General features: G+C 50.3%; 1 protein-coding gene, 1 long non-coding RNA gene and 1 other non-coding gene across 5 annotated transcripts; 1 reads left to right on the forward strand and 2 right to left on the reverse strand.

The window, feature by feature from the left end:
- Nucleotides 1-15,011: 15,011 nt before the first annotated feature.
- On the reverse strand, nucleotides 15,012-15,083 carry TRNAG-UCC. Its single transcript has one exon. It is a non-coding gene; the product is annotated as a tRNA-Gly (tRNA).
- A 20,853-nt stretch (nucleotides 15,084-35,936) lies between these two features.
- On the forward strand, nucleotides 35,937-40,660 carry LOC123358236. The gene is made up of 3 exons (XR_006575702.1): nucleotides 35,937-36,027; nucleotides 37,786-37,917; nucleotides 40,574-40,660. It is a non-coding gene; the product is annotated as an uncharacterized LOC123358236 (long non-coding RNA).
- A 6,465-nt stretch (nucleotides 40,661-47,125) lies between these two features.
- Nucleotides 47,126-52,665, reverse strand: LOC123358238 (collagenase 3-like). Of its 3 annotated transcripts, none has more exons than XM_045000902.1 (3): nucleotides 52,173-52,649; nucleotides 47,940-48,072; nucleotides 47,126-47,305 (listed from the first exon to the last, which is right to left on the reverse strand). In XM_045000902.1, the coding sequence occupies exons 1-3, from the start codon at nucleotides 52,455-52,457 to the stop codon at nucleotides 47,280-47,282; spliced, it is 444 nt and encodes a 147-aa protein (XP_044856837.1). In that variant the 5' UTR covers nucleotides 52,458-52,649; the 3' UTR covers nucleotides 47,126-47,279. The 3 variants fall into 3 exon arrangements, 1 of the variants encoding a protein (XP_044856837.1); XR_006575704.1 differs by lacking the exon at nucleotides 47,126-47,305 and adding an exon at nucleotides 50,916-51,174 and having other exon boundaries at nucleotides 47,936-48,072; nucleotides 52,563-52,665; XR_006575703.1 differs by lacking the exon at nucleotides 47,126-47,305 and adding an exon at nucleotides 50,916-51,174 and having other exon boundaries at nucleotides 47,936-48,072.
- Between the last annotated feature and the right edge of the window lie 18,374 nt (nucleotides 52,666-71,039).

The raw sequence follows: 71,039 nt of genomic DNA on the forward strand, positions 1-71,039 counted from the left end.
TTACTCCCCAGCTCATTTTTAAGCAGTAACATCCCAAGGCCAGCTTCCTTGGCTCAAAGTGGCAGGAGAGTTGTTAATCATATGCATTACCTTCGTGCCTAAGAACGAACTAACAGTGGGTCCCCATTGTGCTAGGCAAAGTACAACAGAGAATAGTAGCTGGGTCATGCCCTGAAGAATTTACAATCTAAATACACAAGACAGACACAGAACGGGGGAAGGGATAGACCCCACTGTTAGAATAGAGATATTCAGGCCTGCCTGTAAAGCCTATAGTTTAAGAACTTAGGTGCATTTTTATCACTTAGCTACTTACAGGGGTATAAAAACAAAGAATCAAAATCACTGTCTGTATTTGTAAGGGCCTTCTCTTACTGTGACCGTCTGAGGCCTTGTTCTTAGGCCAAGGCCTTTGGCTAAACAGCAGGGGCAGCCATAAGCTGGGAAGCGAAGGGTCACATCCTCACACCCCAAACCAGTCACACTGAAATAAGGTGCTATTGGGCTGTTAGGAAGATGATCCTGTCCCAATAGCGCCCATCACCACCAGATAAAGAAACAGATCTTGAGATGGTTAAAGAAAACTTAGTTTGACAGCAGCTGGTCTGGCAAGAAATCACTTCTCAATGGTTGTGAAACTCTCATTTCTGTATTGTTTTATATTTATGTCTCACAATTTTCCATTGTTAATCTGTCTGGTTCTCTACTTGTTTCTCTCTGCTGTATAATTAATTTTGCTAGGTGTAAGTTAATTAGGGTAGTGGGATATAATTGGTTAGAGAATTATGTTTCAATGTGTTAGGATTGGTTCATTAAATTTCAGTACAATGATTGGTTAACGTATAGCTGAGAATATTACTCTATAAACAGGAGGGGGAAGGGAAATTGGAATCATGTTTGTTAACGGGGGGAACGTGGAACAGGAACACAGGCCAGGCTCTGCGGCATCAGAGCTGGGAAGGAAACACTGGGGAACAGACTCTATGGGAGTATAGAGATAAGCCCGACTGGTGTGAAGGGCTTCGGCATATGCTTGCTTAGAAACTAACCCCAATAAACATGGCATTGTCTGCGCTTCGGACTTCTGGTCTTTTGCTGCTTGCTGTCTGCGTGACAAGAACCAGGGAAGCGGGAGGCCTCTAACATAACTGACATGACCTGATAACTAAGAGGTGAGCCTTTAAGGAAGATTTTAATACACGTTGGAAATGATCAGGGATTCCCACGAGCACTGATGAGGGGACCATGCAAAATATGCATTTAGATCCTTGTCTTGTTTTATATCCTTTCCCCATTAGGCACACTGTCATGGATCCATGGGATCTGTGCAATGCCTGGGCTTTTAAACAGTGCTTGGGAAGCCTCTGGCTTCAACACTCCTACTTCAACCTGTGAGCTCTGCCAGCAGGTCCAGCTGAACGACACTCCTGTTCAGAGACTGTTCCTCAGTCAATGCACAGAGCAAGTTTTTGCTGTGGCACTGGGCAGACTGTTAAAACATAGCAGGGTTCATTAGTGAACCAAAACACAGCACTGGAAAGTCCTTAGATTAGCACAGGGAAGCGAAGAAGACAATACAGTCCATACTGGCCAATGCCCTTGAGCCAGGCTGCTGTAGAAAACAGTTTGGTTTCCTTTAACTGCACCTGTCCATTTGTCTTTGCTCCAGTAGAGCTCCCTGCGTCTATGAGCCCAGTCATTCCTGCTCCCAAAAATGTAACGAGTCCATGTGTGCTTCACTCAGCCAAGCGGAGATCCTCCCATGGACAGGTGACAATCATTCCCTTGTCTCTGTCGGGTATTCCATTGATCTAGGTTGGTCCCAGTCTGTCCTTAATGCCCCATTCATATCACCCCATGACAGCTACGTGACAAAACACCTCATGTCTCCTGCTTTTTATAATCATAGCAATACCAACCACAGAGGGAAACTGAGGTGCGTATTGGCATCATACAGGTATCACCAAAATTCCCACCTCTCACACACACACACTGCTCACAGCCCCTGGAGAGAAAGCAACGCACAGGAACTGGACGTTAGTCCAGCGAACACAGTGGAGAACAAGCTGCAATCCTCAGTGGAGAACAAGCTGCAATCCTGGTGAAAAAGGAGAGGCATGCGAGTCCCTATCCAAGCACGTGCCCGGGATGGCAAGCCGCGGGGGCCACCCGGGTGGTCCCTGTGAGGGCGACAGTCAGGCAGCCTTCGGCGGCTTGCCTGCAGGAGGTCTGCCGGTCCCGTGGATTCTGCGCCAATTCGGCAACGGGTACATTATGTAGATTGATCCTTGGCTATGATTTCAGTTATAACTGTCTCCATTCAATCAAGTTTCTGTGTGTTCCACCAAATTTCATCTTCTCAATTAACTGTGAGTAGCCATGTAGAAGGGCAAGTTGTGCCCCAATACGTAATCTTATAGGTGTAAAAATTGCACAGGCTACACCACCAGCCTGTGACATCATCAACAAAGTGCCCATTTGTGCCTGGGTAGGGGCCCTGCTCTGGGAGGGAGGATGCAGCAAGGACTCAGGATCGGTGGCCGGGGTCTCTGTGCATAGAGATGGGGAGGGCGTAATGAGTGGGAGAGGGAGGTCAAGAGTTAAAATAATATTTGGGGAAAACATGTATATAAGTGAAACTGAACAGAAAGAAAACTGGAGCGTAGGCTCTAGAACAAGGCTTGGGTAGGGATTCAGGGTTAAAAGTCTGGGATCCCCCACAGCTCTGGATCCCCAAACCTCTCCTCCCTCCCACTGACCCACCCAGCCCACTTCCTGGGTGCCTTCCTCCACACTCCCCTCCCCTTCTTCCCTTTACTCTCAGCTGGCATCACCGCCCGGCACCTTGGGAGCATCTTCTGTTCCCTCCTCGTCTCTCACAACCTCATCCCTCCTTTCTCCATCTTAACTCTAACCCTGCACACACCCGCCCCATGTCCTGGCACCTCAGAATTATCTACTCCCCCCCTTCTCCTCCTCTCACATGGCTCTGTTCTCCTTTCACCTTTGGGCTCCTGAATGACAACATTATACTCTCTTCTATCAAAAGAGGAGCTCATCTGACTGTCACACAAGCCCTGCATCGGTCACACACCTATTTACTCAATTTAGAATTCTACAGGTGGCATATTTTCCTCTTAAAATGAGGAAAAGGCATGAAACCTACAGTTATTAATGTAGCCAATAAGGACACATTAAATGCAATTTTAAAATGACTGATGACAAATGTCTAAAAATTATTCTAGTGGGTGGGAGATGAGGCAAAAAACAGGGGGCAAGGAAACTTGTCAAAACTTTTATGACAAATGAAGGTACAAAGTTACTACTACTCAGGTTCTTTAGAGACCTCACAGCTCCTAATAACCCAGGGGACAGGACTCCTTACCCAGCGAGGTCACCGTCTCATAGTTCTCCTGCATGACATCCCTGTAGAGGGCTCTCTGAGTGGGGTCCAGCAGAGCCCCCTCTCCCCTGGTGAAATACACAGCTACCTCCTCGAAGGTCACCGGCCCCTGAAAGAGCAAGAGCCCAACACTCGGTACCTGCTGCCCCACTCACAGCCCCACACTCATGGGGGAGCGGAGCCGATCAAATGGAAGCTCTGGGTGGCTCACAGGCAGAGTCCCACCCCCACCCCGCTCAAAGCCAGGGCCGGCTCCAGACCCCAGCGTGCCAAACGCGCGCTTGGGGCAGCGTCCCGTGGCAGGCGGCTCCAGCAGACGTCCCGCAGGCATGCCTGCAGAAGGTCCACTGGTCCCGCGGCTCCGGTGGACCTCCTGCAGACGTGCCTGCGGAGGGGCCGCTGGTCCCGCGGCTCCGGTGGACCTCCCGCAGACTTGCCTGCGGAGGGGCCGCTGGTCCCGCGGCTCCGGTGGACCTCCCGCAGGCGTGCCGCGAGACCCGCAGCCCCTCCGCAGGCACGTCTGCGAGAGGTCCACCAGCGCTGCGGGACCGGCGACCGCCAGAGCACCCCCCGCGGCGCGCCGCCCTGCTTGGGGCAGCGGAAATCCTAGTGCCGCCCCTGCTCAGAGCATCCAGTAAACGCCAGGGTGAGGGGACGAAGCGAGAGCCCCTTGTCTCTCCCAGCAGATCCATCCCCCCCTACTAGCCACAGACGGACACAGGAGACGGAGGCCCTGGCAGGTGCAGGGAGAGCTCGCTGGCAGGGAGCCCAGCGCTGTTCTCATTGTGAAGAGCTGGATGGGGCCAGACTCAGTGGGGGGCAGATGACATGACGGTCCAGGGGGGCCTTGCTGAGGGGGTTCCTCCAGCAGGGGTGTCCTGTCCCTCCTCCCCGCACTTCTCTTCAGCTGTCTGCCCCTGCAGCTCTTCCTGCAGCCCTGCCCCCTCCCCCCACTTGGAGCTGCCCCCGGCCAAGCTGCTCCCAGGAGCCTCCTGTGCTGTGCGGGGGAGGGGGGGGATTTGCTGATGTCGGGGTGGCCCCACCCTCCTGCCTCTGTGCCCAGTCTCTGCTGAGCTGAGGTGGGGGGACAAGATTCTGTGCTGCTGCCTCTGGGTCAGGAGTGGGGGCTGCTGGCCCCTGCTGCCATGTGAACGAGCCTTCGGTCTAGTGAGTGCCGCTGGGCTGGAAGTGACAGCGGGTGTGTCTCACACTCCCCCCCCCACACACACACACCCCACCACACACACTTCAGTTACTGTTGTTACTTCCTTTTACCTCCTGTCAAAACGCGCAAAGTACATGTAGTCTCTGTAATTTTATTCTTCACATTCGGTCAGGATGACAGTGCTGGTATTTTAGCTTTTTAACTGGTCTGTGCATTTCATCATTTTATTTCTGTCTTATGCTTAAATTCAGTTCTTTGAGTAACGAGTTCTAAAATGCCTCACCTGGCCTGGCTGGAGTAATTATCATTATTACTGTAATTGCCGTATTGTGCTTTGTCATTCGTTATTTAAATGGTACTAGCAAATAACAGACTGTACATGTTGCATGTACTTACCTGAGCAGGGCTCGTTTGAAAAAATTAGCTAAACTCAAAACTTCAGACACTGTGCAGATGAAGATCACTTATCTTCAGATTGTATTTTTAGTCTGTGACGAAGGAGGGAGTGGGGAGGATTGAGCTGGGGATGTTGCGGGAGAGTTTTACTGGGACTGTCTGCATTGGGGATGGGATATCAGGGTGTGACTTCACTTGAGGGGCGATAGCTGAGCATGTGACCTGAGCCCAGGAGGGGGATGGGGCCAGATGACACCTTCTGCCCGAGAAAACTGGACAAAGGCTGGAGGAGGAGCCGGGAGGTGTGGCTGGAGGAGACGGCTGGAGGAGGGGTTTCAGTTTGGAGCTGGCTGGGGAAAGGGAGGGAGGCCAGAACCGGGTCTGGCTCCCTACCCCCCAAGATGGACCTGACCAAGGGGTCCTGTTGTCTGTACCTACGAGCTCTGTTTGGGACTGTGCTCCTGTCGTCTAACAAACCTTCTGTTTTACTGGCCGGCTGAGAGTCACGGTGAATGGCAGGAAGCGGGGGAGGTGCAGGGCCCCGTCTCCCCCAAACTTCATGGTACAGTTATATCTGGAAAGTAACTTAAAACTTCTATGAAAATAAATGCAGCTCCAAGTATGATACTAATAGCAGTGATGGAGTCAAATGTTAGTAAGCCACATACATGATTGTGATCAGTAAACATAAATGCCAAAATAACTAGAAAAATAAATTTCCGTTCTTAAGAGAAAAAAACCTTAATCACGTATATAAAAGTAAGTAAATACGTTGTCAGTGGAGTGAAAAACAATTGACTAAAATAGAGGAGATAATGGCAGTAACACAGAGTGTTAAGTAAAATCTGCTTCCTTTCTCTATATTTATTTATCTCTACGAAAGAGAGGGTGCAAAGTATCAAACTTGTGTTTCTGACACCTGTGTCAAAGCTCCAGAACGGATACCTCAAGGCTTGGGATAGGGAAGATCTTGCTGTATTATCTCCTGATTGTTCTAAATTTAATTTTACATTTAATATGTGGCTGTAATTGGAGTCAGTAAATATTTATCTTTCTTTATATAACAATTAGATACAGAGCTCGTCAGTGAATTTCTAAGTTATTTTCTGCAAAAAAACGTACACTTTTCAGGTGCCTCAGTAGCCCCTGGAATCACAGTTAAAGTTGCCTCCTCCCCAAAATCTGAAATGGCCCCTGGTGAGCCAGGAGCGGCCACAGGGCTGCAGGGTATCTGGGGCTCCAGCAAGATGCAGCCCCCGTGTGAGAGCGCAAAGCCCGGCTTGAGCTGCAGGCAGAGCGCCGGGCACCACAAGCCACAGCAGCAGTGTAGGAGTAAGGGTGGGAACAGCAGCCAGTGATTTTAGTTTACTGTTCATTTACTGTGTGGTGTTATAAATAACTAACACGTTATGTCATATGGAATCACTGTGTGCTAAACAGAGAATCGATTGATCGGTCTGTAGCAAGAATAATCATGCATTAGGTATCTACGTAAATTAGCTTTGCAGGGGGGGCCTGTCACATTGGGCCCCAGGCAAATGCCCTGGTTGCCGCCCCGTAACGCCAGCCCTGGCTTTTATACGCAGAGAACCAGGCACATGCAGGGCCGTGGAGTTTTTATAGCACGTTGGGGGCCTTAGAAAGAAAAAGATTAAGAACCCCCCCAAGCCTCCCTGGTGGGTGCCCCTCACATCTCACAGCAGCTGCTGGTTAATCAGGTCATGCTCCAGCCTGGGATTCTGGCCCATTTTCCTAGCCCCACCGAGGGGGGTTGTTTCCTGTCCCACAAATTAGAGCATTTCCACCCGCTTACCTCGTGGGTCTGTTCCTAGAATGGAAGCCGCATATTGAACAAGTCCCAACAGGTTTGCTACACCCTGGCCTCCTCCCATTCTCCCTCCTGGGAATTTCCTGCCCCGCTCCAACCTCCAAACCAGACTGCCCAAGCCTCCCACCTCCTGTGTATTTACTGTCCCTCTCCCTCCAGCAGGAACCCACCAGCAACGCCCCCCCCACATAACCCCTACCTGAACTGGCTCCACTGCAGCCATTTCCCTTCCCTGTCCCATGGGAGGATGGGATGAGCTGGAGCGAAACATGAACGACATCCTGCAGCCTGGCAGGGCGAGAAGGGCAGTTGCGGAGGTTTCAGAACAGGCTTTAGTTCATGTCACATCACGATTCCCCCAGGATCTTTCCCTGCACAGACACAGCCTAGGCTCAGCCATGCTGGGAACATGCTCCAGCTCTTTATTGCAAGGGAGACCTGGCCCCTCCTGCCAGGCTAAGCCCACAGGGAGATTTTTCAGCCTCCCCAGTAATAAAGTCTCTGAACAAAATGCTGGAAAGGAGCAGAACCAAAGGGGCTGGGCAGGCTCCATAGGGACACTGGCTCCTCCCTTCCCCTCCTGTGTGGCCATGTCCTGTCGCTGGCAGAGATCTGCCCCCCCATATCCCCCCCAGAGGCAGCCGTGTGTGCGGGCTCCCCCAGCCAGCACCTACTAACACCCACCCACGCTGGGGGAGTGACACAGGACAGCAAATTCCACCTACCCAGGACAAATTGCTGCAGATAAACGGGCTGGGTTCACATCCCAAAGCTGAGCAGAATTTAAGAATTACGGAGAGAATAGGGAAAATAAGAGACTAGAGTCTCAATAATTTTAGGGAAAACGAGGGAATCTCCTTGGATTTTCTAGCCACATGTGGGGAGGGGAGAGAGAAGGGGAAGAACCAGAGAGAATTGTTCTCAGGTTTTGAGACGGAAAGAAATGGCACAAACAGGAAAAGGATGCGAGTGGCTCACCCCCGTGACCATAGGCATGAGCAGCACATTTCATTAGGGTGCGCACCCAGGGAGCCCCGCCCTAGCCCCACCCCATCCACTGCCTCCCACTTCCTGCCCCCTGGCTGCCCCCCTCAGAACCCCAACCCCCCCTGCTCCTTGTCCCCTGACTTAAACCTCCTGAGACACCCCCACTGTAACTGCCTCCCTAGGACCCTACCCCCTACCTGTCCCCCTAACCATTATCCACACCCCTGTCCCCAGACAGACCCCCGGGACTCCCACGCCCCAACCAACCGCTCCCCGCTGATCCCAGACACCTCTAGAGGTTTGAGCTACTCCCTGTGGATCACCCCACTCAAGGAGCGTTTGTTCTAGACCGCAAGACGGCTAGACAGGGAAACATCAGACGCTGCTCCCAATGCTACACTCAGTTTTTCAGAAATGAGTCGACTTTATGGCCAGAAGAGACCATTAGAGCATCTAATCTGACCCCCTGCATATCACAAGCCTCCTGTAGGACACCATAGCTACTTTTGGGGCGAACACATTCCAGAAAGGCATCTAGTCTTCATGAAATGACATCAAGAGATGGTGAATCCACCACTTTCCTTGGTAGCTTGTTCCTGTGGTGAATCATCCTCGCTGTTGAATATTTGTGCCTTAGTTGTAATATGAATTTGTCTCTTTTCATGTTCCAGCCATTGGGTCTTGTTATGCCTTTCTCTGCTTGATTCAAGAACCCTTTAATACCCAATCTTTTCTCTCCATTAAGGCACTTCAACACTTCAGTGAAGTCACCTTTCAATCTTCTTTTGATAAGCTAAACAGGTTGAGCTCTTTCAATAGCTCACTAGAAGGCATTTTTCTCCAGCCCTCAGAACATGTGGTGTCTCTTTGCTGCCCCAGCTCCAGTTTCACAACATCTTTTTCACATGAGGACACCAAAACTAGAGGCAGTATTCCAGTATCAGTCTCACTGATGCCGTGTCACCTCTTGTAATGTTATTGACATAATCTGTAACTGTATAGATCACTGCTGTGACCACGGTTCTATATTTGCAGCCAATATTGTAGAAAGGTTGTCGTGTAAGGGGTCTATGGAGAGGTTCTGATTGACTGATTATAATGATGCTATCTCTAGATGTGTATCATTTTTGTAGTTGATGTTATGATTATAGGCTCTATGCTGCCTGTATTTCAAACTTGTGCTCTGCTTCCAGGGAACACCCCAGCCAGACAAGTTGGTGTCAGTTCCGCCTAGAACGAACGCTCCGTGAGTGGGGTGATCCACCTGGAGTAGCTCAACCCTCCAAAGTGCCTGGCCAGGGGCAGGACATTGGCACAGCAAGGGAGGGGTGGGGCAGTGACATCACAAAGGTCTTTTGCAGGACCTCAGACTATTGGTCAAAGACCATTGGTGGGGAGCTGGTGACCTCACAGAGAGATGCTGACATCAGCCAGGCAGGACCGGGGCGAGGGGCCAGGGAAACCTCAGAGACCCCTGTGGCTTTGCTTCAGCAAGTCTCCTTCTCCAGGTCTCTCTTTGAGGACTGAGAGAGTATTCGGGTTCACGGACGTGAGCGCCAGGAGGAACCTCTTTCGAGTTTTCTCCTTCCCTTTTAGTGATTTTACTAGAAAACAGCCATCCCTGTTTAGAAGGTAAGAGCCTCCTCGAGGTTTGAAAGCTGTTCAGTCTGATCCATCTGGTGAGAGTTGAATTCTAGGCATGGAAAACACAAGCTTAAGGAGGCCGAATTTTATTCTGAATTTTATTTGATCCCCACCAGTGACCTGGGCCATCCTTTGGGCTGTCTGGTGAGAACCCTCAGCCTCCCTTCCTCAGTCTCTACCCTGACTGGCTGAGCAGGGGGTTACTGACAGGGAGGAGACTCAGGTGCTTGTTGGTCTCTTTTAAGATCAAGGAAATAAGTCAGAATCAGTTCTATGTTTGACGAATTTTGCTGCTTCTCTGCATTAATGGTCTCTGAGCAGTTCATGATTCTCTCTAACATTGCAGTTCTCCTCAAATACTTGCTGAATAATTCCTGTGCACTGTTGTTGGTCTGGAGCTCATGTGAGAGCACTTTATTCAGGTCATTCAATGTCTGAAATTCAAGATCCGATGGTTAGTTTGAAAATCAGGGCTCCTGGGTCCTATTCCCAACTCTGCCACTGACTGGGTGTGTGACCTAAGACAAGTCATTTCTCCTTTCTCAGCCTGAGCTTCTCTCTCTTTCAAGTAGGGATAATAATGATCCGCTCCTACCTACCTCACGGTGGGTGAAGGATGGGGATCCATTGGAGAGTGTCACTAGGAGTAGTGCATAATATGAAGTGTCCTATCACGTTTACTCAGAGCAGATTATGACATAATAGAATAGCTGAAACAGTCTATTTTATTTGTATTTTTTTATTTTTAAATTGTTAAGAGCAGCAATGACTTAGATCAGATTGAAGCATCTTATCTAATGTTTGAGATCGAAGTGTCTCCTCTTTGTGTGCGACGAGACAATTTAACGCACTGTGACAAACAGGAGATGCTTTTGTTTTGAACAAAATCTTTTTGCAAAGAACTTTCATCCCACTTGTTATGATTTCGAGAAACAAACTGGTTTAGTCTGAATGGGATTTTCTGACAGAAATGGTTTAAATGAAATTTCCCCACCATTTCAATTCCTGGGCTCTATCCCTGCCTCTGGAGTTTTTTTTTGTCTGTTAGAACAGGAGTCAGAACTGGTGGCTTCTCTTTCTGGCTCTGCCACTGCCTTGCTGTGTAGGCCCTTGGGTAGGTCATTTCCCTTCTCTGGACCTCAGGCTCCTCCCCATCTGTCCCATGGGAACAGGGACAGTTCTCGAGCTCTGGGCAGTTGTGAGCCTGAGTGAGATAAGGGGCGATAAAGCCCTCTGTGAAGGAGAAAGGGGAGTTTCACGGTGTTTAGCACCAAGGAATTCTAAAGTTTGCTAAAATGTCTAGTCTGCGGAAACAAGAAATGGTCGGGGCCAAGCTTTTTAACCACTGCCTTTTCTAAAGCCCATTCAGGGATGTGGGTCTCTGTCTTTTCGGTACCTGGGGTTCTTTGCCAGCAGGAGAGAAGAGGTTCCTGCCTCCATTTTTGTGGCCTTAACAAACCAGGTGTTGTGCCCCAGTTCTCGTCTGAGATCCCTGAAAAAGAACATCTTCCCATCCATGAACAAGACAGGACCTATCTTTCAAAGGGGAACAAAGAGACCCCTTGGACTTGCAGACTAGCTAGCCTCTCTTCCATAGCTGGAGAGATACTGGAATACATTCTTAAACAATCAGTTTGTCAGCAGCACCTACAGGATAATTTGATTCTTAGGACGAGTGAGCATGGATTTGTCAAGAACAAATCATCCCAAACCCAGCCTCTTTCCTTCTTTGGCAGGGTTCTGGGCCTAGTGGAGGTGGGTAAACAGTAGATGGGATCTATCTTGGGGTTACTAAGGCTTTTGGCACAGTCCCACAGGACATTCTCACAAGCAAACCAGGGAAATGAGGTCTAGATGCAATCAGTGTCATGTGGGTGCAGAGCTGGTTGAAAGCCCAGACTCCAAGGGCCCTTCTCCATGTTTGGCTGCCCAACGGAGAGGGCAACCACGGTGTTAAGTAAAATCTGGGCAACCACGGTGTGCCAACGTTTTTATGGCTGACTTAGAACAACGCTTCCTCAGCTCTCGTCTCCTAATGCCCCTTGAGGAATTCCACCATGATTTCAACAATTTCCATCCCACCTACAACCTCTGCCTGGACCAGTCCACACAAGAGATCCACTTCCTGGACACTACTGTGCTAATAAGCGATGGTCACATGAACACCACCCTATACCAGAAACATACTGAACGCTATACTTACCTACATGTCTCCAGCTTTCACCCAGACCACATCACACAATCCATTGTCTACAGCCAAGCTCTAAGATATAACCACATTTGCTCTAACCCCTCAGACAGAGACAAACACCTACAAGATCTCTATCAAGCATTCTTACAACTACAGTACCCACCTGCTGAAGTGAAGAAGCAGATTGACAAAGCCAGAACAGTACCCAGAAGTCACCTACTACAGGACAGGCCCAACAAAGAAAGTAACAGAACCCCACTAGCCGTCACCTTCAGTCCCCAACTAAAACCTCTCCAGTGCATCATCAAGGATCTACAACCCGTCCTGAAGGGCAATCCCCCACGCTCACAGATCTTGGGAGACAGGCCAGTCCTTGCTTACTGACAGCCCCCCAACCTGAAGCAAATACTTACCAGCAACCACACAACAAAAACACTAACACAGGAATTTATCCTTGCAACAAAGCCCATTGCCAACTCTGTCCACATATCTGTTCAGGGGACACTATCATAGGACCTAATCACATCAGCCGTGCCATCAGGGGCTCATTCACCTGCACATCTACCAATGTGATATGTGCCATCATGTGCCAGCAATGCCTCTCTGCCATGTACATTGGCCAAACCAGAGAGTCTCTACATAAAAGAATAAATGGACACAAATCAGACATCAAGAATTATAACATTCAAACACAGCCAGAGAACACTTCAATCTCTCTGGTCACACGATTACAGACCTAAAAGTTGCAATATTACAACAAAAAACCTTCAACAACAGCGTCCCACGAGAGATGCTGAATTGGAATTAATTTGCAAACTGGACACCATTAAATTAGGCTTGAATAAAGACTGGGAGTGGGTGGGTCATTACACAAAGTAAAACTATTTCCCCATGTTTATTTGTCCCCCTACTGTTACTCACACCTTCTTGTCAACTGTTGGAAATGGGCCATCCTGATTGTCACTACAGGTTTTTTTCTCCTGCTGATAATAGCTCACCTTAACTGCTCACTCTCATTATAGTGTGGATGGCAACACCCATTTTTTCATGTTCTCTGTGTATATATATATATATCTTCCTGCTGTATTTTCCACTGTATGCATCTGATGAAGTGGATTTTAGGCCACGAAAGCTTATGCTCAAATAAGTTTGTTAGTCTCTAAGGTGCCACAAGTACTCCTCATTATTTTTGCAGATAAATTAATGGAGGTTAAGTCCATTAATGGCTATTAGGCAGCCTGGGTAAGGAATGGTATCCCTAGCCTCTGTTTGTCAGAGGCTGGAGATGGATGGCAGGAGAGAGCTCACTTGATCATTACCTGTTAGGTTCACTCCCTCTGGGGCACCTGGCATTGGCCACTGTTGGCAGATAGGATATGGGGTTGGATGGACCTTTGGTCTGACCCAGTCTGGCCATTCTTCTGTTCTTATGAAGGGAGGGGCAGAGCCCTGCAACAGAGTTTCTGTAGTGTAGTGGTTAACATGTTTGCCTAACATGCAAAAGGTCCCTGTGTCGGAGAAAAACTCAGTTCTCGCTTTTTCATTTGGGTGCAGCAAAATCAAATACTTTATTATTTCTCCAGTAATTATAATGGAGGGAGAGAGTGCCATAGGACACAGGGTCGCCCCAGTCCCGGACAGGTCTCTCAACTGGTAAACAATTACAGCAAGCCTTTATACTTTTGTTACAGACAATAACTAGCAATAATACAGACAATAAAGAGCAACAACTTCATTTTGTTTATACATAAGCCATTCTGCTATCTTGTTTTCTCACTCCTAGAAGACACCAGGCTGCATATTTGGTTATCAGTTACAAGGTCGTAATAACTTTTTACACAGTTCTTTCCCTCAGCCTCACACTATCCTTGCTTCTAGAAGTCTCACGTCATTAGGGTTACAGCTGGGCTAACTCTTGCTAACTGACTGACATGCATTAAGATCCCCTTCAAATCCTTATTAATTCTTTCCCTGCTTCCACACCTGGTTCAAAACCAGGCAGAAACATAAGGGCTTAATTTTTCCCAGCTCCTAGTGGCCTGTCCCTGCTGTTGTAGGAGCAGCAGTGATTTCTATGCTCAATAGGTCTGTTATACTTCCCCCATTCCCATTTTTGTCTCCTCTCCCTCTCTGAATGCCTGTGAAGTGGCTTTCCCCCTCCCGCTCCCTCCTGCAATGCTTGTGGGAAGATTGGGCTGGTTGAACACCTGGAAGATCAGAAGAGCTCCTAGATAGACAAGGTGCCTGGGACTCTCATTAGGCAGCACTCACACACCCAGAGCATGGACACTGCCCAAGGTGGAGTGTGACCCACCAGATGCAGCCAAGTCATCTCTAGTCACAGGCCATGAGGAGCAGGTCCTTAAAAGGGGAAGGGGCCCTGTGCTCAGGAGTCACTCACAAGCTTGTACCTCCAGTGAATGCCCTTCGCCCCGACCACCTGGCCAGTGGTTCGCTGTGTTACATTCCATCACGCCTCGGGAAGACTTACCTCCATCGCACCGTCCATCGCGGCGCTGGGGGACACTTACCTTGCAGAATCCTGTGCCTGCCTCTTGGCTTCCCAGGGATGGCTACTTGCAGCCCAGGAGAAGAAGGATGGTTCTTGTGAAAGGAAGACAAGCAAAGCACTGGGAGGAAATTTGGGTGTGGGCTCTGCGCTGGGGGTGGGGGGGGGGTGCAGGAGGGGTGGTGCAGCTCCCAAAGTGACCGGTACACACAACCCTCTGGCAGCAGCTCCTAGATGAGTGGGGCCAGGGTATCTCCATGTGCTGCTGTCTGCAGGTGCTGCCCCCAGAGCTCCCATTGGCTACAGTTCCTGGCCAATGGGAGCTGCAGAGATGGTGCTCGGGGCAGGGGCAGCATGTGGAGACACTCCCCCCACCCCAGGGGATGCTGGGAGATGCCAGCCACTTCTGGGAGCGGCACGGAGGGACGGAGGCAGAGTGGGCATGGAGCCACCTCAGTGCTGCTGGCACATCTCTGCACACGCATTGTGGGGGGAGGGGAGCAGAGGCCTCCATGTGCTGCCTGGGGTAGGGGCAGAGCACGGAGCTGCCTCCCCTCCCGGGTCTATTACAGGAGTGGGTGGGTGGGTCTTTTGGCCTGCAAGGTGCAGCAGGTCGGACTAGATGATCACACTGGTCCCTTCTGACCTTAAAGGCTCTGAGTCTAAAAGGGAGAGGGAAGTAAAGGAAATTTAAAAAAAAAAGTAAACCAAGCATTGTAATACCAGGATGACTCCAACTGCTCATTATATAGTCCCACCCCTTTCTTCCTCCACTGGGTGTTTAATGACCTGTTGGGATTTGGGACACTGATTCTCTCATTCCATTGGTAAACTGATACAATGTGACTGAAATTAAACCAATTCCCAGTGGAGGAATCATCACATCATTGCATTAGCTGGGAATTGAACCCAGGTCAACTGCTTGGAAGGCAGCTATGCTCACCACTATACCACCAATGCATCTGGTGAAAATCTCTGATTTTTCATACTTGGTGTCTGGTCACCTTACTTCTCAGCATGAGGCAAATGTCTCTGTGGTCTCTGCCGTTCATGGTGGGGAGTTTCCCCACTGATAACAGTTCTTGCTGGGTCGGGGAGGCGAGAGAGAAGAGGCGTTTATTCTGTTTCATTCCTCTCCATTTTCTGTTCCTCCCCGTCCCTTCTAGGGTCCTCCCTTCCATTTCAGACTGTGCAGTGACACCCTCCCCGCACCCAGGACTCTCGAGCCTCTGGAGCAGCACGATCCCATGAGATCCTCAGTGACCAAGGGTCTTTTCCAACTTCCAGGAGACCCAGCTTGAGTCTAAAGGAAGCTCTGTTCCTTCCTGGGGATCCTCTCTCCCTTCCTGGAGATCAGGATCATGAAGCCTCTGCCTTGCCTCCTGGGTCTGAATTAATGTCCCATTTCCCACTATGTGCTCCAAAGAAACAAATGTTTCTAACCCAGGTGAGCGGCGTTAATTCAGCTGGAATCCTTCACCCACATTCCTTAGGAGGTACAGACTCTCTGTGACACAGACTGACTGGGGTTCATCTCTGCATGTCCCCAATGGGGAAGGAAAGACACTGAGGGGGAAGGAAGAAGATGGACAGAAGGAGTCAAATGGGCTAGACCAGAATAGGACATTTTCTGCCTGTTAAAATGTACTAGACTCTAATTGCTTAAAACAAAAACCCACCAGCTTCTGTTTGAACCATCAGCTTTTCACAGAGTAGCCAAAGTGGTGAAGCACAGACACACATAACCACCTACAGCCCAAGTTTGTTTAAGAAGCACCTATAGTGGCTCATGCAGGGGGAAATACAGCTGTGGGTGTGAGTACAGCCTCACCCAGAGCACTGGTTTTCATTAGCCACGGAGCTTCCTCTACTTGCTTTGTCTCAGTCACATGGAAAGTGCCATAGGAGGGTGATGAGAGTAAATTCTAAACTCTGAAATGTGGAGGTTGGCCCAGAGATTGGGATAAGGGGTTTGAAGAGAAAAAGCTCTAAGAGTATAAAACCAGACAGTCTCCAGGGGCAGGTCTGGTACAACGCCTCAACAGGGAGCCATTCGGGGGAGGGGGTTTCACTTCCTCTGTTCAATGTCCTGAGAGGTATTTGAAGGTGAAGATAACACCATGGCTAACAGGTGACTGGCATGTCCTGGGTTAAAGAAAGGGACCTGGGTTAATAGTCTGAAGATTTGCGTTACCGTCACTATCTGACTCCCCTTCAGTGCGGAGCAGGTGTGTACGTTGCTGGGTGAAACGCAGAGACTCCTGGAGAGCAGGGGCAGCTGTTTCCATGGCAGAGAGCCTGGCACTTAGGACACTTTCTACACTTGCTGTTTTGAAGCAATTCAGTAAAATAACAGTGGAGCTACAATGTGTGGTCCAAAATTTCATCCGCCCCTGGTGCAAAAACGCTATTTTAGGATCTAAATCGGAGGCTCCCGGCACTAGGACACCTGACCAGAGAGCTCAGTAGTGGGTGTAAGAGCTGCTGACTCTGAGGGTCCCAGGCTAAATCCATTTGCAGGGGGAAGTGTTTTGATTTATTTGATGGATAATGAGCACCAGCTACCAGGGGAGAAGCCCTGAGAGTCGCTGCCACTCCCAGCTGCTGCTAGGGCAGGGGGGAGCCCCAGGGGGCCAGCTGCTGCTCCGGCCACCCCAGAAGTGCTGCCAGAGGCCACCAAGCTGTAGCTGCTCCTGCTGCCCTCGGGACCACTGGTCAAGTGGTCCTCAGTGCCGGCCACATTGGCCGCTGCTTGGGCGGTCCCTGGAGCCAGTTGATTGAGTGGCCCTGGAGTCAGCCACTGTGCCCACTGCAGAAGTCACGGAGGTTGCAGGAAGTCACAGAATCCATCACTTCCACCACCTCCGTGACAGACACGGAGACAAAGCCCTCCCTGCTGTGACTGCAGTTCCTGGAAGGAAAGAGAAGAACGGAAAGTGAAGAGAGAAAGAAAAAGAGAGATTCCCTGTCACCTCTCTCCCTGCTGCCTCCCCTCTTGTATTCTGTAACCTCATCTCACTGGGTTCCCTGTGCTGGTGCCATGGGGGTGACACTAGAGTTCTGGGGATTTGGGGGGAGGGGAAGGGGGCTCTTCACTTCTCAGCATTTCACACAAATTTGTCTTTGGGCTGAAGTTTCTCCTGTTAGGCCTCTCAGTCAGAGCTGTACCCCACCCTGTTTGCGGGGGGGGTGGGGGGTGGGGAGATGTAAATTGCAGAGCAGGCAGAGAAGTCGCCCATAAAGGGTCATATTGATCTGGTGACTGGTTCTGACCGGGGTCCCACGTCCTCTGACACAGGCTCATGTGCAGAACATGGGAGCTCTGGCTTGTCCTAAATGCTGTAGAATGAGAGTTCCTGGAAAGGGCAGGGGAGAGGGAGCAAGAGGAGAGAGGCAGAAACATTGGAGATGAGGAATTGGGGGGAGAAGAAGGAGAGAAGAGAGAGACAATAAATGATTGAAGCAGAACAGGTGTCCCAACTCCATCTTGCTCATCACAGGTGTTCACAGAGCTGGGTAGTTGCGGGTTTTCCAGTGTCAAGTCTGAACTTTGATTCTAACAATGTGCATTGAAATATCAAGGGGATCTCCACATACCTGATCTCTTCCCCCTTCCCCTTTTTTAGTATTAATTTTTATTTTGACGTGTTTGGCTTAACCGTGATCTTCCCTTTCCCCACCTGTATTGCAATTTGGGGTTTATGTTTATTTTGCCTCCCTTTTGTTCATGTCATTATAACTGTAACAGCAAAGGAACCTGCAGGAGCAAAAACTGACTCAAAACTTCATTTCCCCATCATGCCGGAACATCCTCCAAACAGCTCACGCAGCTGGAATCATAACACGCAAGGCCAGGGGATGGGAGATGCAGGTTTCCAGGTGTTCTGTCTTTCTCAGATGACATATTCCAGCCTCTTGTGTGCCTCCATCCTGTATGACCTGCTGGACTTTGACACATTTATTGTCTCATTCTATAGATACTGTGATTGTAACACAATGTGACTGAAATTAAACCACTTCCAGATGAGGAAACAACAGAAGAGAAAAGCCATTATTGCATTGGCTGGGAATCAAACCCAGATGAATTGCTTGGAAGACACCTACACACACCACTATACCAATGCATCTGGCAAGAGTAGCTTTCCTGCAGGCTGTGAGTGCTGGCAAAGGGGGTGACATACGACCATGGAGTTAATGAGCAGGGTAGATGGGCTGGAAGCTGCCTGACAGCTGGGAGCAGTTACCATCCCAGAGTGACTGAAAGAGGGCAAAGGTGAAACCAGATCTCACTGGGAGCTGGCCCCACCCCCGCCCCACCCCCAGGAGAGGGGAACTGAAGCTCAACTTCAATCACAGAAAAATCTTCCCTGAGAAGGAAGGGGACAGCTTGTTTTAAAGACCAGGTTTGTGTTTGTTCCTGCTACATACGGAGGGGCTGGGTAGTGCTGATTCCAGCCCCCAGACTCTGGGAGGATAAGGAACAAATTCAGGCTGCCAGTGACCTGCAGGAGGGAGATGATCTTTTGACAGTGACGGACGCCTCGTCCTAAAGGCCTTTGTCTGCCCCCTTCCAGTGACTGTTTGGCACAGGAATGCAGCCCCCATTCCTGGGTCTCTCCTGGGGAAATAATGTTTCTGTGCAAAACACCAAAGCTTTTAACAGAAAGGAAGAAAAGGAAATGGCCACATGATGGGACTAGGACATAAGGAATGAAACACAAGATCCTTCTCCCATGTGCATTGATTTTAACCTTGTTTGTGGTGGTGTTGTATCCTTGTTGCTCCCAGGGGTCCTCTGGGGCGCCGGGCATTGGCCACTTTCGGGAGAGTGGGCTAGATGAACTGGTCTGACTCAGTGTGGCTGTTCTTATGTTCTAACTGCTGGTGATGGAAGAGACGACCTTCCAGGCTACACAGAACTGAAGAAGGGTGCTGGGTTAGCTCCACAGCTTGTCTCTTTCACCAACAGAGGTTGGTCCTCTGCAAGCTCTTACCCTCACCCGCCTTGTCTCTCTTGGACTCTGAAAAGTGTTTTCTCTCCACTCCCCTTGGAGAGACGTTAAGTTTCCCTTTGGGCAACTATCAGGCTGAAGCAATTGTATTAACTGTGACACTAGAATTGAAGATTTAATATTATAAATAAATGAGTCTAAACCTGAGGTTCTGGTTTTCACATTGGTTTTTCTAACTCAGTTCCCAATGCTCTTCTAGAAAGGCCTCCAGGCTGCCTGCCCAGCCCAGCAAAAGTGGCCAGGAGAAAGCCCACAATGCTGCTCTTTCAGGTAGTTGAAGGCTGCTATCAAACTCAGTCAGTCCCCAGTCTGTAGCAGTGCATAGGATTCTTCCGTCCTAAGTGCAGGACTCTGCACTTCTCCTTGTTGAACCTCCTCAGATTTCTTTTGGCCCAATCCTCCAATTTGTCTAGGTCCTTCTGGACCCAAACCCTGTCCTCCAGCGTTTGGATTTTTTACATGCTTTCAGAGGGCTGGTCTACACTGGGGGCGGGGGGGAAATTGATCTAAGATACACAACTTCAGCTATGTGAATCGCCCTCTGTTGACTCCGCTACCGCCATTCGCGCTGGTGGAGTTCCGGAGTCGACCAGCACGTCTAGATGAGATGCGATATATTAATCCCTGAGAAATCGATCGCTACCCGCTGATACGGCGGGTAGTCTAGACGTACCCACAAAGTGAAAAGCACATGTTCCATGATTTCATAGGGCAGTTTTGTGCTATCGGGAGCTTTCCCTGTGTGAATTTGACAGGCGGATCAACATAGAGACACATTATGACCCTTCTCAGGGTGCTGAGGGCTCTGAGTCTCCTTGTTGCCACTTGTCACTAGGAAGAGGGAGTTTTCCATTTGGATGTTAGTGACCAAACTCACCAGCCTGCTGGAACTCAAGCACCCTCCTCTGAGCTACAGCAGCCACCCTTACCCCTGAGTTCCTTCAATGTGTCCCCCTCTAGGGTCCAGCCCGGATCACCAGATACTCGGTGAAATCCCAGATCCTCTCTTCCCCAAGTATCCCAGGTTACTAGTTGTTACTGTGGACCATTGCTACTGTATCTCACACAGCACCTGAGTACAGTTATCAAACAAGCAAAAAATTTATTTAACAACAGATAGAGATTTAAACAAACAAACGTGAGTGATGGAAACCAACTGTTACCACTAAACAAAGGCAGAAAATGATAGAACAGAAAGGCCAGCACAAAAAACAGAGAGAGGAACAATAAGATATTAAAAGGACAATGGTTGGAACTCTCCATTTCTCTCAGTCTTTGGATTGATGGGTACTAGAGCTGTAGCAACAGTTGAGGAACCAGGGTAAATTAAATCAAATGAACTTTTCAAGATTAGCCATCATTTCCTGTATGACTAACAAAACACAAAATTAAGAGAACTTTCAGTTTTCCAAAATAATTCAGATTATCACAGTCTCTTACTCTTTAACCAATAACTTCACCTATCATTTCATTTTAATTGGTAACAATAACATATTTAAAGATCACAAATTCTTGTCATGTATGTTAGTTTTCTTTTAATCCCCATTGCCAACAACTGAACCCTGGTTCTTATTGTGGTTTGTCCCAACGTAGGTCCCAACCACTTCTGTGAGTTCATATATCTCAGGATCTTCTGCCATATGTGTTGGTAGAAGGGGTCTTCTATGTCAGAATGTTTGCATCATGGAGAAAAATACCTCTCTTTTCACACCTTTTAATCTTTCAAAGTAGGAGGAGGTAGAGAAGTAATGTAAATGCATAAAACACAAGAGAAACCTCTCTGGTCTACACTAAAGACATTTATCAGGATAACTATATTGCTTAGAGGTGTGAAAAATCCACACAGCTGAGCAACATAGTAACACAGCCCTAACCCCCTGTGTAGATAGTGCTACATGAGCGGGAGAACTTCTCCTGCCAACATAGCCACCACCGCTTGCGGGGGCTGGACTAATCAAGTCTGATGGGAGAAATCTCTCCCATTGGCTTACAGCATCTGTTATTGTAGTGCTACAGCAGTGCAGCTACATTGGTGCAGCTGTGCCAACATCAGCTTAATTGTGTAGCCACAGCGTCAGACACAAAACCATAGAATCAGGACTCAACATGCATGTATCTGGAAGTCTGAAATTGGAGGCTGACAAATCCGTTGCCTCATTGGTTACCATCATTTCTACAGCTGGAAAATCCTTGTTACCCAACCAGGCAGCCAGTTTGGGATCCACAGGGAAGGACTGTCCTATGAAGCACTCTCCCTTTGCATCCAAAGAGTGAAGGATGACTGTTCTCAATCTAACCCTGGCATACTCTGGAAGTGTAATCAGTGACACTGAACTAGGAAGTGGAGTTGTACAAACAATTTTCCTTGGGTCACCATAGCTTCCTTTACTGGGGTGGAAACCAAGAACTGGGTGTGGACTCTTTCAACCTCAGCTCTTTCCAAATCCTTGGTCTTAGATAGGGTAAATTTACAGTTCTCTGAAGAATACTTTACAAAACCACTTAAAATCTCAGCAGTGTGAATGAGGAATGGCTTCCTGAAACATGCCCAGCTTTTCTTTAATTCGGTGGCACAGGTCCAGGGAAGGGACTGGATACAGGCCTGGAACCAGAATGTTCGTTAGTTACCAGAGCTGGAGATTCTATTTAAAAATGGCTATTTTTTGGAAGCTATTACATTTTCAACACTGGTTTCATTTTATACACATCTTTAGCACCTACAAAGGATAAATTTGACAAAAACTCCGCTTCTATTTCCTCAACATCTGTGTCAAGAAGGGCTGCATTTCCCATAGCATAGGATTAGCTAGGAGAGATCTTCTGTAGGGCCTGGGTTACAAATGCTTTGGGAACCAAACACATGGGCATTTTGCCTAGTTCAAAACCACTTACCATGGAATTCTCTTCCCAGATCATCAGAGACAATATTGCCATAAACAACTGAAATACACTGTGATCAGATGCACTTCCTTCTGAAGTTAGTTGGGGTTCTGCTGTTGTTCACCATTTCTGAGTGGAGATTTTAAATCACTGCTGTTTCTTTGTTAGCCTGTCCAGTAAATTAGAGAGTTCTCTCCTGTTGATAGAACTGCACTTCAGCTTTCTCCATGTCATCATGGAGGGATGGGGAAAAAGCAAAGCTGAAATCATAAATGAGGACTTTAGCAAAGGGTCATTGTCTTAAATTCTTCAATAAATCTGAGCTACATCCTATCAAACTGAACTAATATCCAATTGGGTGACCAAACAGCCTTCAGGAAAGATAGAAACCCGCATCACAGAGAGAGAATACATTACAAAGAAAGTGTCAAGTGAAATTCTAGAGCAGGTTACATCTGATTATTCAGAATCAGAACAAGAGATTCTCCCATCACATTCTCCTCTGATCCATTCAAACCTGCTTCACTCATCCCTGTCTCCATAGTCAGTTATGTTATTTACAAAATTTTTAGTATCCTAGCATCCTCATAATGTGGGAAAAACAGCCCTCTTGCCAGAAGTTGCTTTAGAATAGATAGAACCTGGAATTTAAAAACTCTAAATGATCACACTGTATTTGGGATCCATTTGAATTCCCCTCCCAGGACTTTGACACTTTCATCTCCAGTCATAGTGACTCTGATATAGGATTAAAGAAGTCAAAACATCATCTGCAAGCACAGAAAACAGAGAATGCTTCATCACATGACACTTTGAGAAGTGAATGGATAGAATGTGATGAAGATAAACTCTGCCTGGCTCAGGCAAAAGGTAACAGTTCTGCAGTGATGGGGAAGGAGGGAATCTCTGAGTCACCCCATCTCCTTCCAGTGTCACAGAAGCTGTAATTATACTTTTTTCCTGCCCCTGCTCCTCTTCATTTACATATAATTTGAAAAATTCCCAATATAACTGCTCTTCAGCACAACCCAGAGCAAGATGAGAACAACTGGCAAGGATAAAATCTGTATCACTGGTGACTCTAACAATAACTTTGCATTAGGAGGAATGGTATAAATGTGATGCTCCCTGGTTCCTCATAGGAAGGGCACACTCCAGTTACTTGTGGGACAATAGAAAGGACAAATAGGTCCATCTCAAAAGAGGGTGAACTGCAAAAGGCAAAAATGGGCCACTCATCTGGACAAGCTGAGGGATAACGGTGCTGCAAACAGTTCAAAGAGCTTTAAAGGTTACTATGTGGGAATCAGAAAAAGTATTAAAGAAAAGGAAGTCTTGATAGCCCTAGAGAGTTTTACAATGTTTATCTCCCTTGCATATTCTCTGATGGCTAACATGGGTTGAGCTGCGACTGAAGGTTTTCCCACACAAACTGCATTCATAGGACCTCTCCCCTGTGTGTATTTTCTGATGTTCAGAAAGGGCTGAACTCTTAGTGAAGCATTTTCCACACTCACTGCATTCATAGGGCCTCTCCCCTGTGTGGATCCTCTGATGTCTAGAAAGGTCTGATCTGTGAGTGAAGCTTTTCCTACACACACTGCATTCATAGGGCCTCTATCTTCTGTGGATTCTCTGATGAACAGAAAGGGCTGATCTATGAGTGAAGTTTTTCCCACACACACTACATTCATAGGGCCTCTCTCCTCTGTGGATTCTCCGATGAACAGAAAGGGCTGATCTATGAGTGAAGTTTTTCCCACACTCACTACATTCATAGGGCCTCTCTCCTCTGTGGATTGTTTGATGCCTAATAAGGTGGGAGCTGCGACTGAAGGTTTTCCCACACTCACTGCATTTGTAGGGTGTCTCCCGTGTGTGGAGTCTCTGATGTACAGAAAGGGCTGAGCTGTGACAGAAGGTTTTTCCACACTCACTGCATGTATTTTTTCTCTTTTGCCTAAGGATATCCTGCTGTGTTATGGTTTCCATGAGGTCCTTCTGAGTTCCCCAACAGGAAATAAATTTATCCACTTTCTCCCCTGGCTGGTTTCCTTGCTCTGTTTCTGTTCTGTGTTGAATCTCCCAGGATTTTCCCTGCTCATGACTCCTGGACACATTCCTTTTCGATCTTTGCGATAATGCTCTGTTTTTACCCACTGGCTCAACATTTTCAGGCTGAGAATTGTGCTCCTCTTTCTCACATGCCATTGCATCACCTGCTGCGATACAGACAGAAACCTCAAACAGGGATGGAAAGGGGAAGACCAAACAAAAACGAGTGCTGAAGACAGGTCAAATAAAAATCAGGAGCTGAACTCCCCCAAACTCTTCCCCCAAATAGGAGAGAGGAAGGGGATGAATTCAGCCTTCACATCCCATCCAAATACGCAGGGGGAAGGGAGGAAGCTACTGCCTGGTGTCTGCTAGGATCTATAGGAAGCCATGAACTATATTTACCCTGAGGATATGACCCCTGCTAGGGATAATAATGAACTGAGAGACCTCCCCAAGGGCTTTGTTGGGCATGCCAGATGTTTCCTTCAGGCACTTACAGATTCTGAGGTGGTTTAATGTTTCCTCACCTGTGCAGGGAGGTCTCAGGATCTCTCTTTCCTCTGAACCCTGGAGGTCTGGGACCCATGGCTCTTCCCCTTGTTCCAGCTGGGAGATCACATCACGATGGAAAACTAGAAACCCTGCTCAGATGAAAGAAAACAAAGGAGTTCAGTTGATTTCATAAGACTTGGGCATAAAAAAACATTCTATTCATTTAACTTCAGTGCTTAGTGTGACCTGGTGGGCCAGAGGCAGTTCTCACTGAAAATGCCAAAGTTAGGGCAGGCTGAAAAAGGGAGAGCAGATGCTCCCAAAACTGCTGGTTAACACTGAAGTTAAACTCACTGACCAGTCACCAACTGCGCTTCTGATCCCCCACATGGGTTATCGAGAAGCTGAAAAAAGAAATCACACAGCCCCCTTTATTGCATCCCTGTTCTCTGACTCCTAATCAGCACTTAGGCCCAGTACAGTGAGAGGGGAAGGACCTCTCAGGACTCAGGACCTGCTGCCCCACTCACAACCCCACTATTCACAGAACAGCAGCAGCAGGGAAATGGAAGCTCCAAGGGGCACATGTTAACAGAGTCCCACCGCACCTAGCTTAGAGCAGCCAGGAGGCATCAGAGGGTAGAAAGAGAGAACCTTTGTGTCTCCTAGCTGACAGATGGAGGCAGGGTCATTACATTTATCACATAGCTACTAGCCAGAGCTTGATATAGGAAATAGGGCTGGCTCTGGACCCTACTGGTGTCTCCCTGGTAGGAATCCCAACACTCTCCAAATAAAATATATGGAAGAAAGGGGAAGTCAATAGTAAAGAATAGAAGTTAGAAGGTCAGAATTGTAAAAAACTGCTAAAGAAATTAATGACCAATCAATGACAATAAGAAGGAAGATTTTAAAAGTATATTAAGTGCAAACTTAATCCTAACAATGGTACTTTACTAGATAGAAATGGCAGAATTATCAAAAATAATGCAGAAGAGGTAAAAGTCCTCAATAAATATTTCTCTCCTGGATTTGGAGAAAAACAGACGATGTACTCGTATCATAAGATGTTGACGACGACACTCTTTCCATTATGACAAGAAGTCATGAGGACATTAAACAGCAGCTATTAAAGTCAGGCATGTTTAAATCAGTGGGTCCGAATAACTTGTATCCAAGATTTTCTAAAAGACCTGAAGTCTGACATCTATACTCGTGAAGATAACGGAGCAGCCAATACTGGATTTCATTCATTAATAAAGAATCAAAGAAGGGTAATATGATTAGTGCCCACTAACAAAGGTTTAGAGAAAATAGAGCCTATCAAACTAACGGGATATCCTTACTGGAGGAGATCAAAAGTTTGGTTGCAGCTAATAGTATTGATGTAATTTACCTAAACTTCTGTAAGGGATATGACTTGATCAGCACAATATTTTTACTAAAAAAACTAGAATGATACAAAATAACCGCGGCATACATTAAATAGATTAAAAACTGTGATAGTAAATGGGGAACCAGGGTCGAGTGGATTTCTTTCTAGCAGGTTCCCGCAGGGATTGGTTCTTGGCCCTGTGCTATTTAACATTCTTATCCATGAGCTAGAAGAGAGTATAAAATCATCACTGATAAAGTTTGCAGTATCACAAAGATTGGGGTTGGTGGTAACTAATGAAGTGCCAGTAGATTCAGGCTCCATCACTGGGAGTCTGGGACGTTGTCCCAGCCCGGGCTGGAGGGTTATTTCCTGTTCCACAAAGAGGAGAAGTTCCATTCCCAACTCCTATGCCTTGAAATTAGGCCCTATCTGACACTACACCCCCATATTCATCATAGCGGTACGGTTATAATATGATTAGGACATAATTATGATGTATTTTGTAAAAGATGCATTATGTGTGGTGTCACTAGAAATGTTATGATTTGCTGAATATGATTATCCTATTTGTGTGCACATATCATGTTCGTATCTGAAGTTATGGATATTGACTCTGTATCTGTATGTCAAACGTGCTTACTCTGGGTAACACCCACAACGAGCCTTTCAGGCAGAACAATGAAGAAGCCAGACAGTGCTGATGGCTCATCAACAAAGACAATGGACTGTGGAAGAGCTTAGCCTTCCTCTGAATGTTTCAGCCAGCCAATTAGTCATGGATACTATGACGCAGCAGGGCCTGTGACCAGACCACATGACACTAAACTTCATTTTAGTACCTGTATTTTTCCACAAACTGGACTGGGAACTGAGTTTGGAACAAAGGGTTCCCGCCATATGGAAAAGCTACATAAGGTGGGGTGTGACGTCATCCCTTGGTCTCATTCCCCACACAAGATAACTCCTGGAAATACATAAGAAACAAAAAATGAAGTGGGGGGAGTGCTGGTCCCAGGGTAAAGGGTTTTCTAGCTTGTGTATGGAAACTTGGTGGACTGATTGTATCAATTAGTCAGGGTGAGAAACTGCTAATTCAAATTCTATCCAGATAGTATGTTAGGCTTAGTTTGAGTTTCGGTATTTGCTAAATAATCTGCTTTGATCTGTTTGTTATCACTTATAATCAATTAATCTACCTTTCTGCAGTTAATAAACTTGTTTTATGCTTTATCTTAACCAGCGTATTTTGAGTGAAGTGTCTGGGGAAAATCTCAGCTGGGTTAGCACAAGCTCGCTGTGCACATCTTTCCCATATCGAGGGGAAGGCGAACTATATTAATGAGCTACATTATAGAGACCCCTGTGCACTATAAGAGGGTATAATTCTGAATTTATACTACAGCAAGTGTGCAAGGTTGGGGAGCTGGGAAATTGGCTGTTGTCGTCTATCTGTCCTTGAGTGGCTCAGGTAAAGCACTCAGGTAGCTTAGTTGGGTGTATGGCGCCACCTGCTGTCGTGTTGGGTGATAACGGGGCCTAGAGAGGCTGGCGGAATCTCCAGCAAAGCAGTGTGAGAAGGGTCAGCCCGGCTTGAGGGTTAGAGGGCACAGCGGTTCCCAGAAGCCCCCCAGACTACTCCTGGGGGTGACAACCCATCACACCCTAAACTACACTAGTGTCAGCAGGTTTGTCACATCCTGTCCCCTCCCTTTCTCCACCCGAGATATTTCCTGCCTCCCACCACCTCTAGCAATTCCCACCCTCCTATGCATTTACTGCTCCTCTCCCTCCAAGCAGAACCCACCACCAGCTCCCTGAGAATCCCGTACCTGAGCCAGCTCCATTGCAGCCATTTCCTTCACCCAGGGAGGATGGGATGCTCTGGAGCAAACCATGGACGTTATTCTGTAGCCTGCTGGGGTGAAAAGGGCAAGGTGTAAGAATTCAGATGTGGCTTTTGTCCATTCCACAAGCCGATTCCCCCCAGGTTTTCCCCTGCTAATGGACATTCTAGGTTCTGGCACACTGTGAAGCACAGAGTGACCTTATCCCAGTACAGGCCTAGCGCCCTCCCACCAGGGTGTAACCCTCTGACACATGGTGAAACCCTCCCAATAACAGTCTCTCTGTTACACTTATCAAGTTGGTGGACAATACCAAGCTGGATGGGGTTGTAAGTGCTTTGGAGGATTGGATTAATATTCAAAATGATCTGGACAAACTGGAGAAATGAGCTGAAGGAAAGAGGATGAAATTCAGTAGGGACAAGTGCAAAGTACTCTACTTTGGAAGGAACAATCAGAGGCCAGAGGAGAGCAGAATCCAAGGAGTCACTTTGGGGGATTCTCCCTGTCATTGTCCCCAAGGCAGCTCTCTCAGGCTGACAAAGTTGTTCGATGTTCCGGCCTTTATACAGTCTCTCCTGGGAGTGCCCCTTTCATCGGCTGGGCCTAGTTTTAGTTTTTGGTAGTTAACAATCTTGGTTTATTGTTTATCTAACCAGTGTGTTTGGATTAAAGTGTGTTGGAAACTCCGTTTGGGATAACAAGCTGGTGCATGTCATTTTCCACTGATGAAATGACAGACTTCATATGAGCTTGCGTTGTTCAGTAGCGTGCTGGACAGTGCAAGACGCACATTTCTGGGGGAAAGTTGGGCACTTGAGAATTTGCTGGTTTTCTCCTGAGGTGTAATTCATGAGTGGCTGTCTAGCAGCACTCAATACTGTGCAGCTGGAAGTGAGTTACATGCTGGAGACTGTGTGTTAATTGGCCAAGAGGGGCTGTTCTCGCGGGAAAACAGTGGAAAAGGCACCCCAGGTTGGAGAACTGAGGGGACACAGCTATTTAACAGTCCAGATTGTACTCTAGGTAATGTCACAGACCCTCATTATGATAGAGCCTCTTACAAGACAGAGAAAGTAAATCCATGTCCCAGAAATCGAAGACTCCAAACAGAGGGCATTTCCACCTCCGAACCTCCTGGGTTATTAAATAACTCCCAGCAGGCTTGCTACACCCTGGCCTCCTCCTTTCCCCACACTGTGAATTTCCTGCCCTGCACCAACCTCCAAACCAGACTGTGCAAACCTTCCCATCTCCGGTGTATTTGCTCTCCCTCTCCTCCAGCAGGAACCCACCAGCAACCCCCCGATAATCTCTACCTGAGTTGGCTCCACTGCAGCCATTTCTCTTCCCTGTCCCACGGCAGGCTGGGATGAGCTGGAGCAAGACATGGACGCCATTCTGCAGCCTGTCTGGGGGAGAAGGGCAGTTGTGGGCATCTCAGAACAGGTAGACCTGTCCCCTCCTGCCATGCTTAGCCCAGACACATTTTTTACCTCCCTTCTCCCTCCCCTCATCCTGTAACAAAGTCTCTGAACACAAGGCTAGAAAAGAGCAGAACCAAAGGAGTCACTGTGGGGGATTCCCTCGGACACTGACCCCACGGCAGCTACACCCCAGCAGGGGGAATATGGAATCAGGAACTGGCTTTTCCTCTGTCTGATCCTTGTTTTGTTCACTGGAAAGTGGTTCTGGCCAGGGATGCAGCAATACATGTGTCTGGGTGGACTAGAGAGCTGGAAATCTCTCCCCCATCATTTCTACCACTGCCCCTTTCAGTCTCTCCTTCCCCTGTCCTCTCTCCCTGCCCCTCTGGCTGGGACAGTCCCATTCCTGGGGGCTTTGCTCTCCCATGGCTGGATTTTCTCCTGGCAATTGCTACTGGGAGGAGAAATGAGGAGGGGCTGTTTGTGCAGAGTCACTTTCATGCCAGACCCCAGCACTTTCCCTGAGGTCTTTCAGTTACCTGGAGACTCTGGCTCAGAATTTAGTATTAACAGGGCCCAGGGCTGCCCTAGGGGGCTAGGACCAGCTGGAGAAAGTCATCCCCTGAGCCAGGCAGAGAAGCAGCTTTAATTCAGGTCACTTCCCAGCACAGAACCCCGCTGATCTCCCAGATCACAACAGAGGCTGCAGCGTCTGACCCAGGAAGCTGAACCCCAGTATCCTGAGCAGAGAGGGACAGAGCATTTGAGCAGCTTCCCTCCTTTAGCTCTCTGGGGAGAGCAGCTAATGAGAGCCCCTCCTCACAGGGAGAATTGCTGATCTCATTAGCCCCACTGTCCATCCGGAGTCACTCCTTGTCTTCCCATACAGTGACTCTGGATTAACAATGGTCTCAATGAAACCAGAGTTCAGAAAGAATGAGTCCAGAATGCTGGGGAAGAGACCATTGTGCGGCAGTGCTGACCCCCTTCCCACCTCCCTCATCCCCCAGATCCAGGACAAGGACTGGACAATCTAGGACAATGGAACTGGAAGTTCCTGCAGTTTTCAAGAGGGGAGAAGAGCAAAAATCTGTGATTTCACCTCACAGTGTCTGATAAGTGGCTAGAAAGTTATCACAGTGTCTGGGCCTGGCCGGGGAATGTCGGGCAGTGCTTGGAGCCAGGATTCTGGCATAAGCTAATCAGGGAGAAGAAGCGAGGTCAGGAGCATCCCGCAGAGCCCCAGCCCCCCCCCCCCAGATATTCCCTGGGACCCAGCCCCCAGAGTCTCTGGCCAGGGACCTCAGATACCCCTCAGAGCCCCACCGGTCAGAGAACCCGCACCAGATCTTCATTGCCAGGTTGGGAATCCCAAAGGGTTTTCCCCCTCCCCACAAGAGACCCCAACAGCCAGAGACCCTCCAAAAGGGACCCCCACTGGGAACGCAGTCCCTCACTGCCTGCCTAGGACCCCCCCCCACCCTCCAGCAGGATCTGCCCTGCCCTTTGCCTGGCACCCCCTCCTCCCCCCTGCGGGACCCCCTGATGCTTTACAGGGGCACCCCCTGGCCTAGCACCGGGGATTCTCCCACACACACTCTGTGCACTGGGCACGGCAGCGATCCCAGGAGTCTGCGGGGGAAGCCCAGACAGAGCCCCTGGCACAGCACCAGGCTCCCTCTAACCCCCTGCCCCACCTCCCCAAGAGACGCCCACCCCGGCTGTTCTGCAGCCAACAGGCCCCCAGCGATACCCACCTCCAGGACCCACAGCCTCAGGGCTGGGCACATCACAACCACCCCCTGAATCCCCAAATCTCCCTGCTCCCTTGGCACCCAGGGGACACTCAGCGAGCCACACATGGTCACAAACCCCATGAGGTGGGAGGGAGGCTCCAGGCCTGTGAGCTGTGCTGTGCCAAGGACCAAACCCGCCTTACCCAGGTCCTGGGAGGTTTTGGTGATACACAGAGTCACTGAGTGGCTCTTGTTGCCTGTGCCAGGCCAGCGCGTGCAGGTAGCTGGGGAGGGTGGGGGCTGGAGGGCACTGACTTGGCCATGCAGCCATGGATTGGGGCCTGGGCTCAGCCAGGTTTGGTGCAGGGATGGGCTGGCTGGGCGCGCCCTGTTTGTGATCACCTGGGCCAGGTCTAGGCCACGTTAGGCTAGCAGCCCTTCAAGCCCAGTGCCCCTGGCTGGTTCACGGGAGGGAGGGCAGGCGGCTGCTTCCAAGCCCAGCTGGGGGCTGCCCTGGCTGGGAGAGAGGCAGAGGGAGAAAAATGTCATAGAATCATAGAATCTCAGGGTTGGAAGGGACCTCAGGAGGTCATCTAGTCCAACCCCCTGCTCAAAGCAGGACCAATCCCAACTAAATCATCCCAGCCAGGGCTTTGTCAAGCCTGACCTTAAAAACCTCTAAGGAAGGAGATTCCACCACCTCCCTAGGTAACCCATTCCAGTGCTTCACCACCCTACTAGTGAACCTCAATAACAGGCACCCAGAGCGGGAGTGACTCACATGGATTTGGGGACAGAACTGGGCATGGAACCCAGGGGTCCTGCCTCCCAGCCCCTGATCTAGCCCCTAGACCCTACTCCCCTCGCAGAGCTCAGCACAGAACCTAGGAGTCCTGCCTCCCAGCCTGCTCTGCTCTGCCCATCCTTCTCTCCCCTCATACTCCTGCTAATAATTGCACACGCAGCCTGCTGGGGAATGTGCCCCGGACAGGTCAGTCCCTTCAAGCCCAGCAGGCCCTGTTTCCCCTGCCCCCTGGGCCAGCTCCTCTCTCCCTGCTGGGCAAATGAGCACTGCCAGCGCTGTGTGCCTGCTGTGGATGGGGTGAGAGACCCAGGCACCTCCGATCTGCTGCTTGGGCCCAGCCCAATCTGCTCAGCTGCGGAGCTTTCCGTTCCTGATCCCCGTGGGGAATTATCAGCCACAGTTAACAGCCATTTGGATAATTGCTGTGCGGCTGCCAGGCAGGTGGGCAGCGGATTGGGGGTGCAGAATTAAAATGCTCCAGCAGAGACACCTGCCCAACTGTGGGCTCGCCAGCTTCCACCATTGCTGCCCTTACAGCTGGGCTGCCACTGGGACTCAGTGTGCACCCCCCAGCCTGCACCTTGAGCCAGGGGGACCCCAGCCACACATGTTGTACCCCTCAGCCTGCCCCCAGAAGCATGAGGGGGTTGCAGGCCTGAGACAGCCAGGCATGGGCTTGGTCAATGCCAGTCGGAAGGGTGGGTCCGGCAGACAGGCCCAGCCTCCAGTCCCTCCCTGGGCAGAGGGCAGGATGCTGCCCTGGCTCTGCCATGCTCTGCTCCAGGTGCTGGTGAGGACAGCAGGAGAGGGTTGCACATGTCAGCCCAAGCTGTGGGCCTGGGGGAGCTGATCACTATGCTGGCCCCAGCCGTGGGGGCTGGTGGGAATGGGGTGCTGTGATGGTGCACTCTATATGATTTTATTAAAATATGCTAATGAGTGAATATAATGTAACTGGAATATGCTTCATGCAAACATTAGCACATTCCTGCTTTTTGAGCCAAGGTCATAAATAAAAATATTGAATAAGATTGGTACCAAGACTGATCCTTGAGGAATTCCACTAGTAACCTCTCGCCAGTCTAGTAATTCACCTTTCAGCACAACCTGTGGCCTTCCTCTCTCTACTGCACTTCCCTTATCTAAAAAATCAGGTATTTTCTCAAAGAAGCAGGGCCGCCCAGAGGGGGGGGCAAAGGGGGCAATTTGCCCCGGGCCCCGGGCTCCGCAGGGGCCCCCAAGAGAAGAGCAGAGGCTCCCGCCTCCGCCCCTCTCTTGGAGCCTCGGCGCATCAAGCGCCGAGTCTCCGGCCGAGCCCCTGAGCCCCGCCCCATCAGAGTGGGGAGGGGGCGGGGCTGGGAGCTCCAACGGGGCCTGAGCCCCGCCCCGCTCAGAGCGGCGTGGGGAGGGGGCGGGGCAGCTGCCTCCGCTGGGCGTGGAGCTCACAGCCCCGCCCCCTCACCGCGCGGCTCTGAGCGGGACAGAGCTCAGTAAGGGGCCGGGGCGGGGGGGGGAGGTAAGAGGCTGAGGCCGGGGCCGGGGCCGGGCCGGGGCGGGGCGGGGGGGGGAGCGGGACCTGCCGCTGCCGCCGCCCCCGAAGCGCAGCCTGGTCTTCGGCGGCGGGGGGCCCCTTCTGTTCCAGGACCCGCCGCCAAAGTGCCCCGAAGGCCCGCGGCGAGCCCCCCCCCCGCCACCGAATTACCGCCGAAGACTGGGCTGCGCTTCGGCGGTAATTCGGCAGCGGGGGGCTCCCGCCGCGGGTCTTCGGGGCACTTTGGCGGTGGGTCCCGGAACGGAAGGGCCCCCCGCCGCCGAAGACCCCGGGCCCCCGGAATCCTCTGGGCGGCCCTGCAAAGAAGGAAATCAGATTAGGGTATGTGGCATGATCTACCTTTGATAAACCCATGTTGAATTACATCCCCTTCACCATGTACCTCTATTAGTTATTCTTTCCTTCACAATTGGTTCTAAAACCTTGCATGCTACTGAGGTCACACTAAAAGGTCTGTAACTGCCCAAATCACATTTCCCCCTTTTCTTAAATATAGCTATGTGTCCCATTCTATATTCTGGGAGAGCATCCTGGAACCCCCATATTCCTCATTTGTATATGATCGTGGTCTTACATATAAAGCACACCTTGTAAGGTAACGGGGGAGAGGTTACCATCTGCTGAAAGTCATTTCTCTATCCATATATGTGTATCATTAATGCATATGAAGTTATGAGAATTGTGTAGTATAGTTGTCACTAAAACATGCTGTAAGTTGAGGAATCAGCCAGATATTAGCTCCCCAGAGGCAACAGCAAGGAAAGTAACCAACACCTGGGCGGGGTGTCAGCTCATCAACAACCATTGTCCAGCAAGGGAGCTACGATGCAATGACTCACCAACATAAGGCCACATCAGGGAAATTGCCCAACCTTGCCTGGAGACTCAGCAATGCTCCCTGACATGCCTGGACTTGTGTTTTCCAAACACATGGACTGAGGGTATAAAACCGAACACATGAGGCCCATGCTTGCCCTTTCTCCTTCACCCACCTATGCTGCAAGCAACAAGGACACTCTGAAGACTCCAACTGAGGGGACAAACCTGTATATTAAGGACTGCAGTATCCAGTGGGGTGAGAAAAACTGCTTAATCTAGATGTTGCCCCTTCTAATAGGATTGAGAGTTTAGACTCTGTGCTTATATTTTGTTTTATTTTGGTAACTAACTCTGACTTTTTGCTTATCACTTAAAATCTATCTTTTGTGGTCAACACATTTGTTTTACTGTTTATCTTTACCAGTGTGTTTGTATGAAGTGTGTGGCAAATCTGCTCAGGTTTTGCAAAGGCTGGTGTATGTCCACTTTCCATTGATGAAGTGATGAACCAATTAATAAATCTGCATTGCTCATGTGGAGCAGTGCAAGACGGTATATTCCTGAGGTACAGTGCTGGGAGCTGGGGTGATTTGGCTCTGGTGCCTTTCTCTGTGTGATTCAGGAGTGGCTTTGGGAGCATTCATGCAATCTAGCTAGGTGTGGGGCTCCACATACGGTTGTGCTGAATGATAACAGCACCTGGAGGGGTTTGCTGCTGGTCACTAGCAAGACATTGTGAGAGACAGTCCATGTTAGAGAGAGTTAAGGGGGCACCGTGGTCCCACAGTCCCAGGCTGCACCCTGGGGATCCTGTCACAATTTGATGTTAGCTATTCTCCAGGCATATAGTACCACTGCCAAAAAGACAGATTTATTAAAAAATCTTCGCTCATGGACTAGCAATTTTATGCTCCAGTTCTTTCAACATTCTGAGGTAAAAGTTAATCTGGTACCCCCAATTTTGAGCACATTAGACTCTTTAAGTTTTTTCCATGTGGTAATTTCCATTCCATCAGCCATACTGCCAACATGCACATGTTTCATAGTATCATTGTCACTGAAAACCAAGGCAAACTATTCATTTAGTTTTAGGGACATATCTACATTAGGTTTAACCTCCTTCCCATCCACACTGTATACTGGCCCAACCTTATCCTTCTGTGTTCTTTTTTTTGTTTATATAACTAAAAAACCCTCATTATTATTTCATGTTCGTTGAACAAGAGTTCAGCTTGCCTTTTAATTTTTCTCACTTTATTCCAACATTTTCTAACCTCCACAATGTAGCTGTCTTTGCTGATCAACTCCTAATAACCTTTTTGAGGTGGTTATTCATCCACATGAGTCTGAAGCCTTTCCCTGCTTGTTTGTTCCCTTTTCTTAGTATGCACATTTCAGATCATTTTTGTATAGCTGATCTGAAAAAACTCCAAGCCTCCTCTGCATTGAAGTTCTTGAGCTTGTCAAGACACATGCTTCACTGCATCAGCTGGTCACCCCTGGAAAGAGTATTTCATGGTGCTAGTGTCAACTCTGTAGGTACAAGTGCTGGCAAGCCACGCTGTCTCTGCATTGAACCATTCAATAGTACAAGTACAGCATGCACATTCTGTTATGCTAGCATTAGTCACTCAGGACAATGGCCCGGTGAGGAAAGCCAGCCTTAACCAATCAGAATGAAGTAAACAGGTGTATCAATCATGTAGTAATGAATAACCTGTATGTATGAGAAAAGTGAATAAAAGCAAGGGTCCGGGACTTTCCTAGGATGCCTCACTGCAGCCTTGTCTCGTCTCTGTTTCCCGATACAACATCTGGTGACCCCGACGTGATCCAGACACAAGACCCCCGACTCATCGGCTGGCTTAGCCTTGGTGCACCACAGCGCAACGCGCTCCCTCGTGAGTATGGGGGGGGACTTATCCATTGAGCAAAAAGATCATGCAAAAGAGTTATTGAAGCTTATCAAACAGGACGGGTGTACTGCAGTATCGTTACGGCACTTGGAGGAATTGCTCCGAGTGATTGAGTATAAGTGCCCATGGTACTCGAACCGAGGCTCCCTAGATCACTCCGATTGGATAAAGATCGGAGAGGCGTTGTTTAGGGAACCTCGAGCCGAGATCCAACATATTCTGTTGTGGCAGCACTGTTCAGCTGCGGTGGGGAGATTACGAAAAGAGGCGTCCCCCTCCGCACCTCCCTTGCTCTCGGTAGAGGCACCTCCCGCCTATCCCCGAGTGCTCCCACCAGCCCCTTTGTTAGCACCAAAAACTTCTACACCAGTGGTGGACACCCTGGGGCAGAAGTCCCTTCATCAGGGCGCTGTCTGTGCCGCCCTTGCGGCGGTGCGGGCAAGCGGGCAGGACCCCTTATTGGAAGAATGGGAGGGAGAAATCCCTTTGGTGTTTCCTCTGTCTTATGACCCTCCCAATGAGGCAGGTGAGGTGGTAGCTCGGCACTCCACCCTCCCGTACTCAATTCTTCGGGAGCTTAACAAAGCGGTACGTGAGTCAGGGCTGCGTTCCACTTATGTGCAGGGTATGATAGAAGGGATCGCTAATAGTTATACTATGATCCCGGAGGACTGGAAACATCTATTTCGTATGATCCTTTCCCCTGCACAATATGTGGTATGGGATAATGAGTTTAAATTGGCAGCCCTAGCACTTGGTAACGCGCAGAATACAGCTGAGCAAATATATGGGACAGGAGCTTTTGCCACCATAGAACAACAATCTATATTGCCCATGGAATCTTTTCACCGCACGGCAATGTGCATTCAGAGAGCCTTTCGGCGAGTTCCGGCCTCCGGCAAGCCCCTTCGATCATTCACAAATGTTAAACAACAAGCTACGGAACCTTATCATCATTTTGTTGATCGCCTCAAAGAGGCTGTTCAACGCCAAATTGACAATCCGGACGCTCAGGTGGAACTCCTTTTACGCTTAGCATATGAGCAGTCCAATGCTGACTGTCGGAAAATTCTCCAAACTATCATTCACCGCCCTAATTACACACTCGCTGATATGTTGCAGGCATGTGCCGAAGTGGGCACTCAGACCCACGCTATGGCACTGTTGGCGGGAGCAATCCGTCAAGGTAACAAACCTACAGGTAACTGCTTTAACTGCCAGCGACCTGGACACTTCAAAAAGGAGTGCCGGGCCCCAGGAGGTGGTGCTCATAAGGGCGGAACTAACACCACCGGGGGCCGTCCTTCTAAAAAGTGCCCAAAATGTAATAAAGGATATCATTGGGCTAATCAATGTCGCTCCTCAACCCCAGCTAATTCGGGAAACTTTCAACCGGGACCCCCTTCAGCCCCGGTTTAAAGGAGGGAGCCCTGCCTGCCATGGCCGCTCAACCGGCCACAAAAGGCAGTGCTGGTTTGGATCTTATCAATGCAGTAGATATGCAATCCCCTCTTCCTGGTGACGTACTCCTCATGCCTACGCAGCTTTCTGGTCCGCTTCCCCCGGATACATTTGGGTTGATTTTGCCTCGCTCATCTGCCAGCAGTCAGTCTATTATGATTGTGCCCGGAGTTATCGATTCTGATTACACCGGTATTATTTATGTTCAAATTTGGAGTCACCTTCCCCTCAAATTAAAGGCGGGGGATTCTTGGGCTCAACTGCTAATCTTACCTTACACAGCGCCGGCCGGACCCGGCCAGGCGAGTCGTGCCGGCGGATTTGGTTCTACTCGCGTTAATCTGGAGCAAGGTCCCCTTTTTCATCCACAGATTGCTGCAGTATTACAACACATCCGAACCCACAAACCGACCCGTAAGTATATCATCAACGGTAAGGAGCTCTATGGGTTGCTAGACACTGGAGCGGATGTTTCAGTAGTTGCACAAAAGCATTGGGACCCTTCCTGGCCTTCCGAAGTTTCCCCCTCTGTTTGGGGAGTGGGAGGCCCGCAATCTTCCCGACAAAGCACCAATTGGCTCTCAGTATGGGATAGTGAAGAGGGGCGAGAGGTTGCAAAAATTCGTCCGTGCATTTTGCCAATTGATCTTAATCTCTGGGGGCGAGACCTATTGTCTCAGCTGGGAGCCTCCCTAGTGGTGCCATGACACGTCAATGCTCCTCACACACTGCCCTCCCACTGGAATGGAAAACCCACGTCCCAGTGTGGGTTGAGCAATGGCCACTCCCTCAGGAATAATTAATAGCCCTTAAGGAATTAGTTCAGGAACAATTAACCGAGGGACATATTGAGCCTACTACTAGCCCATATAATACTCCGATCTTTGTTATTAAGAAAAAATCTGGACGTTGGCGATTATTACATGATCTCCGAGCTATAAACAAAATTATGGAACCTATGGGAGCCCTTCAATGTGGGACCCCAAATCCGAATGTTATACCACATGATTATCAGTTAGCAGTAATCGATCTTAAGGATTGTTTTTTCTCTATTCCTCTCCTCCCCCGTGATCGAAAGTATTTTGCCTTTACTATCCCTGTTTTGAATAATAGTCAGCCAACAGAACGCTACCATTGGAAGGTTCTTCCCCAGGGTATGCTAAACAGCCCCACCCTCTGTCAATATTACGTAAATCAGTCTCTCTTACCTTTTCGCAAACGGTACCCTATGCTTAAGGTTTACCATTATATGGATGATATCCTCATAGCAGGACCAGAACTCCCTCCTTCATGGAAAACTGACCTGCAAAATATGCTCCAGGAATACAGCCTTCAGATAGCCCCAGAAAAGGTACAATGTATAGAGCCCTTCTTTTATCTGGGACATAAAATGATGGCCGCTTATTCCATTCCGATTATCCCGCAAATTGCCTTGAAAACCAACATTAATTACGTCACCCTTCAGCAAGTCCTCGGCATAATTAATTGGGTACGTCCCTATTATCGCCTTGATACCAACATGTTAAGTCCATTATTTGATGCTCTTCGGCAGGGGCGTCACCCCTCCGATATCATTTCTCTCACAAAAACACAATTAGATGCCATTACGCAGGTGAATCTGTCGCTCGCAAAGGTATGGGTGGATCGTGCCGTGGATAATGAACCTCCACGTCTCGCTTGTCTTCAAGGGGTAACCCAACCTTGTGCCGCCCTCTTTCAAGCACCCAAGACTGGGACGGTACGAATCCTTGAATGGCTTTATCTCGCCCACACCCCAGCAAATACCCTTACTCCCCTTCCCTCCATGCTTGCTTCCCTAATTACAAAAGGGTGCCAACGTGCATTAGTGCTTTTTGCTATTGATCCAGCAGAAATAGTTCTTCCAATTCCCCTACATTTATGGCAAACCCTTTGTGAAACAACTCCTGAGGTTCAATGTGCGTGTGCAGGTTATACAGGAACCTTTACCTTTCATACCTTAAAGGACCCCCGTTTTGGCATGACACAGCGATTACCCCTTAATTTTCGCTATTTACTCTCACCAACCCCGCTGCCAGATGTGCTTACAGTATTTACGGACGGAAGTCCACACCGTGGGGTTCTCTCTTGGTGTGACCCACTTACCACCCGCTGGTGTTCCTTGTTTACCCTACCCCAAAGCTCCGCCCAGCGTGCTGAGCTGGCTGCAGTAATTTTGGCCTTTAATCGTTTTTCAATGCAGCCGTTTAATATTATTACTGATAGTTTATATGTAGCCAATGTTGTTTCAAATATTAGTGGCAGTTATGTATCACCGGCACTAGATAAAAATTTGCTAGCTTTGTTTTTAGCATTGCAACATCTCATTCATTCCCGTACCGATCAGTTTTTTATTGCTCATATCCGAAGCCACCAACCCTTCCCTGGCATGTTGACAGAAGGCAATGCCCAGGTGGATGCCCAACTCAGGGCATTCCCTTGTACTCCTATAGAAAGTCATGCCCTACATCATCAAAATGCCAAGGCATTGGCTAAACAATTTCAGATCCCTCTTTCTGATGCTCGAGGTATTGTTCAACAATGTCCTCAATGCACCCTTAACCCACAGGGTCCTCCCATAGGGGTAAATCCCCGTGGTCTCGGAGCCAATCAACTTTGGCAGATGGATGTTACCCTTTTCCCCCCCTTCTCCCCTTGGAAATACCTGCACGTTGTCATCGACACATTTTCAGGCTACACTTGGGTAACTGCCCAAAAAGGGGAGGCTACCAAACATGTTTGCAATCACTTGATTCGCAGTTTTGTGGTAATGGGCAGCCCCGCTGAGTTGAAAACCGACAATGGCCCTGCTTACTGTTCCTCTGCCATGGCCGCATTTTGTGCCCGGTGGGGCATTCTCCACAAATTCGGCATTCCTTATAATTCCCGGGGTCAGGCCATTGTTGAAAGGGCTAACCGCACCCTAAAGGAGGCCCTTACTAAGCAAAAACAAAAAGGAGGAGTGCCCCTATCCTTGCCAGATAAGGAAGAATGGCTGGCTCGTGTCTTGTTTACACTAAATCATTTGAATTTAACTTTGTTTAATAATCAGTTTTTATCTAGAGCCCAGCGCCATTATAGACAGACCGAGCCCCTTCCGGCGCCGAAGGTGATATATCGCAAGCTGCCAGGACCAGAGTGGAGCCTTCCCGTGCCGCTCATTACCTGGGGCCGGGGCTACGCAGCAGTGTCAACTGAAACCGGCCCTGTGTGGGTTCCCGCTCGCTTTGTGAAGCCGTGGAAAGATGGCCTGGCATCAGGGGCTAAAGAATCCCATTCCGGATTTCAGTCTAACCCTGACGGATAGGGCAGACAAGATCGACAAGGCCCGAAAGCGTGGCACACCCAACGCTGCCATAACTTGGGGGCAGGTCAAAGCTTTATCACGGCAGGCTGAACATGTATTAGAGCAAACTAAGGCGGATAAGACTACAGAAAATTACTTTCTTGCGCTAATAGCCAGCTTAAATGCTAATTCTCTTTGCTGGGTTATGTACATTTGGGTGACCGTTCTGTGTTTGCCGCAAGGTGTTGCAACCCCTCTCCCTTCCACCAATGTGTGGGAGACATTTATTCACACTTTAAATCAGACATCCTTTTGTCTCTCCCAGCAAGTTACGGTGGGAGAGATTTTAGGTACTTGTCTGATTCCTGTATGCCATAATCCTAATGATGTTGAAAATGCTACTTGGTTTTATTCTAATCTGGAGCCCAATTCCACCATTCATGGTTTGGGTTATGCTGGCTATCATAATTGGGGACCTCAAACACCTCGCAGACCAAGGAATGCGCTCGCCCTTCGCACCCCCTATGCTGCCACACATAACATAACCTGTGCCCGCATGACCAATTGTACTATGAGTAATTGTAAGCAGTTTCCTGCTCCAGCAATGAATTGTTCCGCTGTGACAAATATCTCTTATATATACAAGCATGTACAGCTGCCGAATGGGTGGTTTTGGACATGCTCCGGATATACTTTCAATTATATGCCCGCCAATCTTAGTGATGGCACTTGTTGTTGCCTAAGCCGATTTGCGCTCATATTACCAACCAAAAGGCAGCTGTTAAATATCTCGCGAGTTAGTCGCAGCCTTCCTTTGGATGCTTCCTGTGATAGCCGTGTACATTTACTATCAAAAACCGAGACTGTCGCTTTGGCTGTTTCTCTTGTCGGGGTCCCCGGTTTGGCCTCGGGCAATAGCATGCGAATCAATGGTTTAGCTTGTGCAGCCACTAAGGCTTTGAATGCAACATCTACCGCTATAGCCCTTCTTAATGATGAGCAGGAAGACATCCGTCATGGGGTATTGCAAAATCGAGCGGCTATAGATTATTTACTTATGCTGCATCATTATGGATGTGAAAAAGTTAATGATATGTGTTGCTTTAATATTTCTGATCATCATCATTCAGTTGAAAATCAGCTTAATATTATTAAAAATTTAACAGATCAAATCAGATACAATCCAGACCCCTTCTCGGGATGGTGGGATTGGCTCTCCTCATGGCTTCCTAACACTGGGTGGTTGCATCAGCTTGTCACCTTTGGAGGACTCACTGTACTCTTACTTGTGCTATTTTGCTGCGGCATTCAGTGTGTCCCCTCATTTGTTTCTCTCTTCATTAAGGGCTGTCCGTGGACCAACCCAGGGCCCCCTCGTAAGTATTAGTCATGTTAACAAAACAAAAAAGGGTGAGATGTAGGTACAAGTGCTGGCAAGCCACGCTGTCTCTGCATTGAACCATTCAATAGTACAAGTACAGCATGCACATTCTGTTATGCTAGCATTAGTCACTCAGGACAATGGCCCGGTGAGGAAAGCCAGCCTTAACCAATCAGAATGAAGTAAACAGGTGTATCAATCATGTAGTAATGAATAACCTGTATGTATGAGAAAAGTGAATAAAAGCAAGGGTCCGGGACTTTCCTAGGATGCCTCACTGCAGCCTTGTCTCGTCTCTGTTTCCCGATACAACACAACTCACCTGGAGCTGATATTACTTAGTGCAACTAGTTTAACTGGATCCATTCAGGCTAGTTAGCCGGAGCCATGTTCATAGTACTATTATGTAACCCACACACTTTCTGGGTGTGGTGCCCTATCCCATGTAGTGGCACTGAAACCACTTACAGCAGTGATTCTCAAACTTTTGTATTGGTGACCCCTTTCACATAGCAAGCCTCTAAGTGTGACCCCTCTAATAAATTAAACACACCTTTTTATATATTTTATACCATTATAAATCCTGGAGGTAAAGGGGGTTTGGGGTGGAGGCTGACAGCTCATGACCCCCCACATAATAACCTTATGACCCTCTGAGGGGTCTCCACCCCCAGTTTGAGAACCCCTGACTTAGAGATTAAGGAGTGTGGTACAGCCTCAACCAAGTGCCATGTCACTTTTTGTTCATGCAGTAGAGGCTCATGCATTTAGCTCCAGAGGTCCCAGGTTAAATCCCATCCACTGATGACTGGAGTCTGTCGGTGTCACAGTTAGATGCTGAGTCTGGCCAGTAAATTGGTTGTCACAGTCATGCCTATAACTTCCTGCCTACTGAGCTACACATTAATTTTAAAGAGAAAGACTGAGAACAGTCTGGTTCCTTTTTCTTTTTATTAGATACAAATTCAGTTAGTGAGTGAGAGCAAAGGCTTTTTTGGTTCAAGCTGTGGTTTCAGCAGCTGATAGCACTCAGCATTCCAGCATCAGGTGGGCAGTTCTTGAGAGACCACCCAGGGCTGCTGAGGTGATGAAGAGACAAGGGAGAGAGCTAAGATCAAGGTATTCATCTGTGAAGAAAGGAGCTTCCAACCAAGGAGCAGCCTGCGTGGTGAGCTTGTGGCTAAATTGCTCACCCCACCTTGCCTAGCCTGTGAAAGCAGCAAACTCAGCCTTATATTGCTAGTTCTGCACCTGCTTGGTTTTGTCTCTGAAGAACAAGATTACTTTTCAGATGAACCGTTCTTTTGTGTAGTGAAACTCAGACAACAAAATGGGATGAATACAAAAAGCCAACATTAGCCAAAATTTAAGGGTTAGATATGTCTTGCCAAAAGGATCCCCAGGAAGACCAATTATGCCCAGGAATGATGTATACATGGAACAGTGAGACACCACAACCACTGCATCATAGGAGCTGGAAAAAACTCTGTTGTCCTATCTAATCCATCCCCAGGTGCATGGTTGTCACACTTTCAGGGTAACTGCACCTGTTTCTGTCTGCCCCCTTTATGGTACACTCCAGCAATGCTCAGTCAGGTTTCAGCTCTCCTGCAGTCACTTGCCTCTTGGCAGGGACTCTTGTCCAACTTCCCTTTCACCAGGGAATTTAGGGCTGCACAGCTTCCTACCCTACACTGTGATACTCCCAGCAAGCCAGTCTGCCTAACGGCCCGTGCTTTGCTTTCTCTCCAAGGGCTAGGAACTGTGTACTGCCAGCAGTTACACATAATCACAAAGCTCCTTCTAAACAAGCACATTTATTTTTAAGATAAAAGTATTACAGAGAAACCATCATAAAAACAACAAACAGATTTAAACACTCGAAACACACCAGAAATCACCAATTAGTCTTATGGAGCCCTAATAGGCCAAAGTCTTTCCAAACTTTCCACAAGGGCTGAGGCCCGTCTTGGGCAGAAGACAGCCCTGAGTCAGTTTAAACCCAGCTTTTTTTATATAAAAACCTTTTTCTTTGTCTGAGTTTCCCAGAAACCAACAGTTCAAGCCAATATATACAACCGCCCCAGGGATGGCACCTCTTTGGAGATGTTGACAACCTGAGTGATTCACCTTAAATACCCCCACTATTTTTGCTTCTTGGAGGAGCTGTGATAATCTTCCCCTTGGAGTTGCATGCAGTTTCTGGCCCAGAGTGAAAGATACGCTTAATACAAGGAAAAGTAAAATATCTCTAGGTTTTTCCAGAAAGAAGCACCTGGGCTAAATTGGCCAAACAATGAACTGTCTGAAGGCAAAAAACAAGAGAAGGACTGAATCCATCCCCTGTATCAGCCCAGTGAGGTGTGAGCTCTCCCCTCACAGGGTCTCGGTTTGCCTCCCTGCGATTGTAAATATGACAAAGAGGGAATTTTGGTAATATGTTTATGATTCTTACGCATCCCTCATTTTCCCTCTGTGCTTTGAATTGCTATGCATGGAACATAAAGGGTTAAAAATGTGCTCCTGAGGCAGGAGGGGACATGAGACATTGTGTCACACATCTGTCTGGGGTGGTAGAGGTAGTTAAGCATTGGCTGAGACTGCCCCCTATCGATGGAGCATCTGGAAAGACAATGGGAACCACAGTGGGTGGGACGTTGCCATCTAGCAACCAACAACAAGGAGATTTCCCCCACCTTCCTACAGGTACTCAGAACAAAGGCTCCAGCTAGAGAACAAGAGGAAAGGTGGGGGGGTTAAGAGCTGGCCTTTGGAGAGACACTCACACACTTAGGACTAGGGAGCCGAGGCCTAGGGTTGACCAGGCTGAACTCTATCTTAACCTTGGCTTTTCTTTGTTAACCTAAAGACTTTCAGATTCTTTAGGCCAATAAACTAATAAATTGTTACCTTGTTTTGGAAAGACTGCCTGTGTCACTGCAAATACTCTCTGAGAACATTGCACCCTCCCTGAAGGGCTGTAGAACAAACCTGCCACAGGAGTCTGACTGGCTGTGTTCACTGCAGGGAGCAATGGAAAGAGACAGGGTTTGCTGGGGCCTGAAGGCCCAGTTTCAGAGTCTTGGAGGCTGTGGACCTGCCTTTGTGGAACTGTGAGGGTCTTTGGGGACTGTCACACTGAAGGGGTCACTCCCAAGGGACTGCTGGGGCATAGACCAAACCCTGTGGATCCGTGACAGTACTCGGAGGATAAAAACAAACGGTATACTTCTATGCATATTCTGAACCTGCTGGTCTGCCTAGGGTATTTACAAGCTTTTACCAGGCTCTGTTGCTATCACCACAATACCCCGTGACATACACTTATCGGAATCTGCCAACTCCACCTGTTCTAGTTTTAGGTTTGTCTAGATTGGGAAACAAGGTTAGTATTAGCATGGGACCTCAACTTCTTTCTTAATCTAGGCAAACATTAGACAACCTTAGGTTGAAAGGATGCTGATAACTGAGGAACACACTCTGCAAGGGCAAAGAATGAGTGGTTGGCAGCGTGTGAGCCACAATTTCTGTTTATTTAATCTGCCTGTCTGGGGTTTACACTGCATGTATCATCATGGTGTCTGAGCACCTGTCTGGACAATGGCAGTGGTCCTTGTTATCCATAATCCCTTCCAGCCAGCACAGACTCTAGGAGATGGTATCACTGGCCCCAGAAAGAGCTCTCCCCAGCCAGGGCTATCACTGGAATCCATGTATTTCCCAGGTAGATCCCTTCACTCCTTTGCATTTCTATTTATAGCTCTGCGTTCATGCTGGCTAAGCAGGAAAGAGATTAACTGAATACTCACTCTCCCAGGAAAAAACCTCCAATCACACTGTTTATCAACATGGGTCTGATTTCCCAGACAGGACTGATTCACTTTCTGGACTGTACCAGCTCCTTCCCACCTGACTAGCTGACCTGACACAGCTCACAATTCCTCCTTTGTTGGCGAGGAAAATGATCCTAAGGAAACTTCATGTGGATTCCCACTGCACTGCAGCAAGTGGGGGCTCTCTTCACCAAATGCAGCCCTAGATGCACATTCTACCCAGTGAGTTGGCCAGTTCCAACCTGACATCTCTGACCCAGGGATACTATTTTCAGGGTCAAGACGGACACATGACTAGAAGTAAAGGGTGTCATGTGACCCCTCTAAGAACTCCTCCGACCACCCTCTACCAATCAGGATCTCACACACCCCCCTGAGAGGAGACTTGACCAATCTGGGGGTGTTCTGGGGTGGAGTGATCAGGCAGGAAGAGGGTCATATGACTCCTCTAAGAACGCCTCCATAGCCCCCTGCCAATCAGGATGGGTTTCAGCGACAGAGGACTTTCCCAAGAGTGGATTTGACCAATCGGGGGGAAGGGAGCTCTGGGCAAGATGACCCATACAGAAGAGGGTCATGTGACCCCTCTAAGAGCTCCCCCATCGCCCTCTACACATCGAAATGCAGCATCACCCCCCAGAAGTCCCAGCACCACATGGAAGAGGCCATTTTGTTCCAAGAATGCATGTTTTAGAAATCATGGAAACAGAGGAAAAATGGAGTCCTTCACCACCTCTGTGAGAATTTAGGATTGAAAAAGTTCTAATGGAGACAGGGCCGGCTCCAGACCCCAGCGCGGCAAGCACGCGCGTGGGGCGGCCCTTTCCCGGGGGGGCGGCAGGCTGGGCCGGCGGACCTGCCGCAGTCATGCCTGCAGGAGGTCCACCGGAGCCCCGGGACGACCGGACCTGCCGCAGGCATGACTGCGGAGGGGGTGCTCGTCCCGCGGCTCCAGTGGACCTCCCGCAGGCACGCCTGCGGCAGCTCAAGCAGAGCCGCCGGACCTGCGAACCGTCCGCAGCTGCGGGAGGTCCAGCCGAGCCGCCCGACCAGCGGACCCTCCGTAGTCATGCCCGCGGGAGGTCCGCTGCTCCCGGGGCTCCAGGGCGTCTCCCACGCATGACTGCTTGGGGCGGCCGAATATGTAGAGCCGCCCCTGAACGGAGAAAGGAAAAGGGAGAAAAAAGCAGCTACTGGTGAAATGGTCGGGGTAGGCCAATAAGTTTAAACAGGTCAAAGCTTCTCAACTCTGTGACATTTAGAGGCAAACGAAAATGATTCCTCCTGCAAAGAGAGAGAGGAAGAGAGAGAGAAATGAGCGACAGCAGGTTTTACATTACTTTGCCCAACAACGCCAGCTCTGGGTTTCCCCCCTCCAAAACCTCAGCTCAAACTTTACAATACAGATAATTAGCCCCTTGCATCTCCCGGGTGCCTGGGAGATGGGGTTAGTGAAAATACAATACCCGCACAGCTGCAACATAGAAAAGTTAGACTTAGACTAAAGTCATTCTCCAAAAATGGGTATAGTGCAAGGATAATTGAAAGCAGCCTGTTTGCTGGAGCTTGCTACTCTTTCTATATAGCAAAACTGCGTCATACTCCCAGTGGACTTTGCCCAATATTGTTTTTAAAAATGAGTACCTATTGGGAATTTCTTAGCACTCAGTGCTAGTACAAGTCAAGCCATTTATTTGGGGACCTAGATATGAACACAACCGCCTAACCCGAGGCAATTTTTTTTTTAAATCAAACTTGGCTTGTATTCATGTGTTACCTATTGCCATGGTGGCATCAGCAAGCGGGACATATGCAATGAAATTCACTGTACATAAAGTTGCCGCAAGAGTCTGAAGCTAATGCTTGTTGCTTCACTGCACTTTTGGGGGAGAGCTGATCGGTGAAACAGAACACCTGCCTTTCCAGACATAATCCATTGTCCAAAATTCCTCTTCATCCAAATGAATGCCACCTCCTCTTTCTTCTCCAGGTCCATATACATGACCCAGCTCACCACAAGACCCATCAAATGGGGAAAAAGTCTCCAGGCTCTGGCAAAGTACACAAAGGTTTTAGCTGACAGTTGAGGGACCCAAATAATCAACTCAACTTCAAACGACCATAATTTGAGCAAAGATAAAAACATGGTCCTCAAACTTTCCATCTCATTTAACTTCTCTTTGTTGCTAATGTTTCAAACCACACAGGCATGTGTTAGGTCAACAACTCAGAGCCAAACCCCCAGATTTTCCAGAGCTCTGCTTCATGTTCTGGGGAAACAGAGGCTCACAGGTAGGTTCAAGCCACCTTTCTATTGACCCAGCCAATCTCTTAAACTGTCTGGGGCCAAGTTTTAACTTTCTGTGCCAGGTAGCTACTCCCAAGATGCTGCTGGCCAAGATTGCAAGAGCACATCATGCTCCAGTCCCACCTCTCATACCTTTGCCATGCCCCCGTCCTGGTCCTTAGCCTGCCCCAGGATACCTCCTAGTACTTACAGGGGAATCTTCAGCTGCCACTTTAAAGCAACATTTAGTTCCCTTTTTGCCCTCTGAGCCAATGCAGTGGCTCAAAGGGGACATACAAGGAAGTAAGGATCTGGGCCATCCAATTTCAACATTGTGAATATTTCTTTCACATCTGTCCTGCACACATGTATTTCTAAATATTAAACACTGTTTCTGTGTGAGTTCCCAGATTTTTCTTAACAAATTTAAATGATTCCTATTAAAGTAATCAATTTTATAAAGAGACTGGTATCTTCCTTACAGGGTAGATTTACACTATGGCCCCAATCCTGAAATCTTTTGAGTAGTAATTCCTTTTAAAGCCTAAATTCTGCCCTCAGTTACAACCATGGTATTCCCATTGCATTCAATGGAAGTTTAATGTGTATCTGATACTCAGTCTCCAATCTGTGTTTTCTGCTCAGCTGCACTCTGTGCAGGACGTGACAGGAAAGGAGAAAAGTATCTGTACACCACCTTTATATTCTCCCCATCCCCTGGGCTGCCATAAAGTAGAGCAACCTTAAGGCAGCTCAGCTTACACTGGCTTGTAATAGTCACCAGATAGGAAGGATGGGGGCCAGATACTGCACATCAATAGGAGGAGTAGCCTGACTTGATATGAGAAGATCGGCAGCACTGAAATTCATGTTGTTTACTTTCCTCAAAAGGAAACCTTAGCACTTCAAAATGTCTTTTGGAAATACTCTTTAAGGAAGCACCAAAGAAACCAGGCAGCTTTTAGAAGCAAATGTAATCATGGTATTAGCATTGCCATTGTCTACTGTCACAAAATTTAGTGGTGTGATATCACTTAAGACATTTACAGTCATCTACTGCTTGGTCCACTTCCTCATGCCTCAGTTTGTTGGTATAATTCACCATCCTACATGCAAGAAAAGTGCAGGACATACATGTTAATATGCAGTGTTGTCATAGCCAAGTTGGTCCCAGGAGATTAGAAAGATAAGGTGTGTAAGGAAATTTTTTTTATTTGACTAATTTTCAAGTTGCTTCCAACTTCCCACTTCCAAGTTGGTCCAATAAAAGCGATGATCTCACCCACCTTGTCTTTTTAATAAATGTTAATAGACAGCTACTCAGAGGGCTGTATTCTCTGGCTCACCAAGTTCATTTTGCACAATGTAACTAGCACTCAGTGAACTTAAACCAGCTTCAGCTTGATGTTAGAGAATTCCTCCTATCTAAGGGAATCAGTGCAGGTATATGGCTGCCGATGGCAGTATAGCTGCCTCCCATGCCAGTGTAGCTCCTGGAGCACTGCTGTAATCTACATTGTTTTATATGTAAATTGCAGCTAGTTACACCCACGTTCAAACAAACTGTCTCTCTCTTTGGATTAATTGCTCACTCTCATTATTGTTGTGTTGTAAATCAGCCGTTCTCAACTGCGGGCCCACGGCCCACTGGACCCCAATCTCCCTGCTCTGCGGGGCAAGTCTTGAGTCCCCCCCCCACATCCTGTGGAGCTCCTGAGCCCCCCAGTCCCAGCCCCATAGGGCAGAATCCTGCCCGTGGCTGAAGCCCAGAGGGCCCCCCCCCACACACATCTGAATCCTGGAGGGCCCTCCCTCGCTGGGTCATGTAGTTTCTATAGCACGTTGGGGGCGGGAGGCTTCAAAAGAAAAAGATTGAGACCCCTCATTGTAAACACTCTAAAACGTCCATCTGGGCACCACAAAATAGTTATTAGCCCTTCTGTGATGTGCAGCAGCCAATCTCTATCTGTAACATCAGTCAACATCTTGCCCCAGTGAGGTTAGATTTGGGATTTAAATTAATAGCTTCTCTGACGAAATATGGCATTTCATGATCACGTCAGTAGACATTGTCCAGTGCATGCCACCCCCAACACAAGACCAGCCCTCAGAGATTTATTACTACTGTGACTCACTCGCCTTTTTCTTCACAAAGCCACATACTGCAGCTCTCTCTCTGGGCTCAGGCTGTGTTCTGACAACAAAATGCCAACTGCAGCCAGAGCAAGTTTTGAGGATACCAAGGGGTGCATGGAATGCAGGACAGACCCTTCAATCCTCATTCAGGTAAATTCCTCCTGACTTCTATTCTGCTTAACTAAGGGCTGCAGACATTAGTTCATAGGACTGGGTCCCTCTGCCCTTACACTGAACAGTTCTCCTGGAAGTTTTAAACAAGTTCCAGTCAGAACCAGTTTTCCTAAGGGGTTTCCGAAGCAGGGGCGCTTCCCGCCTTTTCTAAGGGGTTTCCTGGGCAAGCGTATAAAAAGGTGCCCTGGACACAGCCTCAGGGCTGTCCATCTGAGTGGCAGCCAGGGATGGTCATGGGTCACAGATCTTACTTGCAGCATGATCTGTAAAGAGAGAAGGAGAAGAAACACCACTTACCTTTGTCACCATCCATCACGGTTCTCCTGTGCATTCAGACAGCGTGTACTGAGCAGAAAGAACACTCAGTGCAGGAGATGAAGGGACTGAGTTAAACTGCAGATGTCAAGTTCACATACTTCCATTTTCAGTGACTAATCTCTTAAGCCAGTGGAGAGGCCAGGGTACAAAAGTATTTCTGTAGATCAGCATGTGATTATTTCTATTGCGTACTGCCTCATAGTCCCAGTCACAGACCAGATTCCCATTGTGCTAGGACCTGTACAAACACAGAACAAGATGGTCCTTAACTGTCATTAATTAACACATTAACAGCACAACAAACAGACAAGAGAATAATAAAGCAAGCAAAAAAGCCCCCTTTGACCAGGTACCAGCATATAACTAATATAAGGCTACATATTTAAGGAACTTTCTCCCTGATTCAGGGTCTGATGTAACTAAGCCCCTGTTCCATACCATTGTGTAAACTGGGGACTTGTATACTTTCCATCTTGCGCAATTATACAGCAGCACACAGTTACTTAGTTTTTAGTACATTAACAGGAGGCCACTCTACAAGAAGCCTAGGGCTTGGTCAGCACAGAGAGTTTGCCTGTCTCTGTGCTGGTGTTATGCACCCCTCAGTGTCTACACCTGGCTCCATAAAATTGGCCTTTCAAAAATGCAGCATTGTGTAGGAGCACAGGTAATTGTAATAACACTTGCTCATTGCAGCTGTTAACATCAGGGCAAGGCATCCACATATAGGTCCACTACGGATGGACCAGTGATAGGAAGAGTGTTTGTGCATGTGACAAGTAACACCACAAACTATGTAATGCCACAGAACAAATTAAGATCAACAACAGAACAACATTATGTGTGGCAAAGCCATGACAAACACTGTGCAGGCATCAAGCAGCTCATAAATTAGCACATCATCACGCAAACACTGCCTCAGCTTGACTTAGATCTTGGGCAATAGCAGACCCTCAAAAAGAGGCCACAGCTTTACACCCATGGTCACTGTGGTGTTAATTGGCTGCATTTTACAAGAGCTGCATCATAGGTTGACTTTGAGTGTATTTACAAGGGGCAAGGTTTTCACCACACAGGCACAGACACACAGAGTGTTCTGCAGCAGTGTTAGCTGAGCTACAGCAATGAGAAGTGGGATCCTAGAGCCAACCCTGAACTTTATTATTCCACACAAATGAGAAATGTCTTAAAAACATGGAGCTTTCCTTTTGGGCACTATAATAGGGATCCACTCACCTTTTGAGAGCCTCTTAGTGGCTGGATATGGTACCACAGTCCTTTTCTCACCCCTGGGGAACCCTGCCAGCTGTGAGTCTTCTGTGGCTCAGGCCTCTGGCTAAGTCCCGAAGTCCAAATGAACCCCTCTGGGAAAGTCAAGAACAGTCCCATTGCCCTCACTAGGGTCTCCAGCCCCAACTCTGGGTCCTTGAAATTCTGCCCTTTGTTCAAGCTCTCCATAAGCATTTTCCCCTTCCTGGGGCTTATGCCACTGTAGATGGTAGGGGAACTGGGCCTGCCCATAACTCTGGCTTCCAAACCATGGACCCTGTGAACAGTAGCTAAGCACTGCTTTTTTTCAGTTCATTGTTGCTTCTTCCTACCGGCCACTTTCAGCTTCACTCTCACCTCAGGGTTAAAGTTCTTAGGGACTCTCTTCCTGCAAACACAGCTTAAACAAATGCTTCCAGAATCAAACTCTAGCTATCCCCTGAAGTTCTGTGGCCAGAGAGCAGCACCCTTTCTTGCTCTTCCAGTTCCTGCCAGGAACTGACCTGCTAAGGCCCTGCAGCTCCTTTCAGCTGAGCCTGATGGGCTCTGATTGGCTGCTTTCCTGAGGCCTCTCTAGACAGATCCAGATTTGTGGCTCTTTTCCTGGGGCAGGGTGTAGTAGGACCACAGGGCCTCTTCTAAAAAGCCTCAAAGCCCAGGTACAGCCCGTCACAGGCACAGATCCATTGGTTTTCTTAGAACCAGATGAGCCCCTAAGGCCTTGTCTACACTACAGGACTATTTCGAATCTACTTAATTCGAATTTGTGGATTCGACCTTATGAAGTCGAATTTGTGTATCCATACTAAATACACTAATTCGAACTTCTGAGTCCACATTCACGGGGCCGGCGTCGACTTTCGAAGCGGTGCACTGTGGGAAGCTATCCCACAGTTCCCGCAGTCCCCGCTGCCCATTTGAATTCTGGGATTTCCCCCCAATGCATGCTGGGGGAAAAAATGTGTCGAGGGTGGTTTTGGGTAACTGTCGTCATTGAACCGTCAATCACGCCCTCACTCCCTCCCTCCCTGAAAGCGCCTGCGGGCAATCTGTTTCGTGCACTTTTCTGGTCAGTGAAAGCGTGGACGCCACAGCACTGCAAGCATGGAGCCCGCTGCGATCCTCGCCGTTTTCTCCTCCTCGCACTTTATCGTCCACCTCTTCCACATTCAGCTGCTGAGAAATTGGGCTACTTTTCAATGGTTCTGCAAGCACTGGGGGACCATAGGGGACGTTTTACCAACATGAACGTCGGATGGCCGGGCAAGGTTCCTGATGCATGTGTTCTCAGGAACTGTGGGCTGCTCAGACGCCTGCTGGAAGGTAGTTTCTTCCCGTACCACGAAATAACTGTTTGTGGATGTGCATTTGCCTATAGTGATCCTCGGTGACCCAGCCTGCCCGCTAATGCACTTGCTCATGAAGCCCTATACAGGCGACTGGGACAGTGACAAGGAACTCTTCAAATACCAGCGAGCAGCGAGCAGCGTGACCTGTGACTGTTCAGTTTCTTTACAGAGAAGCTGAACCTGCCCCTGTTTCTTTACCCAGTTACTGTTGACTCTCCTCTTCGGTTAAATACCCCGTTCTCCCCGTTTCCTCCACTTCCAAGACACGTGTAAAAATAAAATACATGTCACACTGTTACTGAGGAGAGGTTTCTTTATTCATGACTTTTCGTTAAAGGGTCGAAACTGGAACGCAGACTGCGGTGGGTAGGGTGTGCGCTGATGTAAAGACCGCCTCTAAACTTAAGGAATGACAGGGCTCCTGCTCCTACAGCGGTCCGCATTGCCGGACTGCTTGTTTCAACGGAGCCTGCCATCCCTCCTTTTTGGGATTCTGTGTGCGGGCGGCTATGTGGCCTTGTGGCGGAGGAGGACGGATACAGATTCCTCTGCTGCGTGACTCAGCGGTCCACAACAAGGACCGCTGTATAAGATCTGTACCCGAACCTCCCCCGCTAAAAAGTCACATCCCCACCGCCCCACACAGAACCTGGAAACCACCTCCCATACCGACCACGGTGCCTGCTGACTGCATTGTGTGTGTTACCCGCTGCTGATCCGGCCCCCGTGTCTGTACCCTGCGAAAGGTGCCTGTCCTATGCAATTAGCAACGCACTTCCCCACGCACCCCATTCAAACACAGTCTTCAGTGAGGAAACATGACGGAAACAGTACTTAACAGCAAAGTATTTTTATTACTTAAGTACACAGTTATGGGATGGGACTGGGATTGGGACTTGTTTGAGTCCGGAAGGGAAGGACTTATGCAAACGTAGGGTATGAGAGCTTTTGGTTACTTGAGCACTCTGCTGGGGTGCAGTGACAGTATTCACGGCCCAGGGCGGGGCATCCTCCTGGTTATTTAGGGTGAGGGGGGTATGTGACTTTGTGGCGGGGGAGGGCGGTTGCAGAGATACTGCCGGGGGGCTCTGTCCTGCAGCGGACCTGCAGAACATACACAAGTCGCCGGAGCGTGTCCGTATTGCTCCCTCAGTAGTACAAGCATTGCTTGAGTCGCCTGCTTGTGTTCCTCACGCCACCTCTCCTCCCATTCGCTGTGCTCCCTCCACTGCCTCTGCTGGTCCGCCTCGGCTAGGTAGCAGCCCACACATTCATCGAAAATCGTGTCCCTTGTCTTTTTCTTTCGCCGCCTAATCTTCGCCAGCCTCTGCGAGGTGGATGCTGTGGAAGGTCTGGAGACAGTGGAAGCTGTGAGATGGGAAAACAGTTAGTTAATTCCTTGCAATGATACTTTTTTGCGAACAATTAACTGAGTCTAGGCTGTCTCTGAATTTTTTGTTGAGAACCCCTGTGCCTGCTGTTGCACAAATCATTTTGCGCGGTGGATTCTGGGTAAATGTCGCCAGTCATTCCTTCCTCCGGGAAAGCAAGGGCAGACAATCATTTCGATCACGTTTTCCATGAAATGCCCTGGCACACGCCATAGCGTGGCAACAATGGACCCTATTTTGCCTTTTGTGTATGTCACCGTATGTGTACTGTATGCCGCTGATAGAGGCGGACCAGCAGCGCTACACAGCAGCATGCTTATGCTTTTGCATGACAGCAGCGATGGTTACCAGGCATACTGCACCGTCTATCATACCATGAACTGGTAAGAAGACGGTAATAAGATGGTCATGGTTACCTGTCCTTTTGCACTGCGCCATTTGGTGCTGTCATAAGTGCCCCTGGTCGATCAGCCAGGGGCACAAAAGCAAAATTTGGGAATGACTCCCCGAGTCAATCCCTCCTTTTTGGGTATCTAAAAATAGAATCAGTCCTGCCTAGATTATGTGCAAGTGTACTAGAGAACCACTGTATCATACAACCAGAGACCACAGCTGCTCTCTGTCCAATCCTGCATAAATTTTGAGCTGAACGCTATTCACAGGGTGTGCTCCTGAAACAACCCCAGCTGTTCATTCCGTTCTTCCCCCAGCCTTCCTGGGTTCCAGTACCATTGTCCCCCCACTTGTGTGATGAAGTAATATAGAATGCATATAGACACAGGTAGTCGTTTGTGAGAAATGAGTGGAAGGAAGCCTCCAGCTGCAATGATAGTCCAGAGATGACATTAAGGGGTGTGGAGGAGGGAGCCACTCATCCCTCTGCTAGTCCAGGGGCAATTGAATCTTTTCTTTACAATGAAGGGTGGGGGCTGATGGATCTCAGCCCCCTGTTGCAATGATGAGGACGGTTACCAGCCATACTGCAACCATCTACCATGAAAAATTAGCAACAGGCGGCCTTGACCGACCGGTCCCAAGCAAGTTGGTACGGTTGTCATGGTTACCAGCCCTTTTGCACTGCCCCATGTGCCAATAGGCTGATGATGAGGATGGATTTCCATCGTTTTGTACCATCAGCCATCCATAGCGTGGGGGGAGCAAGGATGTTGGTGTTGAGTGCTGCACCATCGCGTCTATCTGCAGCATTCAGTACAGATACGGTGACATGTAAAAGAGTCAACAGAGGATTGTTTTCCCTTTAACTTCTGGGGGTCGGGGGGTGCGTAAATTGCCGAGCTATGCCCCGTCCCACCGCGGACACTGTGTTTGACCCTAGAAGCATTTGGAGATCAGCCAAGAATGCAAATGCTTTTCGGAGACAGCAGGAACTGTGGGATACCTTGCGTCCTCGTTCCCCCCTCCTTCCATGAGCGTCCATTTGATTCTTTGGCTTTCCGTTACGCTCGTCACGCAGCTGCGTGCTGAGTCTGTGCTATGCCGTCTGTCCGTTTATTTATTAAAAATACTTTGGACCAGGCGTAACGTAACATTTCTTCCCCTACTTAGATGCAGGAGTCTCCGAGGGAGATCACCGTGAGGACAGGCACTGAAGGAGATAGAGAGCGCATGCTGCGTGAAAGCTAGCACGAACCACGGACCTATGCAGCCGTGCTCTGGGAGCGCAGTGCTCCCTGAATACCGCATGAAAGCCTCGCGCGGAAAAGTGTGCTATCACGGAGCACCCAATAAGGCAGCTCTCCCCAGGAACCTCCTGCTGATGCTTATCGATTAACGGCAGGAGAGCTTCGTGGCGTTCTTCCAGGAGGATTTCTGTTCTATCACCATATATACAGAGACCTCCTTTTCACACACTTCAGATTCCTGTTATATTAAGAATAAAAGTTAACATGGTTAAAGCACTTACCGACTGCTCCTACCCCTGATTCAGGATCCCGGGTTCCTGGCCGGGGAGGGTTGGTAGGGGATCTCCGTGAGGGTGATGAAGCGATCCTGGCTGTCGGGGAAACCAGCGTTGTAAGCGCTGTCGCCTGCCTCGTCCTCCACAAACCCTTCCTCATCTTCCCCGTCCGTGAACATCGTCGAGGAACTGTCCGTCGACACTGTCCCATCATCAGAGTCCATGGTCACTGGTGGGGCAGTGGTGGCAGGCTCCGTAGCGTCCGTTGGCCGCTTTGATTTTTTGGTAGCCTTGTCTGGGGTCCTTGATTTTCACGCGGCGCTGCGTTGCATGACGGCTGTATCCTCAGTCTGTATCATGGCTTTGGAGACCTTCTCGTAGGTCTTTGCATTCCGTTCGTTGGAGAGCAGCTCCGAAAGCACAGACTCCTCGCCCCACACACCGATCAGATCCAAGAGTTCCCGTCAGGTCTATGCCGGGTCCCTCTTTCTATTCAGAGATTTACATGAACTCCTCTGCTGGAGAGCTCTGCATTGCTGCCGGTGCTGCGGAGCTCGCCCCGATGTGCAACCAGAACGTCAGATTCAAACCGCCCAGACAGGAAAATGAATTCAAATTTTCGCGGGTCATTTCCTGTGTGGCTGGGGCAGAGAATCCAAGCTCGGGCTGCTGTCCAGAGCGTCAACAGAGTGGTGTCAGTGTGGGATAGCTCCCGGAGCTACTAAGTTCGATTTCCATCCACACCTAGCCTAATTCGAACTAGCCATGTCGAATTTAGCGTTACTCCCACCTGCCGGGGTGGAGTACCCAAATTCGAACTAAAGAGCCCTCTAGTTCGAATTAAATGGCTTCCTGGTGTGGACGGTTGAGCGGTTAGTTCGAATTAACGCTGCTAAATTCGAATTAAAGTCCTAGTGTAGACCAGGCCTCAGAGTCTGTTTATCAAGCCTTTCTTGTCTGAATACTGTGGCAACAAGCTAGACAAATAAATAACCAAACCATCTTCCTTTTCCCTTGGATTCTCTCTGTCTACTGCTATTGATTCTGCCATTGCCTAGTTTAGGGTGGGAACAGAGATGGAATCGACTCTATGTCCGAGGGGGAGAAACAAGATTTTTGTTCATTACACATGAGGGCAAAAGATCTAAAAGCCTAGAGTTTAGGCAGAAAACCTCTCCAGCAGGGGTGGCCCCAGACCCCAGCACACCAAGCGCGTGCTTGGGGCGGCATGCCGCGGGGGGGCGCTCTGCCGGTCGCAAGGAGGGCGGCAGGCGGCTCCAGTGGACCTCCTGCAGGCACGGTGGAGATGCGGGACCAGCGGACCCTCTGCAGGCATGGCTGCGGGAGGTCCACCGGAGCCGCGGGACTGGCGACCGGCAGAGCGCCTCCCACGGCGTGCCGCCGTGCTTGGGGCAAGCGAAATGTCTAGAGCCGCCCCTAGCACTTACCCAAACCTCCCCCCTACCCCATCCCTGGAGATCCAGCCAGGATAAGTCCTCCCCTGGCCCCCCCCCCAGTCAACTCAGAGTCACCTGCCTGGGGGATGACACCATATGCGTCCTCCCCTCCTCCCTCCGCAGGCACAGCAGTCACCTCAGCCTGCCCCTAGTGCTGCTCCCTTGTAAGCCAGCAGTGCCCGGCGGACGGTGAGGGAGCACAGCATGGAGTGGAGCACAGGCAGGGATGCACCGGAGGAGGTACACGGGGGCGGCAAGCAGGGCTGGGAGACAGAAAAACCGGGGCCCTGAATATTGGTGGAGCCCAGGCACCATGAGCCCATATAACTCGCCACCCCTGCCTATAGGGGATAGCTGGGTACCCCTCCCCACCCAGGCACACTCACTTCCGGTAGCAGATGGCTTGGATACTCCTCCAGGGTTTCACACAACGTGGCAATCTGCTCTGCCAGCATCTCCAGCTCCTTGTTCTTTTCCAAGGAAGCGGTAGGGGCTGAACCAGATGTGGAAGGTCTGTGGCCTGTCCAGGGAGTAACACCTGGGGGGCGAGGGGAGCAGAGATCAGACCCTGGTGCCAACCGCTCGCAGCCAGGCCAGCGTGCCCCATACCACGCCCCTAAGATGTGCTGTTGGACCAGACCAGACCTGGCAGAGCCATAGCGAGCCCCTAGTGAGGGAGATCCCTTTGCCAGAGCCACTCCTGTTGTGGCAGAGGGACAGCGGCCCAGCGATTCATGCACCAGCCTGGGATGAAGACGCCCCGGCTTCAGGTCCTTACTGAGCTGCAGACTCCCAGGTGCCGTCAGGGTGTGTCTCTGCCCTGGAGAAGTCAGTGTTAGGGGAGGGGGCTTGGCCACGCTTCTAGTCTGGTGAAAGCCCCAGCGTAGCCACGGGCAAACCTGGCATCAACACGCGCCTGCCGCTGTCACTTATTTCACTGGCCAAACAGAACGAGCCATTGGGGCAAACGTGCTTGGACACCAATAAAACAGTATCGGCCACGAAGGGTTTGCTGGCGCAACGGGACGGGTGAACCAGCAAAGCCTCCTGACGGACACTCAGCTTATACCTGCCAGAGCTTCTCTTGCCACAGCTGGCACTGGTACCCCAGATGAAATAAGCTACAGTGGTGAAAGGACTGCTTGGCCTACCCAGCATCTACCCAGGGGCTCTGCCACCACCAGGGCCGGCTCCAGACCCCAGCGCACCAAGCGCGCGCTTGGGGCGGCGTCCCAGCGGGAGGGCGGCAGACGGGTCTGGTGGACCTCCTGCAGACGTGCCTGCGGAGGGTCCGCTGGTCCCGCGGCTTCGGTGTAGCATCCGCAGGCATGCCTGCGGGAGGTCCACCGGAGCCGCGGGACCGGCGACCGGCAGAGTGCCCCCCGCGGCGTGCTGCCGTGCTTGGGGCAGCGCAAATAGTAGAGCCGCCCCTGGCCACCACATCTACCCAGGGGCTCTGCCACCACAGCTGCATCAGTTACGGGGGGGATTTTTTCTCTCATGTCCCCGTGACAAACCCAGACCAACAAAGCTTGTGTGTGTAGACCAGGCTCATGTCTCTCTGTGCCTCAGTTTCCCCATCAATGCAATGGGGCTGACAACACAGCCCTCCCCTCAGGGGCGTGAGGGGGAAATCCACTGACGACACAAGGAGGGGATGGGGCGGTTGGGCAAAGGGCAGGCGTGTGGAGTATCAGGCTGTCTTGCAGGCCTGGTATAAACCATCAGCTGCGCCTCCCACACATTCCCCTCTCCTGCATCCTGTGGCAGGATTAAGCTCCAATTCCCTCCCCTGCACTGGGTTTTCCATGGCCCCAGGCCAGATCTCCGTGGAAGTCCCCAGCGTCTCACCTTCCGTTTCTCCAGGATCTTCATGGCCATAGTGATTCCCAGTTGTGACAAACTGGGATTGTTCTTAATGTGGTCTTTGAATGCTGAGTGTGGAGTGTTGGCCTGGGAGGACGATCTGCATTGGGGGATGGGAGACTGGCCTTGAGGGAAGATACCTGAGCATGTACCGTGAGAACCCAGGAAGGGGTTAGAGGCCAGGTGACACCTTTGGCCTGGAAGCTGAACAAAGGCTGGGAGGGGGAGAGGAGGAGGAGACGCTGAGGAGTGAGAGAGTTTCAGGAGCTGGCTGGGGAAGGAGGGGAGCCCAGACAGAGCTCTGACCCCCCAATGGGGCTGTAGTGCCCCTGGGGCCCCAAGATGGACCTAACTGGGGGGGATCCTATTGTCTGTGCCTGCAAGACCTGTTTTGGACTGTGTTCCTGTCCTCTAAATAAACCTGCTTTACTGGCTGGCTGAGAGTCATGGTGAATCGCAGGAAGCCAGGGGTGTAGGGCCTTGTTTTCCGCACACTCCGTGACACCAGTCTCTTTGTGTTTCACCAGCATCACCCTCCCAAATGAGCCCATGCCCAGGGTCTTGATTCGATCAAACTGATCCAAACTGGCCGTGTTCTGGAAGCGGGGGGGGAAACAAAACCTGATGTTGGGCCAGACTGGTCCTAGGAGCATCAGGAAGGAACCTGCCCGCAGGGCCGGCTCCAAGATTTCTGCCGCCCCAAGCAAAAAAGAAGAGCGCCGCCCTGCCCCCCCCGAGCGGCACAACGCTCCTCTGCCTTGAACGCCGCTGCCGGTCTATCTGCTACCGCCCCCGCTGGGGCACCTGCAGCGGCGAGTACCGGGGAGACGTCCGCTGCTGCCACGTCCCTCGCCCCTTCTGATTCGGGGGGAGCCCCCCCAGCCGGTGGGAAAGGTCGGGGTGGGAAGAAGGGTAAGGGCCCCGCTAAAAAGACCAAGCCCTGCATGGCGGGGCCTCCCCCCGCTGCCGTGGCCCCACTACCAGCCGCAGCATCCCTCCCCGCTGTTCCCTCTACCAGCTCCGCGGGTGTCCCTCCCCCAGCCCCCAGGGCGTATGCCCAGGTGACGGCGGCCCCCCCACCTGCCGCTGCTCCTCTGACCGCCGCTTCCGCTTCCATCTATAGCGGCCGGGGCCCCTTCCCCACCTTGACCAGGAAGCACGGCGTCCGTTGCCTCCTGGTGTCCGCCTCGCCCCACGTGGAGATCTACGTGCGGGCGTTGGCGAGGGTGGTGGGGCCCATGGCCATCGTGGCGGCCTCCAAGATGTACGGGAAGGTAGTCTTATTCCTGGTGTCGGAGGCCGCCGCCCAGGAGGCGGTAGAGACGGGTCTGGCGGTGGGGGGCGTGTTCGTGCCCCTTGAGCCCTTGGAAGACCTGGGGGGTCCGCTTGATCCTGACCTCCGTCCCTCCCTTCCTGCCCAATGCCGCCCTGCTGCCCGCCCTTTCTGCCCTGGGGCGCCCTATTTCTGTCATCAGCCCTCTCCCGTTGGGCTGCAAGGACCCCGCCCTCCGTCACGTCCTCTCGTTCCGCCGGCAAGTGCAGCTTCAACTGCCGCCGGCGGTGCGTGACGGAGAGGTGCTCGAGGGGTCCTTTGTGGTCCCCTACCAGGGAGCCCGCTACCGGGTGCATTACTCAACGGGGGAGGCCCGGTGCTACCTCTGCCGGGCGATGGGGCACGTCCGGAGGGACTGCCCCTTGGCCCGGCACGGAGGAGCGTCCGGGACCCCCGAGCCCCGGCAAGGCACCGGCCCTGTCATCGCCAGTGCCTCTGGCTGCCCGGCATCTGAAGCTGCCCCTCCTCCTTCTCAGTCCACCGCTGTGGAAGAGGGTGCGGCGGAGATAACGCCGGGCGTGGGAGAGGGCCCGCCCCAGGGAGACTCCTCCCTCGTTCCTGTTTGCTCCTCCGTTGCTTCCCCGACTCTCTGAGCCATTGGCCCTTGCCCCCAGACCCGACCCCTGTTAGCCAGCCCCCGGATGATGCCATGGAGGGCTGGTCCTTAGTACAGGGGAAGCGGGGCAAGCGGAAGGCTCAGGCCCCATTACGTCTTTTCGGATTCGGAGACCCCCCGGAAGAGCAGGAAGGGGGTCTCTGATGACGAGCCTTCCGCCTTGCCCCCTGACGACGCCCGTTTTGTGGTGCCGGCTGGGGACGACTTGGCAGCACCGGACGGTGACGCCGCCCCTCCTCCGGGGTCCCTTCCCAAGGGAGCCCCCAAGGGAGCCCCTCTTACTCCCTTGCCATCCGAAGCCCCCGCGAGCGCTGAGGTGGGCGTCGCTTCAGGTGTTGGCGGGGAGGGCCCCGGGGTGGCGGACGGCGATCTCCCCTCCATCTATGAGGAGATCGAGGCCCTGGGTCTGACCCCAGTTACGCGGGGGGGAGGACGACCCTTTGCTAGCGGGCCTCGATCTGAGCAACCTCACCTCGGTCCCCCTGTCCCCGGGTTCCCTACCCATGACTGATGCTTCTGCTCCCGCCTCTGGGGGTCCCCTGGGATCTTCCATCAGCCCGGCTGCAGGTGGCACCTCACTGACGGCCGCCGGGCCCATTGAGGCGACGGCCGGTGCCCCGCTACCCGGACCCGATTCCCAGGGGGTGTCCCTCTTGGGTGTGGGCCAACCGACCCCTGGCCCCACCCTTGTCCCCTCCACCTCCCGTGATGCCATTGCCGCCCCTGGGGATACTCCCCAGGGCGCGGCCTTAGTTGGTTTTCCCTGCCCTGACCCATCAGGGGCTGCTGTTCTCCTTCCGCCGCCCCCTGTTGAACTGGGGAGCAGGGCGGACCGCGTGGCGTCGGCCCATCAGATGCCACGTCGAGGGTCTGCCCCCTGCCTGCCCGCCTCGGTGGGCCACGGGGCTGTGATGGGGGCCCCGCTGGGGGACGGTCATCGATCCGTTACCCCGCCCCCCCATGTGCTGCGGGAGGAGCTGCGGGAGTTCCTTGAGGACGTCCGTGGCTCCCGTAACAAAGTCCATCTTGCGCTCCAGCGATGGGGGGATTTCCACCTGATCCTCCGGGCCGCAAAGGCCCTCATGGGGGAGGGTAAGGGGACCGGGAAGCAGGCCGCCGCGGCCTACCGGCGGGTCTGCTTCTTCCGTGACTCTCTGCACACCTACGGGTTTGGTCACGGATTGCTGCGCGGCCCGACGGAGGCCGTGGGCGTGTCTGCCAGCGAGGATCCCCCCCAGCACTCCTTATGGCGCCGATCATCTTTGCCACTTTGAATGCCCGGGGCTGTAGGATGGGTCTCCGCAGGAGCCAGGTGCTCTCCTTCCTTCGGGACGGGGGGTACTCTGTGGTTTTCCTGCAGGAGACCCATACGGATCCGGCCGCTGAAGCTAGCTGGCGGCTGGAGTGGGGGGACAGGGTCTACTTTAGCCACCTCTCAGTTCGCTCGGCAGGAGTGGCGACCCTGTTCTCCCCCGACCTACAGCCCGAGGTGCTGGGGGTCGCCGAGGCTATGCCGGGCCGCCTGCTGCACCTCCGGGTCCGCATGGAGGGGCTTGTGGTTAATCTCGTCAACGTCTACGCCCCGACATCGGGCCTGGAGAGATTGCGTTTTTATCACCAGGCGTCCGCCTTCCTCGGCTCCCTGGATCCTCGTGAGTGCCTGGTCCTGGGCGGGGACTTTAACACCACCCTCGAGGAACGGGACCGCTCGGGGACTGAGCAGTGCCCGGCCGCCACGGACGTCCTCCGGGAGATCGTCGAATGGCACTTCCTGGTGGACGTCTGGCGCGACCACCACCCGGACGACGTCTCGACGTTCACCTTCGTCCGGGTGGAGGCCCATCGGTCGCGCCACTCCCGGCTGAACCGCATTTACCTGTCACGTTTCCACCTTTCCCGAGCCCACTCCTCCAGCGTTCGGCCGGCCCCCTTTTCGGATCACCACCTTGCCACCGTGACGGCCTCTCTCTGTGCGGAGAGGCCGGGGCCGGCCTATTGGCATTTTAATAATAGTTTGCTGGAGGATGCGGGCTTCGTGGCGTCCTTCCGGGAGTTCTGGCTGGCCTGGCGAGGGCAGAGGCGCGCCTTTCCTTCGGCGCGGCGATGGTGGGACCTGGGGAAGGTGCGCGCCCGGCTCTTCTGCCGCAACTACACCCGGGGCGCCAGCCGACGGAGGGATGTGGCGATAGAGCGGTTGGAACGGGAGATTTTGAAGCTGGAGAGGCGTCTGGCCGCCAGCCCCGAGGATCCATCCCTCTGCGGAGCGTGCCGGGAGAAGCGGGAGGAGCTCCGGGCCCTCGAGGATCATCGAGCCCGGGGTGCCTTTGTTCGATCCTGCATCCGCCTCCTTCGGGAGATGGATCGCGGCTCCCGCTTCTTCTACGCCCTGGAGAAAAGGAGGGGGGCCAAAAAGCACGTCACCTGCCTCCTGGCGGAGGACGGCACCCCCCCTCACGGATCCGGCGGAGATATGCGGGAGGGCCAGGGCCTTCTACGCGGCTCTTTTCTCCCCGGATCTGACCGATCCTGACGCTTGCAGAGTGCTCTGGGACATAAGAACATAAGAACATAAGAAAGGCCGTACCGGGTCAGACCAAAGGTCCATCTAGCCCAGTATCTGTCTACCGACAGTGGCCAATGCCAGGTGCCCCTGAGGGAGTGAACCTAAAAGGCAACGATCAAGTGATCTCTCTCCTGCCATCCATCTCCATCCTCTGACGAACAGAGGCTAGGGACACCATTCTTACCCATCCTGGCTAATAGCCATTTATGGACTTAGCCACCATGAATTTATCCAGTCCCCTTTTAAACATTGTTATAGTCCTAGCCTTCACAACCTCCTCAGGTAAGGAGTTCCACAAGTTGACTGTGCGTTGCGTGAAGAAGAACTTCCTTTTATTTGTTTTAAACCTGCTGCCTATTAATTTCATTTGGTGACCCCTAGTTCTTGTATTATGGGAATAAGTAAATAACTTTTCCTTATCCACTTTCTCAACATCACTCATGATTTTATATACCTCTATCATGTCCCCCCTTAGTCTTCTCTTTTCCAAACTGAAGAGTCCTAGCCTCTTTAATCTTTCCTCATATGGGACCCTCTCTAAACCCCTAATCATTTTAGTTGCTCTTTTCTGAACCTTTTCTAGTGCTAGAATATCTTTTTTGAGGTGAGGAGACCACATCTGTACACAGTATTCGAGATGTGGGCGTACCATGGATTTATATAAGGGCAATAATATATTCTCAGTCTTATTCTCTATCCCCTTTTCAATGATTCCTAACATCCTGTTTGCTTTTTTGACCGCCTCTGCACACTGCGTGGACATCTTCAGAGAACTATCCATGATAACTCCAAGATCTTTTTCCTGACTCGTTGTAGCTAAATTAGCCCCCATCATGTTGTATGTATAGTTGGGGTTATTTTTTCCAATGTGCATTACTTTACATTTATCCACATTAAATTTCATTTGCCATTTTGTTGCCCAATCACTTAGTTTTGTGAGATCTTTTTGAAGTTCTTCACAATCTGCTTTGGTCTTAACTATCTTGAGTAGTTTAGTATCATCTGCAAACTTTGCCACCTCACTGTTTACCCCTTTCTCCAGATCATTTATGAATAAATTGAATAGGATTGGTCCTAGGACTGACCCTTGGGGAACACCACTAGTTACCCCTCTCCATTCTGAGAATTTACCATTAATTCCTACCCTTTGTTCCCTGTCCATTAACCAGTTCTCAATCCATGAAAGGACCTTTCCTTTTATCCCATGACAGCTTAATTTACGTAAGAGCCTTTGGTGAGGGACCTTGTCAAAGGCTTTCTGGAAATCTAAGTACACTATGTCCACCGGATCCCCCTTGTCCACATGTTTGTTGACCCCTTCAAAGAACTCTAATAGATTAGTAAGACACGATTTTCCCTTTACAGAAACCATGTTGACTATTGCTCAAGAGTTTATGTTTTTCTATGTGTCTGACAATTTTATTCTTTACTATTGTTTCAACTAATTTGCCCGGTACCGACGTTAGACTTACCGGTCTGTAATTGCCGGGATCACCCCTAGAGCCCTTTTTAAATATTGGCGTTACATTAGCTAACTTCCAGTCATTGGGTACCGAAGCCGATTTAAAAGGACAGGTTACAAACCTTAGTTAATAGTTCCGCAACTTCACATTTGAGTTCTTTCAGAACTCTTGGGTGAATGCCATCTGGTCCCGGTGACTTGTTAATGTTGAGTTTATCAATTAATTCCAAAACCTCCTCTAGTGACACTTCAATCTGTGACAGTTCCTCAGATTTGTCACCTACAAAAGCCAGCTCAGGTTTGGGAATCTCCCTAACATCCTCAGCCGTGAAGACTGAAGCAAAGAATCCATTTAGTTTCTCCGCAATGACTTTATCATCTTTAAGCGCTCCTTTTGAATTTTGATCATCAAGAGGCCCCACTGGTTGTTTAGCAGGCTTCCTGCTTCTGATGTACTTAAAAAACATTTTGTTATTACCTTTGGAGTTTTTGGCTAGCCGTTCTTCAAACTCCTCTTTGGCTTTTCTTATTACACTCTTGCACTTAAGTTGGCAGTGTTTGTGCTCCTTTCTATTTGCCTCACTAGGATTTGACTTCCACTTTTTAAAGGAAGTCTTTTTATCTCTCATTGCTTCTTTTACATGGTTGTTAAGCCACGGTGGCTCTTTTTTAGTTCTCTTACTGTTTTTCTTAATTTGGGGTATACATTGAAGTTGGGCCTCTATTATGGTGTCTTTAAAAAGGGCCCACGCAACTTGCAGGGATTTCACTTTAGTCACTGTACCTTTTAACTTTTGTCTAACTAACCCCCTCATTTTTGTATAGTTCCCCCTTTTGAAATTAAAGGCCACAGTGTTGGGCAGTTGAGATGTTCTTCCCCGCACAGGGATGTTGAATGCTATTGTATTATGGTCATTATTTCCAAGCGGTCCTGCTATAGTTACCTCTTGGACCAGCTCCTGTGCTCCACTCAAGATTAAATCTAGAGTCGCCTCTCCCCGTGTGGGTTCCCGTACCAGCTGCTCCATGAAGCAGTCATTTAAAGTATCGAGAAATTTTATCTCGGCATTTCGTCCTGAAGTGAAATGTTCCCAGTCAATATGGGGATAATTGAAATCCCCCACTATTATTGGGTTCTTAATTTTGATAGCCTCTCTAATTTCCCTTAGCATTTCATCATCACTATTACTGTCCTGGTCAGGTGGTCGATAATAGATCCCTACTGTTATATTTTTACTAGAGCATGAAATTTCTATCCATAGAGACTCTATGGAACCTGTGGATTCGCTTAAGATTTTTACTTCATTTGAATCTACACTTTCTTTAACATATAGTGCCACTCCTCCCCCTGCACGGCCTGTTCTGTCCTTCCGATATATTTTGTACCCCGGAATGATTGTGTCCCATTGGTTGCTCTCAGTCCACCAGGTTTCTGTGATGCCTATTATATCTATATCCTCCTTTATCACAAGACACTCTAGTTCACCCATCTTATTATTTTAGACTTCTGGCATTTGTGTACAAGCACTTTAAAAACTTGTCCCCTGTTTATTAGCCTACCTTTTTCTGATGTGCCAGATTCTTTTTTATGTGACTGTTTATCATCTGATCCAGCCCTTACATTATACTTCTCATTCCTCTGCTCCTGACTATAACCTGGAGATTCTCTATCATCAGACTCTCCCCTAAGAGAAGTCTGTGTCCAATCCACACGCTCCTCTGCAGCAGTCGGCTTTCCCCCATCTCCTAGTTTAAAAACTGCTCTACAACCTTTTTAATGTTTAGTGCCAGCAGTCTGGTTCCACTTTGGTTTAGGTGGAGCCCATCTCTCCTGTATAGGCTCCTCCCATCCCAGAAGTTTCCCCAGTTCCTAATGAACGTGAACCCCTCCTCTCTACACCATCGTCTCATCCACGCATTGAGACTCTGAAGCTCTGCCTGCCTACCTGGCCCTGCACGTGGAACTGGGAGCATTTCTGAAAATGCCACCATAGAGGTCCTGGATTTCAGTCTCTTCCCTAGCAGCCTAAATTTGGCTTCCAGGACATCTCTCCTACCCTTCCCTATGTCATTGGTACCTACATGTACCACGACCACCGGCTCCTCCCCAGCACTACACATAAGTCTATCTAGATGCCTCGAGAGATCCACAACCTTCGCACCAGGCAGGAAAGTCACCATACGGTTCTCCCGGTCATCACAGACCCAGCTATCTACATTTCTAATAATCGAATCTCCCATTACTAACACCTGCCTTTTCCTAGAAACTCGAGTTCCCTCCCCCGGAGAGGCAACCTCAGTGCGAGAGGTAACCCCAGCACCATCTGGAAGGAGGGTCCCAAGTACGGGAAGGTTTCCCTCTGCTCCCATTGACTGCTCTACTTCCTTGAGCCCTTCTTCCTCCTCAACAGCACAGGAGCTGTCTAAGCGGAGGTGGGACAATTCTACAGTGTCCCGGAAAGCCTCATCAACATACCTCTCTGCCTCTCTCAGCTCCTCCAGTTCCGCCACCCTGGCCTCCAAAGTCCGTACATGGTCTCTGAGGGCCAGGAGCTCCTTGCACCGACTGCACACATACGCCACCCGCCCACAGGGCAGGTAATCATACATGCGACAGTCAGTGCAATAAACTGGATAGCCCCCACTCTGCTGCTGGGCTTCTGCCTTGCATTGTCTCCTAGTTAGTGAAAGGGTGGTTTACGGAAAGTAGTTTTAGAATGTAGTTTGGTATATAGGTTTTAGGGTTTTAGGGGGGGCTACAGGGAAGGGGTTAGGGCCGGCAAGGGACTCCCACTCCCTTCCCACTCCCCCTCCAAACTCCCTTGCGAAACTCCCTGTTAGCAGCCCCTGTTCGCAAAGCTCCCTGGTCGCTTGTGCGCGGCTTTATAAAGCCCTGGCCTGAGTGAATGCCCCGCCCACTGATTAAGGCTCAGCCAATTACCAGAGGCTTCGAGCTTTCAAACCTGCCTCCAACTGCCAGCCAGAGCACACGGTCCCTCAAACAAACAAACAAACAAACAAACAGACTGACAAACACAAGCTCAATGACGGACTCCCGACATTCAGCGCGGGCGACCGGGACCGGCTAGAGCTGCCTCTCACTCTGGCCGAGTTCTCGGAAGCCCTCCGTCGCATGCCCACCAATAAATCTCCGGGCATGGACGGGCTGACCGTGGAGTTCTACCGCGTGTTCTGGGACGTCCTCGGCCCAGACCTAGTCACCGTCTGGGCCGAGTCTTTGTGGGGCGGGGTCCTCCCTCTCTCGTGCAGGTGAGCCGTGCTCGCCTTATTGCCGAAGAGGGGGGACCTCCACGATTTACGGAATTGGCGTCCCATCTCGCTCCTCAGCACGGACTACAAATTCGTTGCGAAGGCCATCTCGCTGCGGCTAGGGTCCGTGCTGGCGGACGTGGTCCACCCAGACCAGACCTACACCGTCCCGGGCCGCACGATCTTTGATAATCTGTATCTGGTCCGGGACCTTCTGGAATTAGAGTGCAGGGATGGTCTGTCGTTCGCCCTCTTGTCCCTGGATCAGGAGAAGGCGTTCGACAGGGTGGACCACGGGTATCTCCTGGGCACTCTGCAAGCGTTTGGATTCGGACCCCAGTTTGTGGGTTTTCTCCAGGTGCTGTACGCTTCCGCGAAGTGTCTGGTCAGGCTCAACTGGACCCTGACCGAGCCGGTCAGCTTCGGGCGAGGAGTGCGGCAGGGGTGTCCCCTCTCGGGTCAGCTGTACGCTCTGGCGATCGAGCCCTTCCTCTGTCTCCTCCGTCGGAGGATGACGGGGTTGGTGCTCCGGGAGCCAGAGCTGCAGCTGGTCCTGTCGGCATACGCCGACGATGTGCTCCTCGTGGTCCAGGACCCGGGCGACTTGGCGCGGGTGGAGGCTTGCCAGGCCATTTATTCGGCGGCCTCTTCCGCCCGGGTCAACTGGGTCAAGAGCTCTGGCCTGGTGGTAGGGGACGAGCTGCAAAACGTCTGTTAGTCTATAAGGTGCCACAGGATTCTTTGTTGCTTTCATTATTTATGAATAGGTGGGAAATAACCTCCTGAATGGACAGTAACCAATGTATCAAATATTGCTGGGTCTGCATTCAATGTGGGTACCTGGTCGTATTGGCTGGATTAGTAGGAGCATTGCCGGCAGATCGAGGGAAGTGATTATTCCCTTCTATTCGGCACTGGTGAGGCCACATCTGGAGCATTGAGTCCAATTTTCATCCCCCAACTACAGAAACAAATTGGAGAGAGTCTAGGGGAGGGCAACAAAAATGATTAGGGGGCAGGGGACTGACGAGGAGAGGCTGAGGGCAGGGCCACCCAGAGGGGGGACAGGGGGGGCAATTTGCCCCAGGCCCTGCAGGGCCCCCATGAGAATACAGGATTATAGAGTATTGCAACTTTTTTTTATGGAAGGGGCCCCCGAAATTGTTTTGCCCCAGGCCCCCTGAATCCTCTGGGCGGCCCTGCCCCCTCCACCCCCTTCCCTCGTTCTCCTCCGCTCTGAGGCCCCACCTGTGCTCCGCCCTCACTCCCATTGGCCACTTCCCAGCCCCGCTCTTCCACTGTGGCTGAGGCCTGCTGGTCCACCTTCCGCTCGCTCCTCTCCTCCCTGAAGGCATCCTGGTGCCTCTTCACCCCCTACCCCAAGGCCTGCCTGCTGCCCCCACCTCTCTGCCCCTCCCCTGAGACCAGCCCCGCCCACCGCCCCCACCTCTCTGCCCCCTCCCCTGAGACCCGTCCTGCCCACCGCCCCCACCTCTCTGCCCCTCCCCCGAGACCCGCCCTGCCCACCGCCCCCACCTCTCTGCCCCCTCCCCTGAGACCCGCCCTGCCCCCCGCCTCCACCTCTCTGCCCCTCCCCTGAGACCAGCCC

The sequence above is a fragment of the Mauremys mutica genome, unplaced genomic scaffold (assembly GCF_020497125.1).
Source record: "Mauremys mutica isolate MM-2020 ecotype Southern unplaced genomic scaffold, ASM2049712v1 Super-Scaffold_100033, whole genome shotgun sequence".
Taxonomy (NCBI): Eukaryota; Metazoa; Chordata; order Testudines; family Geoemydidae; genus Mauremys; species Mauremys mutica.

Excerpts from the sequence above, each read along its gene's own strand:
- LOC123358238 (XM_045000902.1), bottom strand. The coding sequence starts at position 52,457 with ATGGGCAGGCCCAGTTCCCCTACCATCTACAGTGGCATAAGCCCCAGG. Across the intron at positions 48,073-52,172 it reads CACTAAGAGGCTCTCAAAAG|AGCCTGGAGACTTTTTCCCC; the intron begins GTGAGTGGATCC and ends GTACTTTGCCAG. Across the intron at positions 47,306-47,939 it reads AATGGATTATGTCTGGAAAG|GAGGAATCATTTTCGTTTGC; the intron begins GCAGGTGTTCTG and ends CTCTCTTTGCAG.